Raw genomic sequence first — 68,259 nt, forward strand, 5'->3', positions numbered from 1 at the left:
TAAAATAATGACCTTTTATAGTAAGTAAAAAGACAAACTTTTTTTTTTAACATTACAGTACTGCAATTTTACATATTAGCAGCATGGCTGTATCCAGTTTTAATAAATCAATTCACTTTAACCGGGTGCCAAGTTAATTTGTAGCTGCAATATAACAAAGTTGACGCGTTGTGTGTATGTACTACCAATCCGTGGGCGTTTGATGAGCTGCTTCTCTGAAAGCGGCGAAGATGTCTTGCCATCCGTTACACTGGGACTGGAATTTTCACAATCATCTACAATGCAGAAAAAAACAAAACAAACATATAGTACAGAACAAATCCTGGAGAATACTGGAGCATTACAAAAAAGACAAGTGCTATCATGCACAATGCAAGAGTTTTGCATATGTTGCACATTCAATTCATCAAGACATGGAAATAAAAGATCAAAGGGAATGCAGGGGATTCCTAAAGTGAAACAAAAGTCAAAAGAGTTACTAAACTAATGGTGATCTCTGCTGCGTCTCCCCTCTTTTGCTTTCACTTTTCCTATTGAGTTTGTCAATGCTATTTGTGCTTTGGGGCGCTTCACTGTAAATCAGATAATGATTATGAAACAAGAGGGAAGACATTAAAAAAACTATTTTCACCTCAATACAGACCACTGGTGCCTAACATTGTATTTGATCAATGTAATCTTCCAGGTAGGCCACATTTTATTTCGGGAGCTGCTATAGTTGTGTGCACAATAAGAAAATACACAACAACAGCACCTGTATCAACTGAGCAGTCAAACATTGTTTAAATGTAGTTAAAAAAAACAAATATAAGTATTTACATAAGCCTTTAATAAAATAATCAGGTGATCTCATATCCACATACTTTAACGTAAAAAAAGGACTATGACAGTTAAATGTAAAATTGCCCCTTTCAGCAATCAACCAAAAAACAAATTGTTAACGGAACAATGTGTTATCAAACACATACATTTTAAACGGCAGCACTGTGGTGTCTGGCCACACCCCATAAATGCCAAAATCTAAGGTGCTTTCCATTAAACACTTCCTTGTCAAACCAGAGAGAGAAATGTAGCCATAAATCATGCCCTGTATCATTGTTGTTGAATTACCCTTTACTAAACTTTAGATGTTATTTTACACTACCCATGTTGTGTAAATTGTGGAACTGCTCCAAGGTCAATTAATTGGGCAGTAGTGAAATAAGTTCTGCTTAAAATGGATAAACCTACAATATAATGAAACTCATTTTGGTATAATAATGAAAAGCATTATGTTGGTCGTCAAAAAGCAGCTTCAGGTTAACATCTTTGTCTTCTGGTTTTGAAAAAGAGAAGTTTCTGTCCTCTCAGATGGAATTAACTTTTCTAAGCCATGGAAATAACATATTGGAAATTAAATGTCATGCACATTAGTCAGTTGACCACTGAAGTGAGTTTTCGACACTACGTGACGAAAACATGCAAAACATTGCATTTTTTTATACTTACTATTTGCATTTCCAGCCACTGACATGAGCCTCGACTCCAGATGCATAGGGATGTTCTCACACAAGATACACACGCTCTGAAGGAAGCTGCAGCAATCTGCAGCTTTGGCCCTAATATAGTACTTCAACATGGCTTCGATGTGGTGTGTTGCCGAGGAGCTGCCGGGGCCCAGGACCATGTCCCAACGTCTCTCACTTGGCATCATTTCGCACAACTTCATTATTACCGCAGGTGTCTGACCGCTAATTATTCGGAGCAGTTCTGAGGATTCCTGAGCCAAGACGGAGTTCACGTTTTCGTTGTCAGGGTCAACCTCCTCATCCATGGTCAGACTCCATCAGCTGATGAAAAAATTAGGCAAACATGAACACAATCCCACATTTGTAAATTCACGCACAATCTGAACTGAAGACACCTTTGATTGAGGAAGAATATGCAACAAAACTAAATAACCCCCTAATAAAACTAATGGGACTATGATATTAGTCAAGAGAATGTAAACATTCACACTTCAAACCCTTGTATTGCTACAGAATGACACTATTGACCAGAGATGGGAAGCAACTAAGTACATGTATTCAAGCACTGTACCTAAGTACAATTTTGAGATACTTGTACTTTACTTGAGTATTTCAATTATCTGCTACTTTGTACTTGTACTCTACAATTCAGAGGTAAATTGCATACTTTTACTCCACTGCATTTATCAAGTACCTTTTAGTTACTTTACAGATTTGGATTAATGATGTGAAATATAATCAAAACTTAAATCAGACTTTAGTTACACCTGGAGTAAATTTGCAAGCTAACTTACAGTATATAGAGTAATTAAACCTGCACCTTTACCAGCTGTCATAAACACATTAATGCATCAATAATTATAATCAATACATATAATAGTGTATTATTCTAAAATGAACCAATCTACATAGTGAGTACTTTTACTTTTGGTACTTTAAGTATATTTTGATGCAAAAATACTTTTGTACTTTTACTTGAATAACATTTTGAATGCAGGACTTGTACTTGTAACAGAGTATTCCTACACTCTGGTAATTCTACTTTTACTCAAGTACAAGATCTGAGTACTTCTACCAACTCTTTTCTTGACCAACAAACATCATTATCATAACACAGAAGGCCACTGTTGGCAAAGTGCAAGAAGGGAAGTAATATTAGTAAATATATTACTATTACAGTGTTCCATTTCCAATTCAAAATGGCAAATTTCTTGATAAGAATCAGAAATCCATCATTTCTTCCCACAGCCGGTACATTTACATTGTTTCAGCACAAGGAACAGTGCAGATTAAGACCAAATGAAAGAGTAGACTAACATTAAATAAAGAGGAAAGCACACGTTTGTAAAAAAGTAAAAACAAATAAGAACAAATCCGGGGTAAGAAAGATAAAACACCTCTTTCAATTAGTTAATGGAGATGTTTACTTTCATTTGTAATATCTGAATTATTTACAACGCAATGTATACATTTCTATCATATCATAAGATACTTGGAAATGCTATTATAAAAGAGTTCTGTTAAACTTATTACGGGAAATGTCAATTAAGAATATACAGTAGTCAATATAAGTTACAATGGCGCAGCTATTTTGAATGCGTGTTTTTATTAATGCGCATGATTATGTATATTATTTATATATACACATAACTTCTGTTTTGCAAGGTAATACATCGTGTAATGCCTTACGTTTGAATATAAAGTCGTATGAAGTATTGACGGAATGTGAACTTTTACCTCCAGCCTGACCTGAAATGTATTATAGCTAAGGTCATTTAAGGTAACGAGCATCACGAGTCTTTATTCTGCAGCTGCATACAAAGCTTTTAGGCTGCATTAAACATTGCCGTTTCTGTTCATTTAATAGTTCAATAAAACCCGCTTTAAACTGATATAAAATAAGCACTCACCAACCGCTGTGATCGTAGACTGCATCTTTCTGCAGTCAGGTCATTTATTTGAAAACGAAACCAAAGGAAAGAGTTTAGTTTTGGTTTCGTTTTTGCGTTCGAGCTGCGCAGACATTGTGAATTCACGAAAGCCAGAAACTGGATGGTTAGAAAGCATGTCTGTTTATTACTACATGCTAATAAGTTATTTCAATGATAAATGTGGGAAAAGAGAGTAGCTGGAGTGATAAAAAAAAAAAAAAAAGTATTCTCCTTGCAGCACAATCTAGCGGCTCTTAGTATTGACAAATATTTATTGAAATGTGTTGCTGCACAGGTCATCTTTAGCTCTCTTAAGAGATGGGCAATGTCATTTGTGTACTTAATTATAACTAAGTACTTTTACTGTAGCCTACTTACAGTAAACAGAATTCTAGGGTATCATGAGTATTTTCTGCTGTTTTATACTATATTTTAGTTTGTTTGTCTGAACACCTTGTTTCTCTTGTGCATTAAGAACACTTGTGTTAGGGCATGATTTAACAATAAATAGGTTATATACAGTATAAAATACCACATACTGTCCGCCCTCCCATGCCACCCTGGCATCAGGGGCGCCAGAAGCAGGGGGGCCAAGGGGCCATTGGCCCCCCCCAGTGGCGTAACAAGGTTGTGATTGGCCCCGGTGCAAATATTGTTTTGGGCCCCCCCCATCGCCCCAAACATAAGCGCACACTGATGCGCTCACACCCGCACGGACATACACTATCACTCAGAAGCGCCACATGTAGGCTATCAACAACAGCCTGCCCTGGCCTCAAACCACCACAGCCTGACAACGGCACAGCGAACTAAGAAGAGGATTACACCTGTTTCCTTGATGTTTGTCTCTGGGGAATGGGCCGGTAGGCCTACATGGACAGGTTGCTATAATATAGCTTTTGATCTTGGCGTCGGGGGTCTCAATAGCGCCATAGAGTCCCCTATTGGTTGGGGCCCTTGGGGGAACTGTTGGACCACCGCCGGGCACAGCCAAATCCAGCCTCTCCTCGTGGCTGGCTGGAGAAGGAGGTTGCACAGCCACGGCCACGGATACAGCTTCACTTGTGGAGCTAGATGGCAATGATGGTGGTGAGGCAGGTGAGCTATCGTTAGCCTCTGGCTCCGGCTGCCGCTGCACGTCAACATTGCTAACGTTAGCGCTCGATTTCGAGGACGATGTATGACCAAAAAGACTGTCTAATTTTGTCAGTTTAGCTGTTACATCTCCTTGTTCTCTCTTGTCCTTTCTCTTTTGAGCGCTGCTATTGTGCTTTGGTTTGCAGTAAATTATAAATGCAAGCTATTACATTTTTTATAATGCTACCGAACTTGCTGCTGCTAGCTACAGTACAGTACAGGTTGATTAAACGGTTCACGCAAGGTATCACATGACACACAGCAAATACCAAAGTGTTAAAATCCCAGAGTACTGATGACCAGGGGCCTCATTTATAATGCCTTGCGTAGGATTGACGTAGGAAGGTTGCTTACAAAGCACAAAAATAGGTACATACATTTTCCGCCATTTTCCGATTCACAAAACATTGCGTACCGGCGAGGGAAGTGCGTACGGCACTTCCTACGCCTGTTTCCCTTTATAAATCACAATCGACTCGTAACGCCCATATTTGCCTATAAATAGGGGACTTGATCTGTTCTTTGCATGTCGTACACACTGCTCTGGTATGAATTAAAAATATAATTGTAAAATGTAAATCTCGCTCTTGTCATCGTTCAGGCTTTGCATTTGAACCCCTATGACTGGTTGCGGACTTGAAGGGAACGCCTTCCTGACATCCAGGAAAAAGGTGAGATTCTAATCTAATCTAATCTATTTCAATGCCAAAAGCAAGTTATTGTTTTTAACTTTTTTAATATGATTTTTTGGGGAATTTCAGTTTTATTGGACAGTAGAGATCTACTGGAAACAGTGGAGAGGGAGGAGATGATATGCAGCAAAAGGCCGAGCCGGATGGTTGCTGCTCCGTGTGGAACGTGTTCTATCAGGTAAAGCACTTTGGTACCCAGTTATTTATGGTATTGAGTTTGAATGTAGCCTTTGGAAGGTATTTTCCAACAGTGCATTGTAAAGACTGAAAAAACAGGCTCAGGTTAAAGCTTGACTTGATTTGGTCTTTTACTTAAGAGGATGTTTGTCCTCCTGTCTTCTCTTATTTCCTTATCTTTCTTTCAGGTGTAACATCTACCAATGGTTGTACATGACACCACCTCTTTGCTGTCCTACTAGTCAACCCTCCTGATCAGAGCCTTTCCTAAATAGTGGTAAGTTGTTTAACAGTTCAGTGTACGTTAATTTAGCAACTTAATGCTTTACTGCTGTTGAATAAACCCTATATATATACATCCATCAGCAATCAATAAAACAAATCATCCAACACAAAATAGAAGAAATCTGGACCTATTCTATTTCTTTTTATACCACAGCATCTATTGGGACTGCTCATTGATGTCATCAAGAGCCATTGAGTCTAGCTTTTGTAGTCGGCCTCTCAGAATGTTTATCATTTCTTTGTCTCTTAACATTCCTATAATCATTTGTTTTTTTATTGTTGATATTGTTTTGTTCTTTATTTTTGTCGTGAGAATCACTTTGCAATTGTGTAAATGCTATATAAATAGTTATACTAATATAATTGTTGTTACCATCATTACTATTATTAAAAATGTCTTCTTTGTTTTCTTTATTCATCGCTGCAGAAAGGTTCAAAAAGTTCCCTGTACATGGAACCATGCCTGTCCTCTGTTCCACATGTCTTCAGTCCATTCTGGACCCCATGACTCTGTTCCACATCTCTTCAGTCCGTTCTGGACCCCATGACTCTGTTCCACATGTCTTCAGTCCGTTCTGGACCCCACGACTCGGACACTAGTTCTACCAAGGCTCATTAGAGGTAAGCAGTGGTAGGAGAGTGGAGTTATCTTTGTATTTAGGCTGCAAGTCGACAAGAATAGATGACAAATCGCTTAAAAAATTGTTCAGACAAGAGGCACCATGTGTTACGCAGGTGTGGCGCTGATATAGTCTATATAATATGCGGTTGAACTTTAAAATTAAATTATTTCCGGTGCAGAGACAAACACTCGAGGTGGATGTATAAAGTACATACTGGTGTTAATAAAATATAGTGTATATCCCTCAATTTATCGACAATAAGAATGACAATACATACTTGTGTAAAGTAATATATCTATCATACTGTAGATGCTACACATCCACTGGAGGAAGATTCTGAAAGTAAAATATACACTTCTCACTAGAAATGTAATCATAAAGCATTATTATGGCCAAAGTATCCTACAATTCAGGATTTTCCACTGAAAAAAGTGTTGGATTCAAGATTCAAAGGTTTTATTCTCATATGCTCAGCAGCTACAGTGTAGAAATGTCAATGCAATTCTTCTGACCTGAGCTCCTCCAACAATGCAACATATACAATAAAATACAAAAATACAAAATAAAAAGTAGTGCAAAAAGTTTATATACATGTAATATAATAGAATATGATATTTACAAGAACAGAATATTAAATAAAAAATTAAATACGGTGTATTGCGTGGATAATAGACCCAATCACAGTGAATGTTCAAAACTAAACTTGATACATTTTTCTTTTTCATCTCACAGTGCACATATTTAAGTAATCATAACACAAAGCTAAAATGTAATCTGTTTTTCCTTTCTCTTTTCAAGAGTGCTTCAGAGGATGGCTGAATTCACAAAACGTGGAGAAGACCGAGAAGTTGGCCGGTTACTACATTTCACAAAAAATACAGGACCTTGTGAAAAACGGAAAGAAACAGTTGAAGGAAATTGCTTAACAATATGAAGTAATGGGTGTTTTGAAAATGTTTTCAAATGTGTGTTAATGTTCATTGTGTGTTATAAATTATTTTCCTGCTTCTAATCATTTGATGTATGAGTATTTATTTACAGACATTCTATACATTCTGGTACCTTTCTGGTAAGGTAGGTGCTCTGATCTGAAATGATAGATGTTCATTGAGCTACTGCAATTGGGTGAGAGTGTTTCATCATCATATATGACCAGCTTAACCATCAAGTAATCCCAGTTAAAGTTCTACTCAAGATCATACCAGTCGGACCAGCTAATGGTGACCAGCTAGACCACTGTAACCACCAGATTTTACCAGCTATCCTGACCAGCTAATGGTGACCAGCTAGACCACTGTGACCACCAGCTTTTTACCAGCTATCCTGACCAGCTAATGGTGACCAGCTAGACCACTGTGACCAAACCAGCTATCCTGACCAGCTAAAGTGTCCAAAACCCCTCTCAACCAGCAAACTAATCCAGCCTAATATTGACTGGCTGGTCAGGCTGGTTTACCAGCCTGACCAGCCAGACCAGCCTTGTTGGTCTAAGCTGGTTTTTTCAGCAGGGTAGTCAAAGAAACGCCCATTCATTCATTCATTTTGACTGACTGCATGAAGAAGATCGCAGGAAATGACGATAGAACAGCTAAAAAAGACATCTCACACCGTGTCAGATTTTGGTTATTGTGGGGAGGTCGAGATAAATCATATTGTTTGGTGGATGCAGTTTGAACCAGAGTAGCAGCATGGAGGTCGGATCGTCACCAAAATAAATAAATAAGTGGTCCGAAAAAAGTTAATGACAAAAAAAATACACATAACCTTCCTCAGGCAGTGTGTTTGTACCGGGGACAGGAGACACCCTCTTGATGAGAAACTGTAAGAAATGATCGGGGAATCCCTCCGGAGTGGAGTCATGACGACTGGATCTGAAAAATGTTGTTGTATTTGGTGGTTTGTGTTCCAGCTGTCGATCAGCAACTATATATCCATAATCCACCAGTTAAAGGAAATACAACTAATGTGTTGTGTTATATTAGCTGTACAATTTACCACATATGGTGTTCTTATCCATACCTCCTGTGTTTTACGAGCGACTTATCAAGTCTTGGCAAACGGCATAAAACACGATTAAACGTGTTAGTATATAAAACCATGCTCGTATCTAAAACCTATAGAAATGCAAAACGGCATCAGTTTAGACGTTATTCTGTCCTCCTGCTTACCGCATCATTTATGAGAAAACATTTCATAACATTAACACGACATATTCGAGGTGGTTTTAAATAGCATAGGCCTATCCGTATTTATTTATTTCTCCAAGTTATGTTTTTGTGTGCACTGAGGAGTCTCAAACAGGCGTTTGTTTAATCATTTTAAGATTGGCTTTAATCAATGTTTGAAAATGAATTCTTCATATTTGATAAATGAGAGGTAACATTTTATTTATGGTATTATTTACATATATTTCTCTCCATTCTTCCTTCTGCCAACGGTGTCGCGGTTTCTCGTCTCTCCCGTTTGTGTGCTTAGTGCGTACGCATGGGTTAGAGTTTGCGTGGAGGACAGCACATTTTCCCGTCAAGTTAGTATTTTATAAATCGCAAACATTGCGTAGAAACTGGCGTACGCCATTTTTTGAGCGTATATCCCTTTATAAATGAGGCCCCAGAGTAGACAGTTTTACACTTTGGAGTAGAATGGACATAAAGTACACTTCTCAGAGTGCACCAGAACCTCTCTTTGGTGTTGTTTCTTTGTGTGGTGTTGGTGTTGACTTGTGTAGTGTTTATTCTGGGATGATGGACTCCCTCAGAGTATATCTTTGCATTGAGTCTGTCTGAAAATATTCTCCAGGAAAAGCGCGACCGTGACCGTTACAGATTGATGCAAGAGTTATACATCCATGGATCGAACACGGCAACATTTCTCCGCAGGACTGTAACGTTAGGTAAGTAGACACCAAGTGAATAATCCTGAATATTCATATTTGACACATACATAACACCACCCTGTGAATATACTATAAGTAAAAGGCCTGCACTTAAAACCTGACTTAAGTAAAAGTATGCGAGTATAATCAGCTAAATGTACTTTAAGTATAAGTAAAAGCACTCATTGTGCAGTGAAATTGTCCCTGTCAGTGTTTTACTATTTTTGGGATGCTTTTAGGTTTTATATTACTGCTGCATTAATGTGTATGTTGCATTTGACTTCTGGTCATGGTAATGGCCGAGCTGATCTGATTTGCTATCAAAGGTTTTTGTCAGTGTCTGACCCATCCATCAAAATATGATGTACATGTAGTTATATTTGTGTTTATTGTTATCTTACAGTCATCTCCAGCCTTCAGGAGTACTCTGGTCCAGTGGAGGCAACCCTACATCCTAGCAGTTGGGACCACAAGAAACAGCTCCATGAGTACTACATTGCGTTGGATGGTGAGCTCCTTCCCTGCAAGGCCAAGTCTTCCCTGTCAGTTTTGATGAACTTTTTAAAGCACATTATGTGTTTGGGATCTCCTATGACCAGGCCTTAAACGGCATGTACACATTTTTGCAGACCACCATCTACAACATTGATGTAAACTGGTTGCCATGTACACTTTTAGATGATGGTCATCCTGCTCGGTGATTGTTAGTCTTTCAAAACACTATTTTTGTCAGTTTACTTGACTTGACTTCACTTACTAGTGTATGGTATTCCACGTTGTCCATTTGTTGTAACAGGATTTTGGAATGATGACCTCTAAAGTGTTTCCAAGAGGCCTAATGAGCAAATGTACACACATTTCCACCTACAGTATGACCAATGTATTTTGTGGGTTGTTTGATGTTGCTACTGATTAGATGTTATATTTAAAACACATCAAAATCACATTTTTTTAAATAAACGCATGTTTTCAAAAATCTGATGTGTTAATGATTCACCCCAAAATTGTTTGTTTGGTGTACATCAGCAAAACAGCACTGAAACAGTGTGAAAAATGACCATGGAGTACATTTTCTCTCTCAAAGTGTTGAATAATCAGCTCTGCACCGTGACACTAAAAGACTGACTAAGAGTACATTTGAACTCTGAGGGTTCTAGGTTTACACTGCACGTGTTGGAAAGCACTCAAACAGTGTCAAAAAAGTACCAGTTATAGTGTATATTTTGACTCCCAAAGTGTTCAAATTTAACTCTTTATTTGGAGTTTATATTTGACTCTTTTGACAGTGTTCAGATAACACCAAACTCTTGGACCTATATACACCCCGAGACTGGTGTTAAATGTACTCTTATAGAGTACAATGTACACTGTGGTTTTTGCAGTGCATGAAAGGGAGCAAGGTCATTGGGCAGACAAATTACAAATTAATTTAGGTTGCTTGGTTACTTTGAAGACTGCGTGAACCGGTCAATGCCATTGGGGCCCCAAAAAAAACATTTCTTTTTTTTTGTGTGTGCATGGGCCCCTGGTCGGCTCTGGGCCCCGGTGCGTTGCACCGGCTGCACCGGCTGCACCGTCGATATATCTACGCCACTGGCCCCCCCACTTTACAGCCCTGCCCCACATTTTCGCAGCGGCGGATGCCGCGGAACATTGTACATCCCGTTTCAAGAATTCCCTTCTACTCTAAAGTCGCATCTAAAAAGAACCCGATCTGATCTAGCTGTGTATATCTTGTTATTTTTGCAAATTGAGGAGATGATAAGACAATCTCATTAGCTACAGGCAGCGACAGAGGCACATATATTGCATTAGGTAAAAATAAAGCAGGCACACATAACAGGAAGAATATGTACATTTTAATCCAATCAAAGAGGACATTGTCACACCATTCAAATTTATCCATTTACATTACAACCAATAAAAAAGCTTAGATTTGTTTCTTTGTTACGTTGTTCTGTGTCAGCCTTGATATCGCAAACATGTCAGAAGAACCAGCGCATAATTAAATACAATACAGTCAAACAAAACTGAACTTCAACAACTTCAATGTCACATCCCTGACATCCACAACTCCGGAGCCTGGCCCTTCAACCCTAGAACCAGCGCAGCCAGATGAACCCCAAAGCAGCAGCTCTGCGACCGCTGAGACTGTCAAAACCGCCGGCATCGTAGAACCGAAACAGGCTGGTTCCGACTGCGTGGAGGTTTGTTGTCGGGACATTGAGACGGGTAAAGCTCCACAGCTAATTGTAGAAAAAAAGGAGACCGCTACATAGTTTGGGCAAAGAGAAAGGTACTTCAATGCAGAATGGTACAAAAACAGGGAGTGGTTCATTATTTGCAAAACCACTAAACGAGCCTTCTGTGAAATATGCAGATTTACTGCTGTCAAACGGCTTGTAACTTTCTCCAAATGTGGAGATGACAGCTTTGTAAATTCCGGAGTTAATAACTGGAAAAAGTGCCCAAGCCTCCTGGACAGCCACGAAAAGTCTCATTTTCACAGAGTGTGTTCTAACAAAGTGCGTAAGTGCATAAATTAATGTTGTCTTCTTCTGTTTGCTTTAATACAGGCTACGTAGTTATGCAGCGCCCCCACTGCCAGTAAATGGAACTACTACAAGGAACCCTGTTAATTATGTGCAGTTATTTCACGACTTTTATTATATACACCTTGAAAATATTACCGAGGTCCGGACCTCAATGGTGGATAGTATACGGCCATGCCTGTAGCCAGAGGCGGAGTGATTACCACTCCGCTACTGTAGATTTTGCATTTCTTTGACCATCACATACACACGCACTTTTTGCCCTCCCCCACTTCTGAAATGAATCCGGCGCCGCTGCCTGGCATGACCTCTTGCCCCCCCCCTTTGCCACCCCATGTAAAATGTTCTAGAACCGCCTTTGCCTTCTCAGTACACCAGCACCTATCTAATTACATTGAGCTGGTGTAATGAGATAGACACACAGGGGCGCCGCCAGGGATTTTGGGCCCCATGAAAAGATATCACATTGGTTACTTCAAAATGTTTTTCTTAATGTTCTAAAATTGTTTGGGCCCCTGTCAGTCACGGGCCCTTAGAATCGTCCTAACTTTTCACCCCCTTACGGCGCCCCCGGACACAACATGACAAGGGTGAACTTTCGAGAAAACATGTTAAAAAAAACACATTAACTCAAACATTTATTACAAAAATGAATGATTCATGGGCTTGCTCTCAAGGCAGGAAGACTGTTGTACAAACTGAGCAGCTAATGCCATTCTCGTATGTTTCCCCCATTAGCGGGACATTACAAGGAGTCAGCACAGATTTGAATTAATTCATTAATTACTACATTTTCTCATTAAAGACTGGGTTCATAAAAGTTAATTCCTTGTTTAAATGCAATAAATAGCTCAGTCACGTAATCCATATGTCAGTGAAGTAGTCAGTAATGAGCATAAATGAATAGGAAAACATTTTCCCCTTTTCAAAGAAGCCTAATAGTTTATCTTTAGCATCGGACCAAGTGAGGTACACCCTGGAGTGGGAGGGCTTTACTCACTGCCCCTGCTAGGTAGAGCAAATCTGAACATCACATCATAATTTATATTCACACATTTACTATTGGACAATGTTTTAAAATGCTCAGAATAGTCTGCAGAAATGTGATTTTATCAGACAAAATGTTTATGTGATGCATTTCCCCTGATGTGACCTTACTATTTTACTTTAATAGTGCTTTTCCCTTGCTTGATAGATTCAGTAGATGTTAGAAACACTGATTAAATACATTTCTTGACATCCAAGGCACATCTCAAAGCAGTGTCATGGCGAAAAAAAGAAAGAAAAACATGCTTATATGTTTCCTACTGCTTAAAGCATTCCTTTTGGTTGGAACATTCCTTTTAATTTATCAATAGACAGTCAACCAACCAACGACGAGCCTTGTAACCTCCCACTCATTGATGACATGCCCACTTCTTTCACCTTTTTTGGAAACTACTCAAATGACATGATGGAGTATGGCAGTGGGTCCCTAACACATGTGGCTCAGATACATTGCATGTATTCCTCATTGCATCTCTAAGTTAGCTGACAACTGGCTCACTCTGACCACTAAATCAAACTCACTCTGCACAAAGAAGAAATTGCAGAGTGTAGTAAGAGACAGTGGCATTTCTGTAAATCATGTACATTTGTTTTATAAGACAATAATAATGTGCAATTCTAAATCAAGAATTGTTTTGCTATTTTTATAATTAAAAAAATTACATAGTCATTACTCCCTGGGTATATTTTCAAGTTCAAAATAAATATCCCCATTATATTCCAATGTTATGATTATTCAGGAGAATGTAGATGACAGAATGTCCACTGCCATCTACCGTAGTAACTTATCACATTACATAAGGTGGGGATTCTCCCAAATGTAGTGTCAGCAAAATATTTTAAATACCTCATGACTCAGCTGTCATCCTTACCATATTTGGCACATCAGTCTGTTGAACTTCTGCAATGTAAGCAAGCCTGACTGAATATAAGGGGGACTGCTTGAGGTAGTGCGGTGGATGACCAGTGGAGTTTGTGGTGAGGGGGTCTTCTCTTATGCATTGTAATTTAAGAAATCTGTTAAAAATGTCAAGATAATGTATTTATTGATATTCAAAGCAAACTTTGCTTTCCTCTGACACAATATGTAATATGTTCACTTAACTTTAAAATTAATGCATGAGTAATATTTTTTTTCCTGCACTGATTAATTATTTTCTTTTTCATTAGGTTTGTGGAATACGACATTCTTATTACAAGTGGGAAGAGTAAGGTATGTACAACTTTTACCATTCATTTTCTTTTTTCAAGTGTTTGTTGTTTTACATCAGTGATCTCAGGTTTTAAAATGTAAAAGCTAGTGTTCATTTTGTTGTTTACTTCAATCAGTCAACTTCATTTTATTTATACAGCCAAATATAAAAAATGAGCTTGAATAGTCTTTACAATCTGTACGCCATTTGGACCCCTTTAATGGGGAAAAAGGGAATATACCTCAGGAATAGAAACTGAGGAGGGACCTCACGTGACAGACACACATGCAACAGACATTTGGTGTGCAGAGTTGAGCGACTTACTACAATTACAGTAAAGGTCCCTTGTAATGATGCAATGCAATGAAAATGATTCTGATGTGGATATACCCTGCTGTTACATTCAGGGTCAAATTGACCCGTTTGAAAGTTTGAAAATCTAAGAAAAATACTTTCAAGTATTTTTTTTGTATGAAACTTCTTCTACTTACCTTAATTAGTGCAATAAACAAGTCAAATGAAAATGGTTCATGTCATGCATTTGGATCCCCCCCCTACATGTCTATATCACAGAGATGGTATTCGGGTCAATCTGACCCAGCAGTGAAAGTGGAGGCTAAAAGGGGTCAGAAATGTACACGTACACATACACGTACACACACACACACACGTACATACACACACGCACACACCAGTGAAAGTGGAGGCTAGAAGGGGTCAGAGGGCTCAAATGGGATATATGGTATATATATCGTAATTTTCCACACACACACACACACAGACAGACAGACAGACAGAGAGAGACAGACAGACACCCCGCACCTGACAGTGAAAGTGGAGGCTAGAAGGGGACACACTACCCCACTCGAATACACACACACACACACACACACACACACACACACACACACACACACACACACACACACACACACACACACACACACACACACACACACACACGTTCTTAATTGCTTTTACAATAAAATACTTTCAATACAAACCCTTATGACTCATTTGGCTTGATTCTAAGTGATTGGGTCTGACCCTGAACAGAAGAGGTGTCTCGTCTCCATTTATCAACATCAACCAATTGGAAAAAAAGTTGGAACATTTTAAAAGTAATTTAAAAATGTTATGTTATGCAAAACTAATGTATTTTATATCAAGGTTTTTCCAATGTAAAAAGAAAATAGAAAAATGTGTTTGAATGTATATGTTTTGTGAAAAACAAGTGACTTATTCTAATGGAACCATGATCTGTGAGAGGTGAATAACACAATTGCACTAAATATTGATTTCATTGATAGTAATAAAAAAAATCTGGAATTTGGGGCTTCTGACCATTTTTGGATAATTAAACATGCACTGGGTCAAATTGACCCACGAATATTATTGCTGTTACAAAAAACGAATATAACAGGAGGGTTAACTGTTTAGTACAACACCATACAAATTATTCAATGTTCAATGGCATGAGCTGACATGATTCTAAAATCGATGTTGTTTGACTTGCTACCCAGACATAGACCGCAATCATGAGTACAGACGCGGAGATGGCCATGTACGGCAAGGCTTCCATTTACCTCCGCAAACCAGAGAAGGAAATAATTGAGGCTCAAAACGCACCTTTTGATGCCAAGAGTGCCTGCTATGTGTCTGATGTCAAGGAGCTGTACTTGAAGGCAACACTCATCAAGAAAGATGGTGACAAAGCCATTGTCAAAATACTGGGAACTGAGGAGTTCAACCATCTCAGTTGGTGTAGGCAAGCAGAGAGACACATCAAAGGTATGTAACTCTATGATGATTAAAAATCAACATTCTTTATATCATTTTTCCAGGGATTAAGAAATAAAGTAATTTTCTGATAGCAGTTCCAAACTTGGTTTATAGGGTTCACTGGAGGATCAGATTATTGCAGCCAGTCCCCTGCTGGAGGCTTATGGTAACGCCAAAACTGTGAGGAATGACAACTCTTCTCGTTTTGTAAGTATGGAACAGTTTCTACACACGAGAGGATACTTTTTACATATTGCACATGTGGAGGGACATTAATGATTATGTTATTCCAAACAGGGTAAATTCATCAGAATCCATTTCCATGCATCTGGCAAACTGGCTAGTGCTGATATTGAGACTTGTAAGTAACAATCCTTATAGTGTACAAACTACTGTAAGTAAGATTTAGCCTGGCTCTGACATGATCAAAACTTGTAGATCTGCTGGAGAAGTCTAGAGTGACATTCCAGCTTCCTGATGAGAGAGGCTACCATATCTTCTACCAGATGATGACTGCCCACATACCTGAGCTGATTGGTAAGAAGATTAAAATATTGCGTATTTTTTATCCTACAGCTTTACATATGAAACATGTTTATTGACATATTTTCCCCTTCCGCAGAATTGTCACTCATTTCAACCAACCCCTACGACTTCCCCATGTACAGTCAGGGTCATATCACTGTGGCCAGCATTGATGACAAAGTTGAGCTGGAAGCCACTGATGTAAGTGATGTTTACATTTATTTTGTGCTGACATGCAAAATCAAAACGGCTCTTTCAAGTTCATTTTCTAAAAGGGTTTATGTTTTGTATGGGCACTTCTTTTGAAATCAGAATGCCATTGATATCCTGGGCTTCACTAAGGAAGAGAAGATGAGCATTTACAGGATGACCGGTGCTGTGCTTCACCATGGTAACATGAAGTTCAAGCAAAAGCAGCGTGAGGAGCAGGCTGAGCCTGATGGCACAGAGGGTGAGTATTTAATCTTAGCTCAAAGCTTAGAGCTTGGCAACAACATTGGTACATTTCTTGATAACATTGTGTTCTTCACAAATTATAATGGACATTTCTGAATTGTTTTCAGATGCTGACAAGGTTGCTTATTTGCTGGGTCTGAACTCCGCTGACATGCTGAAGGCTCTGTGCTATCCTAGAGTGAAGGTCGGAAATGAGTATGTCACCAAGGGACAGACTGTACCTCAGGTAATAGAGATTTACTGGTAACCCTTCATTCAAATGTACAGTAGATGTGTTTTTATATTAGGTCAAATAAAATCTCCAGTCAGTTTTTAACACCAGATGCAGTATGAAAGTTAGCTCTACTTTTAAGAAGTTTATTTATGTATCAAATGACTCAAAATACCAGTTATCCAGCATTTTATAAAAATTGTTTAGCAATCATGATGACATTTTATGTTTGTTTTTATTCAGGTGAGTAACGCAGTGCCTGCCCTGGCCAAGTCTATCTATGAGAGGATGTTCTTGTGGATGGTCATCCGTATCAACCAGATGTTGGACACCAAACAACCCAGGCAGTACTATATTGGAGTCCTGGATATTGCTGGCTTTGAAATCTTTGATGTAAGAAATTCTGAAAATGCTACTTTTCAAGTCAAAATCATTATTATTGCCTGTTGCAAGAGATCATTCTGATTATTTGTCCCAACGCAGTACAACAGCATGGAACAGCTATGCATCAACTTCACCAATGAGAAACGGCAACAGTTCTTCAACCACACCATGTTCGTCCTGGAGCAAGAGGAGTACAAGAAGGAGGGTATTATCTGGGAGTTCATTGACTTTGGAATGGACTTGGCTGCCTGCATTGAGCTGATTGAAAAGGTAAACACTTAATTTTGTCCTCATATGTAACCGTTTTTTTTATTTGTTATCATGTATCACTAAATGATATACCTCTTTCAACTTTTTCAAGCCCATGGGCATCTTCTCCATCCTTGAAGAGGAGTGCATGTTCCCCAAGGCCACAGACACATCCTTCAAGAACAAGCTGTATGACCAGCATCTTGGCAAAACCAAAGCATTTGAGAAGCCAAAGCCCGTAAAGGGCAAGCCTGAGGCAGACATCCTCAGTGAAACAGCTGGGTCTGTTGTATCCTCCAGTAGTTGAAGGTATGATTTTAACTACAGTTAACTAAAACTAATTTCCATATATTTGTATTATTATTTTATTTTATATCATCAACTGTGTTTATGCAATTTTTGTGACATTCTAACAAAACATCAACAGAGACTGGCAAGAAGGGAGGCAAGAAGAAGGGTGGTTCTATGCAGACTGTGTCTTCACAGTTTAGGGTAAGGTACATTGCAATCTCATTTTAACAATATATCGGTTTGTAATCAAACTAACATGTTACCATTTTTGATCTACAGGAGAACTTGGGCAAGCTGATGACTAACTTGAGGAGCACCCATCCTCACGCTGTCTGATTCCTAATGAGTCAAAGACTCCAGGTACATATACAACATACTCTTGATAGTCTTGATGACTGGGTTAGGTTTTGTTTGCACGGAATTCATTTTGTATGGCTTCAACTTAGACATTTCATTAGAATTCATTATGAAATGCGTTTTTTCAGGTTTGATGGAGAACCACCTGGTTATCCACCAGCTCAGGTGTAATGGTGTCCTGGAGGGTATTATAATCTGCAGAAAAGGTTTCCCCAGCAGAATCCCCTATGCTGACTTCAAGCAGAGGTATCAATAGTTATTTTAAAATGTGTTTTTAATGAAAATTAATACAAATAAAATGCTTTCACTAACAATAAACTTTTTCATATAGATACAAGGTGCTGAATGCCAGTGTCATCCCTGAGGGTCAGTTCATTGACAACAAGAAGGCTTCAGAAAAGCTGCTTGGGTCAATTGATGTTCCTCATGATGAGTACAGATTCGGACACACAAAGGTAAGCACCTTGATTGCATGTATATACTTCAGTGTTCTTATCAAGGGCTGTCAGTTCATTCCTGCTTGATGGAATGACATCGCCAAAACGTCTCACATTATTGTATTATTGTGACGGAAATTAAGGCCATGAATGAAGGAAAGATTAAGACATGAAAGTAGAGAAATGTCGCCCCCAAGTGGCCATTGATAGGTATTTTATTCAGATTTAAACGTTTTTTGAATGACTATTTAATTGACCATTACTTGGTTATCATACTGCAAGTCTGACTTGGTTGAAAATAGAATACATTTATGTTCTCTCTGTATTCAGATGTTCTTCGAGGCTGGTCTTGGTACCCTTGAGGAGATGAGAGATGCAAAACTGGCATCTCTGGTCACTATGACTCAGGCTATATGCCGTGGTATACATTTAGTTCCTAACAGCAATTTACTTTCCACAGGGATGCCATTTATACCATCCAGTACAACGTGCGCTCCTTCATGAATGTGAAACACTGGCCATGGATGAAGGTCTACTACAAGATTAAGCCTCTGCTGCAGAGTGCTGAAACTGAGAAGGAGCTGGCAAATATGAAGGAGAACTATGAAAAAATGAAAACTGACCTGGCTACTGCCCTGGCCAAGAAGAAGGAACTGGAGGAGAAGATGGTTTCCCTTCTGCAGGAGAAGAATGATCTGAGTCTGCAAGTAGAGAGTGAGAGGGCCAATGGCCTTGCTGCCAACCTGGACAAAAAGCAGAGGAACTTTGACAAGGTAACACAATTTACTGTGTTTGGTCAAAACACACAAACAATGACATGAATATTTATTTTGCCCTCTTACGTGAACATAACCAAATAAACTGTATGAATTGTATTATTCAGGTGTTGGCAGAGTGGAAGCAGAAGTACGAGTTACATATAATATATTTCGTAAGGCTACATTTTGGCATTCATGGATATATATTTCTGATCTTTTTCTCACTAGGATGCACAACTGCACCTTGATGATGCTGTCAGAGCCCAGGAGGACTTCAAGGAGCAGGCTGCTATGGTGGAGCGTAGAAACGGTCTTATGGTGGTGCTGCTCTGGAACAGACAGAGAGAAGTCGCAAAATTGCTGAGCAAGAGCTGGTTGATGCCAGTGAGCGTGTTGGACTTCTGCACTCTCAGGTGAACAAACCCAATCATTTGTTTCAATAATTCAAGAATCTAATGAGATCTTTAATATTGTGAATATTAGACAGGTGTTGACTTAGGAGGCTAAATATTTTTACCTTTTAGAACACAAGCCTTGTGAACACCAAGAAGAAGCTTGAGACAGACCTGGTCCAGGTCCAGGGTGAAGTGGATGACATTGTTCAGGAAGCAAGGAATGCAGAGGAGAAGGCCAAGAAGGCCATCACTGATGTAGGTTTCAATGTCATGTGTTCTTACTTTAACTGCAATGGTTTTTCCTTGATATGTCTAGTTAACATGTTATGCTGTCTCCTGTAGGCTGCTATGATGGCTGAGGAGCTGAAGAAGGAGCAAGATACTAGTGCTCATCTTGAGAGGATGAAGAAGAACCTGGAGGTTGCTGTTAAGGACCTGCAGCACCGTCTGGATGAGGCTGAGAACCTGGCCATGAAGGGTGGCAAGAAGCAGCTCCAGAAACTTGAGTCTAGGGTAAAAAAATCACACTAAGATTTATATAGCTGAAAGAAACCTTTGAAAACAAGCTGGATACTTAATGTTTTAATGTTATTCAAAAGGTGCATGAGCAGGTTGAGCCTGAACAGAGACATGGAGTAGATGCTGTTAAAGGTGTTCGCAAATATGAGAGGAGAGTTCTCCTATCAGGTAAAGTCACTTTCATAGTTAACATGTACAGTACAAATATTATCCTACAAACTAACATTTTAAAATATTAAAACATGCAAATCTAAACGTTCTTTCTCAGACTGAGGAGGACAAAAAAAATGTTGCCAGGTTGCAGGATCTGGTTGACAAATTGCAGCTGAAGGTGAAGGCCTACAAGAGGCAGGCTGAGGAGGCGGTAAGGACAAAACATATATATTCCAAACATTGGGAACTTGATTCCATGTCTCATTTAATTCACAAAAAATGATTTTAAACACTGAAACATGTTTATATTTCTTGTATTTAAGGAGGAGCAGGCCAATACTCATCTGTCCAAGTGCAGGAAGGTTCAGCATGAGCTGGAGGGGGCTGAGGAGCGTGCTGACATTGCAGAGACCCAGGTCAACAAACTGAGAGCAAAGAGCCGTGACTCTGGCAAGGTAACCATATGTCGGTTTAGGGCAAAATAAGCAGAATCTTTACATTCACTTCACAAAGCTTTAGCTTTAATTACTATGCAATTAAAGGTGGGGTAGGTAAGTTTGAGAAACCGGCTCGAGATACACTTTTTGTTATATTCCATGGAATGCTCTTAACATCCCGATAGCAATGAATATCTTAAGTGCTTTGACAAAAAATCCATAAAAAAATGTCATCTGTGGAAGCCGTAATACTGTAAAAAGCACGACCAATCAGCCGGCCCGGCTAAAATAACTGGATGGCCTACCTGCCTGTCAGCCTTCCATCTGTGCACAAACTTATCTCGTGCCCTCATTGGTCATGTGCGCGTTCATGTGTGTTGGAGGAGGGGCTCTGTAAGGAAGTGGCAGATTTTTTCCGGCTGTGTATTTTCAAATTCTAGCGATCTCGAGCTGGTTTCTCCAAAATTACCTACCCCACCTTTAACTGTTTATAATCCTCTTTGTCACCTATAGTTTATTCAAACTCACAAGAGTAAAGCACAATGAGTGTTTCCCTGTGTTGAATCATATAATATGATATAATTCATGCTGAAATAAAAGCTTAAACTGTTAAACTTGAATTATGTCTGTCACTCTGGTTTTTCTCTGCTTACTATGAAAGCTAGTTGATGTGAGATTTGAATAACTTTTCTTTACATGATAATCATGTAAAAGAAATTGGTTTAAAAACAATTGACCATAAACAAAAGACAGTTAACTTGTTAAATAATACAGACTAGAAAATAATGATTGTGTAAACTCCCTAAAATGGGATTACTGAACATATTACAATGTTTTCAGCCAGCCAGTAAGCAAAAATGATTTAAAAAAAAAAGACAAACATATTTGACAAATGAAGTGAAGGTTGCATCGGCAGCTATCAAGGAAACAGCGAGAACAAAGCAAATGTGTGCCACTCAAGTCCCTTTAATGCTAACCGGTAAAACGGGCACAAAAATAGACAAATTAATGACCTAATCCAAGACAAGCTTTCCCTTGTGAGCTATCTTGGGAGGCTACTAATTAAGTATGACATTGTGTCCGCTCAAAAACCCAGTGTAAGTGTGATGTGAGCGATTATTTGGAACACTTAAATCTTAAAATAAATGTAACATCTTTGAATGTAAATATTACCAACAGGAGATTGCAAATGACAAAATCTTGTCATTTTATTGGGTGACAATTACAAATACACAAAAGTGTTTTTCACACTTTTGCAAGGGACATTTGAAAATAACTTTGGTCACAAGGCTGACATTCAAAGTGCACTGCATAGAGCCAAAAATGGACTTAAAGATATGTCTGCAGTCAGTCGAAGTGTTAATAGCGTGACATAATGAGTCTGAATACCACAGCCATATCTCCTACATCTCAACACAAGTATTAGCTTTATATTTTCCTTTTTTTCTTCACAATTATTTTCAAAATAAGAATAGCATTCTGCTCCATGCAGTATTTTTAATTAAACAATCTGTCAGATGGATTATAATGTATGTCTTCTATTTCCTTGAACTAAAGAAACCTATTTTAAGTACTGATTATTAGAAGTTCAGGTTGTGCCTTTGCTGAAGGACACCTGAAACGTAAGATGTGTGTGCTAACAATAAGTGTCACTCACAGAGACAACAGCTGTTATCCTTACCATATTTGGTACGTGTCCCATATTTAACTTCTGCCATGTAAGCAAAACACAAGGATTCCAGTCTGTGTGTATGATAGAAGAGCTCTGAAGCTAAGGTAAAATGATCGAATATGATGCTCCAGACCACGTTATATGGTATGATGTGTAAAACAATAGGTTTTCATTAATTTGGCATTTTGATATTAATCATAAATTAGAAACGTAGTTATGCACACTTTGAACTAATTGTATACATGATCAAATAGTTTCACATTTTTAATCAAATTTAGTTTTTATAAAGTATATTTGGTTTCTTTAAGTCATTACTAGCGCAATGACTCTAGCTCAACAATCTGCTTCAAAATCAGGTACCATACTGTAAATACATTGCTTTTTTTATCTGTTTCCTGTTTATTACAACTCAATTACATTAACTAAGGATGATAGTGGAATTACCAGACTAACCCCCCACTTTGAGTAGACTTAATGAACAGGTGGCAGCAATTGAGGATCTAAGGGTTCCTCTGAAATAGACAGGAGGTTGTGAGGTATATGAGCAGCTGATGTTCCTGGTGAGTGCACGCAAACATTCCATGAGTAATTTGCAAATCGAATAAAAATGTCCCCATCCAGCATGTTATGAGGCAAGTGAATGAGAACAACCTGGAAGTTTTTGCTGAAGACTGCAGAGCTGCAAGAAGTGTGGCAAGAAGCACATTCATAAACCAAAGGGCTTTGTTTACATTGAACTCAAACAAACAAATACATCTCACCTTATTATTACTGAAAACAGTAATAGGACATACAATTGGGTTTATGCATGCTGCATGCTGCATCACTGCAATTTCCCGGTTACGATTTGAGCCCTGGAACCTTTGTTGCATGTCATTACCCCCTCTCCCACATTTCCAGTATCAGTTGCAAAAACATTAAAATAATGGCACACATGCAAGATGGAAAATAAAGTAACAGGAAAAGGTTGAGAAATGCTATTTCCAAATTCATGAACCTAGTTTACAGGGAAATAAGTCAAGTGAAAAGATCATTTTGGCTTAAAGGCCGTTTTAAATTAATAAAAGGTCTTACAGTCGATGACTATCTCATTGTCACCATAATGTTTTATCTAAAAAACGAATTTAAATGTATATCAGAAATTGGAACAAACAAAAAACAAAACAAACCAAAAGAAAAACGGCATTTCTTAAAGTAATAGTTGGCTAAAACAGGAAGCATGCACACTGATTTTGTAAAATATTCATAATAAGAGCTGGTTAAAAGCCCCAATCAAATGGCAAAGTGACTCGTATTCCTTACACAGTTTAGAGCCAAACAATCACCCACGAATACTGATTCAACATCAATATTATAAATACTTGTGCGGAAATCAGTATAATCTCAATATTTCGGGGTGTCCTGAAGTCAAAGCCTAGTGTTGCTGCTGTACTCAGCACCTGTAGGCTTGATTGTGACCATTGACACATTTAAATCTCATTTGCCGACAGCTGTAGCCAACTTGGATTCAAGGCAGCTGCAATAGATTCCGAAGGCGACCCTGAGTAACAGAAAAAACATGTCTAAATATACCAAAAGTTCAGAGTTCTCAGAGTTCCAAAGCATTCCGGCAGCATAGTCTACTGCTGTATCTATGGATAAGTTTAGATTAGTATGTGTCTGGCAGTGAACCTGTACAGAGAGGGGTGAACACCTACATGCTGGCTACTGTTCTCTTGTGGTGTTTTTGAAATAAAGTCACCATGGTTTGCAATTCTACCTCCTCTCGTGGTCGATTCTTTCCCTGAAAATCCAACCGCTAAAGGGTCGCTGTCTCACAAATGTAGGGGCTTGGACTGGGAGCTGTAGGGTCGCCGGTTCAAGTCCCCGACCAGACCTAAAATATGGAGTATGGACTGCTACTTGGAGAGGTCCCAGTTCACCTCCTGCCCTGCCGTGGTGCCCTTGAGCAAGGCACCAGACACCCCCCTTCCCCTCTCACTCCCATTGCTCCCCGGGCGCTGTACAATAGCTGCCCACTGCTCCTAGTACTAGACTCCTGGTACTAGGATGGGTTAAATGCAGAGGTCAAATGTCACTGTGTGTGCTGTGTGCTCTGCATGTGTGACCATTAAAGAGGGTTTCATCCCTCCCTATTCTATTCTTCTAATTCTATGTGTTATAGTTTTGTGATTTTCACACCAATACTTTTCTTTGCTTTCATTGACTATTTAGACTACAACTATATCAGTAAACCTATTTGACCCTAGTTAGCCCAGTATTTAAGAAAAAAAACGAAAAAAAAAATATTTGTTTACATTCCATGAAATAGATAACTCTCCCTTAGATTTCTGTGCTGTAGAGCTAAAATATCAAAAATGAAGCTCAAGTGTAACAATTATGGCCATATTACAGTAATTAGATATCTTCAAGTGATGAATAGTTATGACAAATGTGTACTTGGACTACCTTGCAATCAAAAGTAAAGTTTTAAGTGAAAGTTGCTCTCGTAGATGGGCCGGAAATGATAAAAAAGGGTAAAGGGTTTTAAGTGGCAATTTATTTAATATGTACTTATATAATTATATAATTCATTGCTTTAATAAATGAGTGCATAAACAATTATGTTGTATTTTAAGTAAAGATAAATATATACAATTATAAATAGTTAAATGAATATGTGAATATGTGAATAATTGAATCCGTAGAATTGTTATTTATCATAAATGTATACAAATACATGTAAACAAATGTGTGTATGTTTTATTTCTCTTTTTATTTTACTGAAGCACTTAATTATGCAATTAGACCATTTACTTTTGGACGCTAAACTGCTCCATAGTAAAAGTAATCAAACTTTGTAAAGATGATCAGTATCATCGTTTCACAATGAACAATGACATTTAAAAAAATCAAAGAAACCTTTATAAAACTATAAAATGTGTATTAATTCAAATTAAAGTTTTTTGTTCCACAATTTTTTCATCAGACAACTGAAAAATGTGGCTTGAAATAATTCTATGATGATATAGTGTAAAGTAAAAGACGGTCAGGGGTCAGTTATATAAATAAGTTTTTCTAAAATTACAAGTTATATGTTAATATGATTTTTAAGAAAAATAGGTTTCAAAAACAGTATGAAGGAAATGTTAGAAGGAGACTTACAGTTGAGTTACTAGCCCTACTGGATGAAATCCAAAATACAAGATATACTGGCAACACCTGTTCCAATCGATGCCTGTTGTCCACACCACATTTGGCAAGGGCCCATATTTAACCTCGCTGCGTACGCAAGCCAGATTGTATATAAGGGGGGCCAACAAGACAGAGGACAGTGTGGTGGAAGACATTCGGAGACTTCAGCTTGTGGTAGGCTTATCTTCTGCTGTATTTGCTCAATTTGTTTAAAATGTAAATTCATTGTAAAAAATATCATGAACAATTTTGTTGATTTAAGACCAATATGATATCTTCTCAACAGGATTGTGGAATATTTCTGACTTTTCAATAAGAGTGGAACAGGTATGAACATATTTCAACTACATTACATTTGTAAATATATTTTATTCTGTCAATCTAAGTTAGAAAAACGTTTTAATGAGCAAATTACTTTTAACTCCATACTGGAATGTGTTCTGGTAGCGGTACAAAATAATTGAAGTGTGGACTGTTAGCAATCCACATTTCAGTTTACTTCCTACCTCTGAGAACAAAGCAGCTGACCCCCACACGGCTTCCTGGGCCCCGTATAGTAGCTGCCCACTGCTTCTAATTCTGGGTTAAATTCAAAGACTGCTTTTCAATGAGTGTGGTGCTGTGCACATTTGTGTGACGATTTAACGAGAATTTGATTTGAATCCCTCCATTTCAATTTCAGGGAGAATTCAATTTAATGGGGATATGTTTATTTTTCTTTGATGGCAGACATTCTGGGCTGTTCAATCAAATTGATTGAAAACATTAAAATAAGTAAGATTAATAAGATTTATCTTACTTGTGTGTACTTCACAGAAATAAACTGCCACCATGAGTACCGACGCGGAGATGGCCACTTATGGCATAGCTGCCATTTACCTTCGTAAGCCAGAGAGGGAAAGAATTGAGGCTCAAAGCGCACCATTTGATGCCAAGAGTGCCTGCTATGTGTCTGATGTCAAGGAGCTGTACTTGAAGGCAACAATCCTCAAGAAAGATGGTGGCAAAGCCACTGTCAAAATACTGGGAACTGAGGATGTTCGTATCATTAAATCAGTGTGTACAAGGAATTCAATTTGATCAGTTCTCATTGTAACACATTTCCTGTTCTAGGAGAGGGTAGTGAAAGAAGAGGACATCAGCCCAATGAACCCTCCCAAGTATGACAAGATTGAGGACATGGCCATGATGACCCATCTCAATGAAGCCTCTGTGCTGTATAACCTCAAAGAGCGTTATGCAGCATGGATGATCTACGTAAGACTAATTGCCTAATGAGACTGAAAAATGTTTGCTGGAAACATGAAGTTACATTTAAATTCTCTATGATCACTTTTAGACCTACTCTGGGTTGTTCTGTGCCACTGTGAACCCCTACAAGTGGCTCCCAGTATACGATTCTGAATGTGTAAATGCCTATAGAGGCAAGAAGCGTATGGAGGCTCCACCCCACATCTTCTCTGTCTCTGACAACGCTTATCAGTTCATGGCTACTGGTAAGTCATTACCACTCATTTAGAACGCATCAGTATATAGGGTTTCTGTTTTTACATGTACTTGATTGGTTTATGTTTTTTTCACTTTTACAGATAGGGAAAACCAGTCTGTCTTGATCACGTAAGTTTGTAACATTTACAATTGTTTTTTAAATTAAGATTAATCAAACATATTGGTCAAGTTCTTAATGATCTCTGTCTATACCTAGTGGAGAATCTGGTGCTGGAAAGACTGTGAACACCAAGCGTGTCATCCAGTACTTTGCAACAATCTCAGTTTCTGGACCCAAAAGGGACACATCAAAGGTATGTTACTCTATGATGATGACGATTCAGGATTCTTTAGAAGTTTTTTCAGGGATGAACAAATGAAGTCGTTTCCTGACAGCAATTCTTAATCTGGATTTTAGGGGTCACTTGAGGATCAGATTATTGCAGCCAATCCATTGCTTGAGGCTTATGGTAACGCCAAAACTGTGAGGAATGACAACTCTTCTCGTTTTGTAAGTATGGAACAGTTTCTACACACGAGAGAAGCATTGTTACATTGCACATGTGGAGGGACATTAATGATTATGTTATTTCAAACAGGGTAAATTCATCAGAATCCATTTCAACACAGCTGGCAAACTGGCTAGTGCTGATATTGAGACTTGTAAGTAACAATCCTTATAGTATATACAAACTACTGTAAGTAAGATTTAGCCTGGCTCTGACATGATCAAATCTTGTAGATCTGCTGGAGAAGTCTAGAGTGACATTCCAGCTTGAGCAAGAGAGAGGCTACCATATCTTCTACCAGATGATGACTGCCCACATACCTGAGCTGATTGGTAAGAAGATTGAGATATTACAATTGTTTTAACCTTATTAGAGTTTTACATTAATAAAAAATATCTACTGACATGTTTATATTTTTGGGATTCTAGAACTGGCACTCCTCACAACCAACCCCTATGACTTCCCCATGTGTAGCATGGGTAAGATCACTGTGGCCAGCATTGATGACAAACTCGAGCTGGAAGCCACGGATGTGAGTAATTTTCAATTCAACATATTTAAATAGACTTTGTGAAACAAATGCAACATCATTACAACTCTTTTAAGAACTTTTGCTTGAGCAATTATGTTTTTTGTGTCTTTTGAAATCAGAATGCTATTGATATCCTGGGCTTCACTAATGAAGAGAAGATGAGCATTTACAGGATGACCGGTGCTGTGCTTCACCATGGTAACATGAAGTTCAAGCAAAAGCAGCGTGAGGAGCAGGCTGAGCCTGATGGCACAGAGGGTGAGTATTTAATCTTAGCTCAAGGCTTAGAGCTTGGCAACAACATTGGTACATTTCTTGATAACATTGTGTTCTTCACAAATTATGATGGACATTTCTGAATTGTTTTCAGATGCTGACAAGGTTGCTTATTTGCTGGGTCTGAACTCCGCTGACATGCTGAAGGCTCTGTGCTATCCTAGAGTGAAGGTCGGAAATGAGTATGTCACCAAGGGACAGACTGTACCTCAGGTAAACAATGATGATCAATATCAAACATTCTACTATTTGAAACAAAAAATGTAGTACAGATTTCATTAGGAAAAAGATATGCTATGTCAATTGGCATTTTTTGTACTTCTGTCAATGAGTTCTAATTGAATGCTAAATTCAAGGGAGATCTTTGATTCAATTTTTGGAATTTTAGTGCTATGTATCTTTAAAATAATATAATATACCAGTTGTATATGTCAAAAATGAAATCACATCACTGTTTTCTTTAAGGTCATGAACGCAGTGCCTGCCCTGGCCAAGTCTATCTATGAGAAGATGTTCTTGTGGATGGTCATCCGTATCAACCAGATGTTGGACACCAAACAAGCTAGACAGTACTATATTGGTGTGCTGGATATTGCTGGCTTTGAAATCTTTGATGTAAGCCAGAGTTCCAACAATTTAGCAGTTGATACTTCAATAAATAATAGTTCTTATTGCCTTGTAAGAGATTATAAAGATTATATGTCCATTTCAGTTCAATACATTGGAGCAGCTGTGCATCAACTTCACCAATGAGAAACTGCAACAGTTCTTCAACCACACCATGTTCGTCCTGGAGCAAGAGGAGTACAAGAAGGAGGGTATTATCTGGGAGTTCATTGACTTTGGAATGGACTTGGCTGCCTGCATTGAGCTGATTGAAAAGGTAAACACTTAATTTATTATATCATAAATCATATGTAACTGTTTTTGTATTTGTTATCATGTATCACTAAATTATATACCTCTTTCAACTTTTTAAAGCCCATGGGCATCTTCTCCATCCTTGAAGAGGAGTGCATGTTCCCCAAGGCCACAGACACATCCTTCAAGAACAAGCTGTATGACCAGCATCTTGGCAAAACCAAAGCATTTGAGAAGCCAAAGCCCGCAAAGGGCAAGGCTGAGGCCCACTTCTCCCTGGTGCACTATGCTGGTACCGTGGACTACAACGTCACTGGCTGGCTGGACAAGAACAAGGATCCCCTGAATGACTCTGTCATTCAGCTGTACATGAAATCCTCAGTGAAACTGCTTGTTCTGCTGTATCCTCCAGTAGTTGAGGGTAAGATAGTAACTACAGTAAACATATTTTAAGACCAGAGATAATATATACTTTTTACTAATCAAATGTATATTTGTATTATTATTTTATTTTAACTCATCAACTCAAACAATTACTTGTTTATGCTAATCTTGTGACATTCTAACAAAACATCACCAGAGGCTGGTAAGAAGGGAGGCAAGAAGAAGGGTGGTTCTATGCAGACTGTGTCCTCACAGTTCAGGGTAAGCTTTCTCAAAGCAAACATATCTAATAGCTCTCTGTTTAAACTAAAACTCACAATTGTGGCATTTCATGACATGAGACACCATTATGGATTACAGGAGAACTTGGGCAAGCTGATGACTAACTTGAGGAGCACCCATCCTCACTTTGTGCGCTGTCTGATTCCTAATGAGTCAAAGATTCCAGGTAAATAGAGAACATAATCGTGATAGTCTTAATGATTGGGTTAGGTTTTGTGTGGCTTCAATTAAGACACTTACTAATCATTAAAATCATTCATTATTAAATGTATTTTTTTACAGGACTGATGGAGAACCACCTGGTTATCCACCAGCTCAGGTGTAATGGTGTCCTGGAGGGTATTAGAATCTGCAGAAAAGGTTTCCCCAGCAGGATCCTCTATGCTGACTTCAAGCAGAGGTATAATTTATTTATACATAGAATTATAACCTCTCATTATTACAATGTAATGCTCCTCCTGACAATAAACTCTTTCATATAGATACAAGGTGCTGAATGCCGGTGTCATCCCTGAGGGTCAGTTCATGGACAACAAGAAGGCTTCAGAGAAGCTGCTTGGGTCAATTGATATCCCTCATGATGAATATAAATTTGGACACACCAAGGTAAGTACTTTACATTTACTTCATAACTGAGCTAATGAATATTTACCAAAGACGCTGTACAGTGTATTTGTTGTATGTTACTGTGACTACGGTAGTATGTATTATACATGTAATTAATTAAACTACCTCAGGAGGTAAACTCTGGTAGCCTCTCTTTTTCTATCCTGGAAAATAATAAAAATAAAAAACAATACTTCCTTGATTATGATGAAACAAGTGATTAAGACTTGGCATTAAAACCATTCCATCCAACCAAAAACCATCATATAAATAGGAGTCACATATTTCATTTTGTTTGTTTGCTTGCTTGTTATATAGTGTTTCAAGTGTTCATTACTTGAATTCCTCATTTATTTGCTGAAAGAAATGTATATTTCCCCTCCTCGAAAAAAGGTATTCTGAAATAAGTTTTTGTTTCTGTTTGTTCAGGTGTTCTTCAAGGCTGGCCTGCTGGGTACCCTTGAGGAGATGAGAGACGAAAAACTGGCACATCTGGTCACCATGACTCAGGCTTTAATGCGTGGTTTCCTCAGTAGAACGGAGTTTGTGAAGATGACACAAAGGAGGCACGTTGAAAACTGCTAATTCTGATCAATGGTGTAAAAAAAAAAGAAAATGGTCTAAAACCTATTTTTCTGTGCAGGGAAGCCGTATACACCATCCAGTACAACGTGCGCTCATTCATGAATGTGAAACACTGGCCATGGATGAAGATCTACTACAAGATTAAGCCTCTGCTGCAGAGTGCTGAAACTGAGAAGGAGCTGGCAAATATGAAGGAGAACTATGAAAAAATGAAAACTGACCTGGCTACTGCCCTGGCCAAGAAGAAGGAACTGGAGGAGAAGATGGTTTCCCTTCTGCAGGAGAAGAATGATCTGAGTCTGCAAGTAGCATCTGTAAGTAAACGTCAACAGACAAATACGCTTTTTCATGTTTGTGAATATATAAGAGCTAACATGTATTTTTATGAAAATGGTCTAGGAAGGAGAAAATCTTTCTGATGCTGAGGAGAGATGTGAGGGACTCATCAAGAGTAAGATTCAGTTGGAGGCCAAACTCAAAGAGACAACTGAGAGACTGGAGGATGAAGAGGAAATGAATGCTGAGCTCACTGCCAAGAAGAGAAAGCTGGAGGATGAATGCTCTGAGCTCAAGAAGGATATTGATGACCTGGAGCTTACCTTGGCCAAAGTGGAGAAGGAGAAACATGCCACTGAGAACAAGGTTTGGAATCAATGATCTGTCCATTAGGTAGTGAGATTATAATTATTTATTTGTATTAACAAAATCTTTCTTGCACACTTAGGTGAAGAACCTGACCGAGGAGATGGCCTCTCAGGATGAGAGCGTTGCTAAGCTGACCAAGGAAAAGAAAGCCCTTCAGGAGTCTCATCAGCAGACTCTTGATGACCTGCAGGCAGAGGAAGACAAAGTCAACACTCTGACTAAGGCCAAGACCAAGCTTGAGCAGCAAGTGGATGATGTAAGTTTACAGTCACTTGATTTGGCAAAGCAAGATTAATCTTGAACATGATCATTAAAAATGTACACCTTTGTTTAGCTTGAGGGTTCTCTGGAGCAAGAGAAGAAGCTGCGTATGGACCTGGAGAGAGCCAAGAGAAAGCTTGAGGGTGATCTCAAACTGGCCCAGGAATCCGTCATGGATCTTGAGAATGACAAGCAGCAGTCTGATGAGAAAATCAAAAAGTAACTTAGTTTTTCTGTTTGCACAACATACATTTTTTTAAAGAAGTGTTTAATTGCATGAACTCAATGTACTTTATCAATTTTTTTCACAGGAAGGACTTTGAATGCAGTCAGCTCCTTAGCAAGATTGAAGATGAGCAGTCTCTGGGTGCTCAGCTCCAGAAGAAGATCAAGGAGCTCCAGGTGAGATATTGTGTTACACTTAACAATACTTACAACAATACATTTGCTATTATGTGTAATAAAGTGAATGATTGCTAAAAGAGAAAACATCTACATTCAACAGGCTCGTATTGAGGAACTGGAAGAGGAGATTGAGGCTGAGCGTGCAGCTCGTGCCAAGGTTGAGAAGCAGAGAGCTGACCTCTCCAGGGAACTTGAGGAGATCAGTGAGAGGCTGGAGGAGGCTGGAGGTGCCACCTCTGCTCAGATTGAGATGAACAAGAAGCGTGAGGCTGAGTTCCAGAAGCTCCGTCGTGATCTTGAGGAGTCCACTCTGCAGCATGAAGCAACTGCTGCTGCCCTTCGCAAGAAGCAGGCTGACAGTGTTGCTGAGCTGGGAGAGCAGATTGACAACCTCCAGCGTGTCAAGCAGAAGCTTGAGAAGGAAAAGAGTGAATACAAGATGGAGATTGATGACCTCTCTAGCAACATGGAGAATGTTGCTAAGGCAAAGGTACACTAGCATTACATGCTTTTTTGATTATATTATATGTTAACAATATGAATATAGTACATCATGTCAATTATTTTGTGAATACAATCTGATCACTGATCTTGTTTATTTTTTCCTCATTAGGGAAATCTTGAAAAGATGTGCCGTACTCTTGAGGACCAACTTAGCGAACTGAAGACCAAGAATGATGAAAACGTCCGTCAAATCAACGACACAAGTGGACAGAAAGCACGTCTCCTGACCGAAAATGGTATCTACATGTTTTTGGTGAACGATCTGTGGAGTATATGATTGAGAAACGTACCACAAACTAACGTATTATAATATTTTTCACACAAGGTGAGTTCAGCCGTCAAGTTGAAGAGAAGGAATCTCTTGTCTCTCAGTTGACCAGAGGCAAGCAGGCCTTCACACAGCAGATTGATGAATTGAAGAGACAGATTGAAGAGGAGGTTAAGGTAAGAAACCATTAAGATAGTATATATTTGTATGATTTGTTTGTGATTTAGAAATTGTGTAAAGGTTAATAATATGTCTTACAACAGGCCAAGAATGCTCTTGCCCATGGCCTGCAATCAGCCCGCCATGACTGTGATCTGCTGAGGGAGCAGTTTGAAGAGGAGCAGGAGGCCAAGGCTGAGCTGCAGCGTGGAATGTCCAAGGCCAACAGTGAGGTGGCTCAGTGGAGATCAAAGTATGAAACTGATGCTATCCAGCGCACTGAGGAGCTTGAGGAATCCAAGTGAGTGACATTCAAACTGTTAAATGGCCAGAAGTGTAGCATTTTAGCAAAAACTCTACTGATTCCTGAATTGCTGGTAATAAAATTAGTATTTTTAAATGTGTATAGCTTCTTACTTTGAGGCCAATCATTTAGATTAATTAATACGGTAATTAGTTGTTTCATATATGCAAATATAATTAGAAAATAACTTGTAACTTTATGAGTTTAACTGAGCCACAAATACCTCCATTTTCAAACAGGAAAAAGCTTGCCCAGCGCCTTCAGGAGGCTGAGGAACAGATTGAGGCAGTGAATTCCAAGTGTGCTTCTCTTGAGAAAACCAAACAGAGGCTCCAGAGTGAGGTGGAGGACCTCATGATTGATGTGGAGAGGGCCAATGGCCTTGCTGCCAACCTGGACAAAAAGCAGAGGAACTTTGACAAGGTAACACAATTTACTGTGTTTGGTCATAACACACAAACAATGACATGAATATTTATTTTGCCCTGATACTTTAACATAACCAAAGAAACGCTATGAATTGTATTATTCAGGTGTTGGCAGAGTGGAAGCAGAAGTACGAGGAGGGTCAGGCAGAGCTTGAGGGAGCACAGAAGGAGGCTCGTTCTCTCAGCACTGAGCTGTTCAAGATGAAGAACTCTTATGAAGAGGCTCTTGATCAACTGGAGACCATGAAGCGTGAAAACAAGAATCTGCAACGTGAGTTCTACATAATGTCACAGACTTAATATTCAACATGTGTTGGAAAAATTATAATTGATATTTTACAATTTAAGGCTCAACAATATGATAAAACCCATGTATCTTTCTGCAGAGGAGATCTCAGATCTGACTGAACAGATTGGTGAGACTGGCAAGAACATCCATGAGCTGGAGAAGTCCAAGAAGCAGGTGGAGACAGAGAAGATTGAGATCCAGACAGCTCTTGAAGAGGCTGAGGTATTTCTTTTTCCTGGGAGTTTATAACATTACAAATCATTGACACATATATCAGTGTTTGAAGGCAAAGATGAGTGTTTAATTGTTTGATTTCATTAGGGAACTCTGGAACATGAAGAGTCTAAGATCCTGCGTGTCCAGCTGGAACTCAACCAGATTAAGGGTGAGGTGGACAGGAAGCTGGCAGAGAAAGATGAAGAGATGGAACAGATCAAGAGGAACAGCCAGAGAGTGACTGACTCCATGCAAAGCACTCTGGATTCTGAGGTCAGGAGCAGGAACGATGCCCTGAGAATCAAGAAGAAGATGGAGGGAGATCTGAATGAGATGGAGATTCAGCTCAGCCATGCCAACCGCCAGGCTGCTGAGTCCCAGAAGCAGCTGAGGAATGTGGCACGGCACAGCTGAAGGTATAGAAAGGAACAGTTGTTTTTCCAACTATGGTAGATTGGGCTACATTTTGGCATTCATGTTTTGTGTCTGATCTTTTTCTCACTAGGATGCACAACTGCACCTTGATGATGCTGTCAGAGCCCAGGATGACTTCAAGGAGCAGGCTGCTATGGTGGACCGTAGAAACGGTCTTATGGTGGCTGAAATTGAGGAACTTAGAGCTGCTCTGGAACAGACAGAGAGAAGTCGCAAAATTGCTGAGCAAGAGCTGGTTGATGCCAGTGAGCGTGTTGGACTTCTGCACTCTCAGGTGAACAAACCCAATCATTTGTTTCAATAATTCAAGAATCTAATGAGATCTTTAATATTGTGAATATTAGACAGGTGTTGACTTAGGAGGCTAAATATTTTTACCTTTTAGAACACAAGCCTTGTGAACACCAAGAAGAAGCTTGAGACAGACCTGGTCCAGATCCAGGGTGAAGTGGATGACATTGTTCAGGAAGCAAGGAATGCAGAGGAGAAGGCCAAGAAGGCCATCACTGATGTAGGTTTCAATGTCATGTGTTCTTGCTTTTAACGGCCATTTTTTTTGTTGATATTTCTAATTAACATGTTTTGATGTCTCCTGTAGGCTGCTATGATGGCTGAGGAGCTGAAGAAGGAGCAAGATACTAGTGCTCATCTGGAGAGGATGAAGAAGAACCTGGAGGTTGCTGTTAAGGACCTGCAGCACCGTCTGGATGAGGCTGAGAACCTGGCCATGAAGGGTGGCAAGAAGCAGCTCCAGAAACTTGAGTCTAGGGTAAAGAAAAGTCATACTAAGATTTATATAGCTGAAAGAAACCTTTGAAAACAAGCTGGATACTTAATGTTTTAATGTTATTCAAAAGGTGCATGAGCTGGAAGCAGAGGTTGAGGCTGAACAGAGACGTGGAGTAGATGCTGTTAAAGGTGTCCGCAAATATGAGAGGAGAGTTAAGGAGCTCACCTATCAGGTATGGTTACTTTCATAGTTAACATGTACAGTACCAATTTATCTAATATACTAACCTATTAAAATATTGAAACATGCTAATCTTACCTGTCTTTCACAGACTGAGGAAGATAAGAAAAATGTTTGCCAGGCTGCAGGATCTGGTTGACAAATTGCAGCTGAAGGTGAAGGCCTACAAGAGGCAGGCTGAGGAGGCGGTAAGGACAAAATATCATTTTTTTGTATATGTCAGATTTATTTTTACCAGCAAATCTTGCTGATTGTTAAGATTACCATCACATTCTTATATTATATTTGAAAGTGTTTGAAGGTTTCTGTACCTTAAACTATGTATCTCATATTCCAGGAGGAACAAGCCAATACTCATCTGTCCAAGTGCAGGAAGGTTCAGCATGAGCTGGAGGAGGCTGAGGAGCGTGCTGACATTGCAGAGTCCCAGGTCAACAAACTGAGAGCAAAGAGCCGTGACTCTGGCAAGGTAACTATAAAGACATTTCAGCTTTTATGAATGAAAATTAAATTAAATAACTCTCAATGCAATAGTTAAGTCTTGACAGAACAAATATAGCCCAAATCTTTATGAAATGAACGACAGAGAAAACATTCAGATGTATGCAGAGTATGATGTTTATGCTTGTGCATATACACTCTATGTATTTATATTTTGTTTGTTTTTTTACAGGGAAAAGAAGCAGCTGAGTAAAGCACTTGAGTGGATTGACTGTTTCTAATCATATAATATGATGTGAAATATACCACAATAAACGTTTTTGATCTTTAATGGAATTGTCTTTCTTATTAGTGCGAATGCTGTGCCGGTGTTATGCCGTGTTATGCATGGAAATTATATTGTTTCCAAACCTAACTTTGCCGTACAAATCATTGAAATGTCTGCGAGTATTCCCTCATGCAGACTGCGTGGGGCCTCATCTTGCGGAGGGAGCCTCAACTGAGCTGAAAAAGCGGCGCACCTATGCGCTTATGCGGCGCAATTAGTGTGGCGCGGCACGGTTTTGCCGCTGCGAGGCTCCACTAGCATCTAATATGCTTCTAGAAAGGGCAAATGTGAAGTTTGGAAAATGTAGGACAAAATGTGGGACAAATTCTTCCATCTTTGTTTGAATGTCTGGCATATAGTATGTTACATGCAACATACATGATGCATACATTTCTGATGTAGAGGTATGATTTAAAATCAATAAAGACCAAAAAATATGTATCTGATGTTACCATGTGTAATATTTGAGGCCTGTGGAAAGGAAAGCTATAAGCATGCCTCCAATGTGTATTTATAGGTCCATAGAACAGGCAATGGTAAGGAGAGCCTAAGACATTCCAATCATTATTAAGTCTGAGAGTATTTTTGGATCCGTCAGGATTAGTTGGTGGGACTGTTTGAGGAGAAGGGTAAAGAGGTTGACTATTGTCACTTTAATCCCAACATGTAAAATTTGCAAGAGCATAATGAATATCTTGGTCAAAAAAATCCAAGGAAACCTTTCCTGTGAAGCTGCACAATGTAAAGTTGAAAAATACTGTCAGAGAGAGACGTTTTATGTAGAGAAGAGCCAGAGAATGCGACTAGCTGTTCAAAGTATCTTTGTTTATTATTGTTTCAAGTTTATTGATTATTGATAGTGAGAATGTCTTACTGATTATTTTCCTCATTATGCAACAAACCTAAAAATCCATCTTTCAAAATTAAATTAAACCTAGTTTTACTGTAGTAATCCAGGACATTGATTTAATATTTGTTTAAATTGTATGATCACAAAAGGATTCTGTAAAATAAAAACATTTTACAAGTTATGCTATAAAAACTGTTAATTGTTATGTTACCAACATATTAATTATGGTTTAATTAATCAAATTAAAGAAGCAGTTTAAGATCATAGAAATTAATTTAAAAGGAATATACCTTTAAAAAAATTAAGAGGGTGTTCAAGAGCTTTAAATAAACTTAAAGAAAAGACCTGACCATACTTACTGAAACCTGACACATCAGATGATATGTAACAACAACATCAGTTGTATGCCAACCAGTCTGTCATACCACATTTGGTGTATGCCACATTTAACTTTTACTGTGTCATCAAATTGTATTCAATATAAAAGACACTGGGGGACACGATAGAGGGTAGCAGCAACAGCCTCTTCTGATTTCCTACTTGGGGTAATATGCTTTCTTAAGCTTGAAATGATTTGAATATGTATTTCATTCTCAATTATTTTGTTGTTATAGATATATTTGTTGAGTGAGTCTTGTTTTACCTTCTCTAACAACTAAAAACTGTTTTGAACAGGATTGATTCAATACTGTTGAAGGAGAAGGGGTTAGGTAAGGAAAACTTTTAAGTGTTTAATACATGTGCAAATTATTTATTCTTCATTTAATGTCTGCTGTAATTAATTGAAACGTTTACAAATCATCAAGAATATGTTAGTATATACTCTTAGTTAAAACCAAGTCTGAAACGGACTTTGAGTGAAATTAAAGCCAACCTGTAACAATACAGAGATAATGTTTACATGCAAATTTGTAGATATGTATCTGCATCATTTTAAGTTCAAATGATGTTGAATTACATGTGCAATCTAATGAACATAGGTCTAAGTTGCAATTAATTTGTAATTATCCAACAGACATCAGCCGGCACCATGAGTACAGACGCGGAGATGGCCACTTATGGCATAGCTGCCATTTACCTTCGTAAGCCAGAGAGGGAAAGAATTGAGGCTCAAAGCGCACCTTTTGATGGCAAGAGTGCCTGCTATGTGGCTGATGTCAAGGAGCTGTACTTGAAGGGATCAATCCTCAAGAAAGATGGTGACAAAATCACTGTCAAAGTCTTGACCACTCAGGAGGTTTGTATCACAAAGTCAGAGTTAAAGTGGGAAGCCAGAGAGAACTAGGAATGTAAAATGATTGGATCTAATTGTGAAACATTTCCTGTTCTAGGAGAAGGTAATGAAAGAGTGTGATGTGTATCCAATGAACCCTCCCAAGTATGACAAGATTGAGGACATGGCCATGATGACCCATCTCAATGAAGCCTCTGTGCTGTATAACCTCAAAGAGCGTTATGCAGCATGGATGATCTACGTAAGTAAATTTGTCTAATGAGAATAAGAGAAATATTGGATATTGCTATAGATATATACATCTATATATATATATAGGAAGGTTACATTTTAATTCCCTATGATCACTTTTAGACCTACTCTGGGTTGTTCTGTGCCACTGTGAACCCCTACAAGTGGCTCCCAGTATACGATTCTGAATGTGTAAATGCCTATAGAGGCAAGAAGCGTATGGAGGCTCCACCCCACATCTTCTCTGTCTCTGACAACGCTTATCAGTTCATGGCTACTGGTAAGTCATTACCACTCATTTAGAACGCATCAGTATATAGGGTTTCTGTTTTTAACATGTGCTTGATTGGTTTATGTTTTTTTCACTTTTACAGATAGGGAAAACCAGTCTGTCTTGATCACGTAAGTTTGTAACATTTACAATTGTTTTTTAAATTAAGATTAATCAAACATATTGGTCAAGTTCTTAATGATCTCTGTCTATACCTAGTGGAGAATCTGGTGCTGGAAAGACTGTGAACACCAAGCGTGTCATCCAGTACTTTGCAACAATCTCAGTTTCTGGACCCAAGAGGGACACATCAAAGGTATGTTACTCTATGATGATGACGATTCAGGATTCTTTAGAAGTTTTTTCAGGGATGAACAAATGAAGTCGTTTCCTGACAGCAATTCTTAATCTGGATTTTAGGGGTCACTTGAGGATCAGATTATTGCAGCCAATCCATTGCTTGAGGCTTATGGTAACGCCAAAACTGTGAGGAATGACAACTCTTCTCGTTTGTAAGTATGGAACAGTTTCTACACACGAGAGAAGCATTGTTACATTGCCACATGTGGAGGGACATTAATGATTATGTTATTTCAAACAGGGTAAATTCAATCAGAATCCATTTCAACACAGCTGGCAAACTGGCTAGTGCTGATATTGAGACTTGTAAGTAACAATCCTTATAGTATATACAAACTACTGTAAGTAAGATTTAGCCTGGCTCTGACATATGATCAAATCTTGTAGATCTGCTGGAGAAGTCTAGAGTGACATTCCAGCTTGAGCAAGAGAGAGGCTACCATATCTTCTACCAGATGATGACCGCCCACATACCTGAGCTGATTGGTAAGGAGATTGAGATATTACAATTGTTTTAACCTTATTTTACATTTATAAAAAATATCTACTGACATGTTTATATTTTTGGGATTCTAGAACTGGCACTCCTCACAACCAACCCCTACGACTTCCCCATGTGTAGCATGGGTAAGATCACTGTGGCCAGCATTGATGACAAACTCGAGCTGGAAGCCACGGATGTGAGTAATTTTCAATTCAACATATTTAAATAGACTTTGTGAAACAAATGCAACATCATTACAACTCTTTTAAGAACTTTTGCTTGAGCAATTATGTTTTTTGTGTCTTTTGAAACCAGAATGCTATTGATATCCTGGGCTTCACTAATGAAGAGAAGATGAGCATTTACAGGATGACCGGTGCTGTGCTTCACCATGGTAACATGAAGTTCAAGCAAAAGCAGCGTGAGGAGCAGGCTGAGCCTGATGGCACAGAGGGTGAGTATTTAATCTTAGCTCAAAGCTTAGAGCTTGGCAACAACATTGGTACATTTCTTGATAACATTGTGTTCTTCACAAATTATAATGGACATTTCTGAATTGTTTTCAGATGCTGACAAGGTTGCTTATTTGCTGGGTCTGAACTCCGCTGACATGCTGAAGGGTCTGTGCTATCCTAGAGTGAAGGTCGGAAATGAGTATGTCACCAAGGGACAGACTGTACCTCAGGTAAACAATACATATCAATATTCGACTTTGTACTATTTAAAAACTAAAAATGTAGTACAGAGTTCACTAGGAAAAAGAAACGCGATATCTGTTGGCGTATTTCTTTCAATGAGTTCCCTATATTTAATACTAAATTCAAAAGTCAAGGGACATCTTTGATGCAATTTTTATACTTGAAATGTTGTGTCATGTTTCTTTATAAGGTAAAAAAAAACGGTTTTATATTGTCAAAAATCTAATCACATTACTGTTTTCTTTAAGGTCATGAACTCAGTGCCTGCCCTGGCCAAGTCTATCTATGAGAAGATGTTCTTGTGGATGGTCATCCGTATCAACCAGATGTTGGACACCAAACAAGCTAGACAGTACTATATTGGTGTGCTGGATATTGCTGGCTTTGAAATCTTTGATGTAAGCCTGAGTTCCAACAATTTAGCAGTTGATACTTCAATAAATAATAGTTCTTATTGCCTTGTAAGAGATTATAAAGATTATATGTCCATTTCAGTTCAATACATTGGAGCAGCTGTGCATCAACTTCACCAATGAGAAACTGCAACAGTTCTTCAACCACACCATGTTCGTCCTGGAGCAAGAGGAGTACAAGAAGGAGGGTATTATCTGGGAGTTCATTGACTTTGGAATGGACTTGGCTGCCTGCATTGAGCTGATTGAAAAGGTAAACACTTAATTTATTATATCATAAATCATATGTAACTGTTTTTGTATTTGTTATCATGTATCACTAAATTATATACCTCTTTCAACTTTTTAAAGCCCATGGGCATCTTCTCCATCCTTGAAGAGGAGTGCATGTTCCCCAAGGCCTCAGACACATCCTTCAAGAACAAGCTGTATGACCAGCATCTTGGCAAAACCAAAGCATTTGAGAAGCCAAAGCCCGTAAAGGGCAAGCCTGAGGCCCACTTCTCCCTGGTGCACTATGCTGGTATCGTGGACTACAACATCTCTGGCTGGCTGGACAAGAACAAGGATCCCCTGAATGACTCTGTCATTCAGCTGTACATGAAATCCTCAGTGAAACTGCTTGTTCTGCTGTATCCTCCAGTAGTTGAGGGTAAGATAGTAACTACAGTAAACATATTTTAAGACCAGAGATAACATATACTTTTTACTAATAATATTTGTAATATTATTTTATTTTAACTCATCAACTATTACTTGTTTATGCTAATCTTGTGACATTCTAACAAAACATCACCAGAGGCTGGTAAGAAGGGAGGCAAGAAGAAGGGTGGTTCTATGCAGACTGTGTCCTCACAGTTCAGGGTAAGCTTTCTCAAAGCAAACATATCTAATAGCTCTCTGTTTAAACTAAAACTCACAATTGTGGCATTTCATGACATGAGACACCATTATGGATTACAGGAGAACTTGGGCAAGCTGATGACTAACTTGAGGAGCACCCATCCTCACTTTGTGCGCTGTCTGATTCCTAATGAGTCAAAGACTCCAGGTAAATAGAGAACATAATCGTGATAGTCTTAATGATTGGGTTAGGTTTTGTTTGCATTTAATTAAGACACTTACTAATCATTAAAATCATTCATTATGAAATGTATTTGTATACAGGACTGATGGAGAACTTCCTGGTTATCCACCAGCTCAGGTGTAATGGTGTCCTGGAGGGTATTAGAATCTGCAGAAAAGGTTTCCCCAGCAGGGTCCTCTATGCTGACTTCAAGCAGAGGTATCAGTCGATATTGCAATAGGTTAATTTTTGAAGCAGATTATTAAAATGTAATGCTCCCACTGACCATAAACCTTTTCATAAAAGATACAAGGTGCTGAATCCCAGTGTCATCCCTGAGGGTCAGTTCATGGACAACAAGAAGGCTTCAGAGAAGCTGCTTGGGTCAGTTGATGTTCCTCATGACGAGTATAAATTTGGACACACCAAGGTAAGCACCTTCCCTTAACATACTAAAGATTCATTTCGAATGAAGTCAAGTGGTTCAGTTTAGTGTGTCTGATCGTTTTCATATTAATTCAACATGTATATATGAACCTTAGAAACCAAAAAAAGAGAAAGAAAATAGGAGAAAATGTGAAACTCCCTTTAATTTAAGATATCTGGTGCCAAGGAAACACAGAAGTGAATTACTGGCACTATAAAGAGAAAGAAGCCACCATGTGGCAGGACTATATCAGTTCATTATACATTTTTTTTACATTTTCTTTTGTTCAGGTGTTCTTCAAGGCTGGACTGCTGGGTACCCTTGAGGAGATGAGAGACGAAAAACTTGCATCTCTGGTCACCCTGACTCAGGCTTTGGCCCGTGGCTATATCATGAGAAAGGCGTTTATAAAGATGATTGAGAGAAGGCATGTTGCTAACAACTCATTCTCAATTGTGATTTGAGAATTCAAATATAACATCGTCTAAAAAAGCTGTTTCTTTTTTGCAGGGAAGCTATATATACCATCCAGTACAATATCCGCTCATTCATGAATGTGAAACACTGGCCATGGATGAAGGTCTACTACAAGATTAAGCCTCTGCTGCAGAGTGCTGAAACTGAGAAGGAGCTGGCAAATATGAAGGAGAACTATGACAAGATGAAAACTGACCTGGCTACTGCCCTGGCCAAGAAGAAGGAACTGGAGGAGAAGATGGTTTCCCTTCTGCAGGAGAAGAATGATCTGAGTCTGCAAGTAGCATCTGTAAGTACAAACATTATCAGACAGATGAGATCGTTTTTCCATGTATGTCCAAGTTGATTTGCTCATTTCTAATTTTATAAAATGGTCTAGGAAGGAGAAAATCTGTCAGATGCTGAGGAGAGATGTGAGGGACTTATCAAAGGTAAGATTCAGATGGAGGCCAAACTCAAAGAGACAAGTGAGAGACTGGAGGATGAAGAGGAAATCAATGCCGAGCTCACTGCCAAAAAGAGAAAGCTGGAGGATGAATGCTCTGAGCTCAAGAAGGATATTGATGACCTGGAGCTTACCTTGGCCAAAGTGGAGAAGGAGAAACATGCCACTGAGAACAAGGTTTGGAATTCATAATCTGTCCATTAGGTGAAGTGAAATGATAGTGTTCTTTGTATTGACAATTTCTTGCACATTTAGGTGAAGAACCTGACCGAGGAGATGGCCTCTCAGGATGAGAGCGTTGCTAAGCTGAGCAAGGAAAAGAAAGCCCTTCAGGAGTCTCATCAGCAGACTCTTGATGACCTGCAGGCAGAGGAAGACAAAGTCAACACTCTGACTAAGGCCAAGACCAAGCTTGAGCAGCAAGTGGATGATGTAAGTTTACAGTCACTTGATTTGGCAAAGCAAGATTAATCTTGAACATGATCATTAAAAATGTACACCTTTGTTTAGCTTGAGGGTTCTCTGGAGCAAGAGAAGAAGCTGCGTATGGACCTGGAGAGAGCCAAGAGAAAGCTTGAGGGTGATCTCAAACTGGCCCAGGAATCCGTCATGGATCTTGAGAATGACAAGCAGCAGTCTGATGAGAAAATCAAAAAGTAACTTAGTTTTTCTGTTTGCACAACATACATTTTTTTAAAGAAGTGTTCAATTGCATGAACTCAATGTACTTTATCAATTTTTTTCACAGGAAGGACTTTGAATGCAGTCAGCTCCTTAGCAAGATTGAAGATGAGCAGTCTCTGGGTGCTCAGCTCCAGAAGAAGATCAAGGAGCTCCAGGTGAGATATTGTGTTACACTTAACAATACTGCATACATTTGCTATTATGTGTAATAAAGTGAATGATTGCTAAAAGAGAAAACATCTACATTCAACAGGCTCGTATTGAGGAACTGGAAGAGGAGATTGAGGCTGAGCGTGCAGCTCGTGCCAAGGTTGAGAAGCAGAGAGCTGACCTCTCCAGGGAACTTGAGGAGATCAGTGAGAGGCTGGAGGAGGCTGGAGGTGCCACCTCTGCTCAGATTGAGATGAACAAGAAGCGTGAGGCTGAGTTCCAGAAGCTCCGTCGTGATCTTGAGGAGTCCACTCTGCAGCATGAAGCAACTGCTGCTGCCCTTCGCAAGAAGCAGGCTGACAGTGTTGCTGATCTGGGAGAGCAGATTGACAACCTCCAGCGTGTCAAGCAGAAGCTTGAGAAGGAAAAGAGTGAATACAAGATGGAGATTGATGACCTCTCTAGCAACATGGAGAATGTTGCTAAGGCAAAGGTACACTAGCATTACATGCTTTTTTTAAATTATATTACATGTGCCAATTACCAATATGAATATAGTACATAATGTAAATTATTTTATGAATAAGATCTGATCACTGATCTTGTTTATTTTTTCCTGATTAGGGAAATCTTGAAAAGATGTGCCGTAGTCTTGAGGACCAACTTAGCGAACTGAAGACCAAGAATGATGAAAACGTCCGTCAAATCAACGACACAAGTTCACAGAAAGCACGGCTCCTTACAGAAAATGGTATTTACAACTTTTAGTCAATGATCAGTAGTGTATGTTATTGAGAAACCTAACACAAACTAATGTATTATGACATTTTTCACACAAGGCGAGTTCAGCCGTCAAGTTGAAGAGAAGGAAGCTCTTGTCTCTCAGTTGACCAGAGGCAAGCAGGCCTCCACACAGCAGATTGAGGAACTGAAGAGACACATTGAAGAGGAGGTTAAGGTAAGAAACCATTAAGATGGTGTGTATTGGTATTGTTGTAAATTAGATATTGTGCAAAGGTCAATAATATGTCTTACAACAGGCCAAGAATGCTCTTGCCCATGGCCTGCAATCAGCCCGCCATGACTGTGATCTGCTGAGGGAGCAGTTTGAAGAGGAGCAGGAGGCCAAGGCTGAGCTGCAGCGTGGAATGTCCAAGGCCAACAGTGAGGTGGCTCAGTGGAGATCAAAGTATGAAACTGATGCTATCCAGCGCACTGAGGAGCTTGAGGAATCCAAGTGAGTGACATTCAAGTGTAGCATTTTTGTAAAACTCAACCGATGGCTGATTATCTTGTATGAATACTTGAATTTAAACAAACATTGTCTATATAAACATTATTTTTAACTTGTGTTTACTTACAAATATTAGAGATTGAAAGACTTCTTTCAGGTTGATCTAGAATCTAAAAAATATTTTAAAATAGTATTATTTTTATAATGAGCTTCTTTAAGCATCAAATACCTCCATTTTCAAACAGGAAAAAGCTTGCCCAGCGCCTTCAGGAGGCTGAGGAACAGATTGAGGCAGTGAATTCCAAGTGTGCTTCTCTTGAGAAAACCAAACAGAGGCTCCTGAGTGAGGTGGAGGACCTCATGATTGATGTGGAGAGGGCCAATGGCCTTGCTGCCAACCTGGACAAAAAGCAGAGGAACTTTGACAAGGTAACACAATTTACTGTGTTTGGTCATAACACACAAACAATGACATGAATATTTATTTTGCCCTGATACTTTAACATAACCAAAGAAACGCTATGAATTGTATTATTCAGGTGTTGGCAGAGTGGAAGCAGAAGTACGAGGAGGGTCAGGCAGAGCTTGAGGGAGCACAGAAGGAGGCTCGTTCTCTCAGCACTGAGCTGTTCAAGATCAAGAACTCTTATGAGGAGGCTCTTGATCAACTGGAGACCATGAAGCGTGAAAACAAGAATCTGCAACGTGAGTTCTACATAATGTCACAGAGTTAATATTCAACATGTGTTGGAAAAATTATAATTGATATTTTACAATTTAAGGCTCAACAATATGATAAAACCCATGTATCTTTCTGCAGAGGAGATCTCAGATCTGACTGAACAGATTGGTGAGACTGGCAAGAACATCCATGAGCTGGAGAAGTCCAAGAAGCAGCTGGAGACAGAGAAGGCTGAAATCCAGACAGCTCTTGAAGAGGCTGAGGTATTTCTTTTTCCTGGGAGTTTATAACATTACAAATCATTGACACATATATCAGTGTTTGAAGGCAAAGATGAGTGTTTAATTGTTTGATTTCATTAGGGAACTCTGGAACATGAAGAGTCTAAGATCCTGCGTGTCCAGCTGGAACTCAACCAGATTAAGGGTGAGGTGGACAGGAAGCTGGCAGAGAAAGATGAAGAGATGGAACAGATCAAGAGGAACAGTCAGAGAGTGATTGACTCCATGCAAAGCACTCTGGATTCTGAGGTCAGGAGCAGGAACGATGCCCTGAGAATCAAGAAGAAGATGGAGGGAGATCTGAATGAGATGGAGATTCAGCTCAGCCATGCCAACCGCCAGGCTTCTGAGTCCCAGAAGCAGCTGAGGAATGTGCAGGCACAGCTGAAGGTATTGAAAGGAACATTGTTTTTCCAACTATGGTAGATTGGGCTACATTTTGGCATTCATGTATATGTCTGATCTTTTTCTCACTAGGATGCACAACTGCACCTTGATGATGCTGTCAGAGCCCAGGAGGACTTCAAGGAGCAGGCTGCTATGGTGGAGCGTAGAAACGGTCTTATGGTGGCTGAAATTGAGGAACTTAGAGCTGCTCTGGAACAGACAGAGAGAAGTCGCAAAATTGCTGAGCAAGAGCTGGTTGATGCCAGTGAGCGTGTTGGACTTCTGCACTCTCAGGTGAACAAACCCAATCATTTGTTTCAATAATTCAAGAATCTAATGAGATCTTTAATATTGTGAATATTAGACAGGTGTTGACTTAGGAGGCTAAATATTTTTACCTTTTAGAACACAAGCCTTGTGAACACCAAGAAGAAGCTTGAGACAGACCTGGTCCAGGTCCAGGGTGAAGTGGATGACATTGTTCAGGAAGCAAGGAATGCAGAGGAGAAGGCTAAGAAGGCCATCACTGATGTAGGTTTCAATGTCATGTGTTCTTACTTTAACTGCAATGGTTTTTCCTTGATATGTCTAGTTAACATGTTATGCTGTCTCCTGTAGGCTGCTATGATGGCTGAGGAGCTGAAGAAGGAGCAAGATACTAGTGCTCATCTTGAGAGGATGAAGAAGAACCTGGAGGTTGCTGTTAAGGACCTGCAGCACCGTCTGGATGAGGCTGAGAACCTGGCCATGAAGGGTGGCAAGAAGCAGCTCCAGAAACTTGAGTCTAGGGTAGGATATGATTCTAAGGGTTACACAGCTATAGCAAGACTTTGGGGGAAAAAACAGTATACTTCATTTTTTACTTTTATTCAAAAGGTGCGTGAGCTGGAGGCAGAGGTTGAGGCTGAACAGAGACGTGGAGTAGATGCTGTTAAAGGTGTCCGCAAATATGAGAGGAGAGTTAAGGAGCTCACCTATCAGGTATGGTTACTTTCATAGTTAACATGTACAGTACCAATTTATCTAATATACTAACCTATTAAAATATTGAAATATGCAAATCTTACCTGTCTTTCACAGACTGAGGAAGATAAGAAAAATGTTGCCAGGCTGCAGGATCTGGTTGACAAATTGCAGCTGAAGGTGAAGGGCTACAAGAGGCAGGCTGAGGAGGCGGTAAGGACAAAATATCATTTTTTTGTATATGTCAGATTTATATTTACCAGCAAATCTTGCTGATTGTTAAGATTACCATCACATTCTTATATTATATTTGAAAGTGTTTGAAGGTTTCTGTACCTTAAACTATGTATCTCTTATTCCAGGAGGAACAAGCCAATACTCATCTGTCCAAGTGCAGGAAGGTTCAGCATGAGCTGGAGGAGGCTGAGGAGCGTGCTGACATTGCAGAGACCCAGGTCAACAAACTGAGAGCAAAGAGCCGTGACTCTGGCAAGGTAACTATATCAAATGTGTTTAATCAAAAACAATGTATTTTAAATCTGATTAAGTTTTACCCAACTGTAAGGCATGTTAATTTGTATCAAAATCAATCTAACCTTTTATGTCTATGTTTCCAGGGAAAAGAGGTAGCCGAGTAAAGCACACTGCCCGATCAGCTGTTTCTAATCATAAAATATGATGTGAAATATTCTGTAAAAATAAAGGTTTACCTTTTTGCACTTATTTTGCCGTCTGCCTGCTCTTTGATTGTATGAGAGATACTTTTTAGACTGGGAAAAGGTATCCCAGTATGCTATCTAGAAATCACATTTGCACAAGCAGTGTTATCCTACCCAGTGGACCAAGCTCCACAAAACAAAGTCCACACATTTGAAATAGATGGTTTGCCACAACATCAAATATGGTGATTCTCATCATATGTCTTAATTGTGATATTTTTAAGTATAACTTCAGGTGCCTTATAATCATGTTTAAGCAAAATAAAGAAGGTGCTAATGCATGCCCTGATATTAATTTGGTCTGAAAAAGTGCAATAAAATCACTGTATGGATGCATGGTTGATTCTGGGTTCTGGCAAGGGTTTTTGGTTCTCGGTTCTGTGCTATTTTTAGAATGGTACTTTAGGTTGATGTCTGGGTTTGTGGCATAACCTTATCCACCCAACTGAAGTACTTAAAGTCATAGGGGGTATTCACATGGAGAAGAAGGAGATTGGCTGGGATACTTTGTCGAGTGTAGGGATGGGTATCGTTTGAAATGTATCGATTCAGATTCTGCTTATCGATTCCGGTTCTTATCGATTCCCCGTTTCGATTTCAAAATTGTAAAAGAAAGAGGTCAAACGTTTAGACAACAAAAATATCTTTATTCTTTTAAGCTTTAACTGACATTTTTACCAATAAAAAATATACATGCAATACAAATGTACGCTGACGACCGGCCGTTCTGTGATTCTCCAAAACACACAGATCGCCAGTCCGCCCTTACCCTGTATTCCACCGGGTGAAAGCGGCACAGACGGACCCGGTGGAATACAGGGTCTACTGCGTTTAGGAACCGTTAAGCAGAACCGAAATTGTGTATTTTGTATGGGTACCCGGCATTTTCTTATCGGTTCTCATCTGGAACCGAGTTTCGGTTCCCAACCCTAGCGACATGTAGCTAAAAGTTGATGTAGGCTATTGAGCCTTTGTGTTCTTTTCTCTGCCCTTTGTTGATTTGTTACAAGGTAAGAACTATAAATAATATTGTCCCAACCATCCCACACGTTGGACTATTATACTAGCATCTAACAAATACATTTGCTAACATTAGCCAGAAAACAAGCTGTTCAACAGTAAGCCTTTTGTATGAAGCATAACTAAAAACAGTAAAGTAGAATAAATATAAAAAAAGGGGAAAACATTATATTATAGTTACTATAGGAATGGTCATAAGGTCTCCACTTAAATGTTGCAAGTGACATGTAAGTTAATGACACAGAAGGGTTTTCCCATGTATCCTGGTAAATCATTTGTAATTTAAACACTTAGAGAATTTACATTTTAACCTAACTTCCTTAAATGGATACAAACATGGTCAATTCAATCAAAATAGAAAAGAAGATTTAAAAATACAACAAACATGCAGGCAGGAGTGTGCATTATTTCCAGGCCTGTTTACAAACAAGAAAACTACTGTTACTGTTATATCAGGCTGGGATCTTCTCAGTATAACTGTATGTTATTGAATTACAGTTTCCAGATTTAGAGAGGCCCATCGTCTCCTCCGCAATTATTAGGGGTGAGAGGAAGTACAAAGAGGCTGATTAGATTATAATCATCATTATAGAGGTTTGTGTGTTTGTTAATGCAAGGAGAATTGTATGTGTGTTCATGTGCAAACGTATATATGCTTTGTTAATTGGGAAATTCATATCCTGATAGGGTATGAATTACTCCTAAAGACGTCATGAGATAATGAGCTTTCGACATCTGGAACATATTAACATATCAACTAATCTATGTTCGTGTGTTAGCTGTATGTTCAAGTGTATGTTCGTGTGTGTTTTACACAACCCACTCTCTTCAGTCTGCGTACAAATGACACGACTTTACACATTGGAAATGCGTGCAATAGGTACGCAGAAGTCAGATTTTGCGTGCATATGATACGCCAACCATTCCCATTGAGCTCTGAGTCAGAGTTTTGCGTGCCTGTGTTACGGGTCCCAAAAGCTTGGGTACCACAGCAACAATAAAGATATCTGTAGAAAACAGAAAAGTGCAGCAGCAAGAATTAGACACAGGATCCGGTTGATCGTCTGGATTGCTTCTTTATTTGCAAGATCAAACACTAAAGGTGTTTCTAATACAAGATGAGCTTCTCTGCTGAGACCAGTGTCACATTCATTTTGAGGTTTAGTTTTTGTCTGTCACATAAAATCAGTTACATCTTCATCCAGACATTTCAAACTGACAACCTAGCTCGACAAGAGATCCTTAAAACATTGTCCTACAGTGACATCATGCAAAACTGTAATATGAAGAAATTGGTAAAAAGGCTAAAATGGCAAAAAGATAAAGGCGAGTACGTATATTATTCTGGATTGTACTTTTAACCTGTTTCACACCATCCCCCCCGGTACCGGGCGGATAAACGCGTCATTTGCAGGAAACAACGTCTAAGGAATCTTAATATTGAATAAAACTATGAATGTGTTATATCCATGTAACGGGAAGAAACTCAGCTAACTGATCTTTTTAATTTTTTTTTTCAAAAAAAACCCACAATGCTAGCACTCAGCCTCTGAATTAGCCTCGATCGAAACAACGGAACCTACAAAGGCACTTAAACTCACTCATAACTCCCTTATTACTTATCCTAGATGCACAGCCAACCACTCGTTTTTGGTGTCCTGGAGACACTGAATCTGTGTAAAAAACCTCAACACTCAGTGATAAACATTCGCGACGCTATAAACGAAAGCGTACATCATCACATGTGGAGCTAAGTAGCTAACAAACGTAAATATGGCTTACCTTGGTCAAAAGTGGTCTTCAATGGCATTAAAACGATAAAAAAATGATGCTGCAGTTAATCCATAGGTTCATCCTATGTGTCTGTGCCTTCTTTGAAATTATTTCTGATAATCCATAAGCAATACAACTGCGTTTTAGTTTCCAAACTCCAGAAGGAGACATTCCTCCACTTTGGTTTCGTTTTCCACACGCGAAGCGCCCACATTTTTTCTTTACAACGTGTGTGTGAGTGGGCCTCCCCCTTCGATTCTATTGGCTCTAACGGTCACAAGGGTATGTCAACCAACCAAATCGACCAAGGGAAGCCAGAGATAGGTCAAATCCACCCAAATGACCCCAAAAGTGGGGGTTTTTGGCTAAATCTCTCTAAAAAGGTCAAATTTCACTTGTTTTGCATCAATCTTGATACAGGGTACTTATTATATGTTGTACTTTGGATTCCTAAAGCTTTTAGTCTACTAACCCATCATCCAAGGGTAGTTTTCACTATCTGTAAAAAATAATTTTTGGACGGACACTATAATTTAGTTTTTTACTATGTAAAATCTGAATTTTCTTTAAAATAAAAAACATTTATATTGATTCTGACACTTCTACATCCAACTCACAGGTTTATCATTACTTTGAGAACAAAGATTATTAATTTAACCCTTTTAGAAGGGAAGATATGGTCATTTGTTCTGGGAATGTCATTTTCGAGCCTGAGACCTGAAAAACAGGCTCAGAGTGGAACAGGTTAACCTGTTATGCACCGCCCCCCCGGTACCGGGCGGATAAACGCGTCATTTGCAGGAAACAACGTCTAAGGAATCTTAATATTTAATAAACTATGAATGTTTTATATCCATGTAACGGGAAGAAACTTAGCTAACTGATCTTTTAAAAAAAAAAAGCCAAAAAAAACCCACAATGCTAACACTCAGCCTCTGAATTAGCCACGAGCAAAAAAATACTAACTTATCACTGCACCTAAACTCACTCATAACTCCCTTATTACTTATCCTAGATGCACAGCCAACCCATCGATTAGCATCGCCTGGAGACACAGAATCTGGGGGTGCCCACCTCAACACTCAGTGATAAACATTTGCGACGCTATAAACGAAAACGTACATCAAAACATGTGGCGCTAGGTAGCTACAAACGCTAACATGGCTTACCTTGTTCGAAACTGGTCTTCAATGGCATTAAAACGATTAAAAAACGATGCTGCAGTTAATCCATAGGTTAATCCAATGTGTCTGTGTCCTCTTTGAAATGATTTCTGATAATCCATAAGCAATAAAACAGCTTTTTCGTTTCCAGATGTCAGAGCGAGAGATCGCTTCACTCTGGTGCAAACCTGCATGCGCGAAGCCCCCACCGTTTGTTTTCACAACGAGTGTGTGTGGGGGCATCCCCCTTCGATTATATTGGCTCTAACGGTCAGAAAGAGGTGTCAACCATCAAAATCGACCAAGGAGGGCCAGAGATATGAAGAAAAAAAACATTTTCACCCAAATCACCTCAGAGGTGGAGTGGTTTTGGCTAAACCTCTCTAAAAAGGTCAAATGTCACTTGTTTTGCATCAATCTTGATACAGGGTACTTATTATATGTTGTACTTTGGATTCCTAAAGCTTTTAGTCTACTAACCAATCATCCAAGGGTAGTTTTCACTATAAGTAAAAAATTATTTTTGGAAGGACACTATAATTTACAGTTTTTTACTATGTAAAATCTGAATTTTCTTTAAAATAAAAAACATCTATATTGATTCTGACTTTTCTACATCCAACTCACAGGTTTATCATTACTTTGAGAAAAAAGATTATTAATTTAACCCTTTTAGAAGGGAAGATATGGTCATTTGTTCTGGGAATGTCATTTTCGAGCCTGAGACCTGAAAAACAGGCTCAGAGCTTAACAGGTTAAATCATCACAAAATAAATGATGTGCTGAACTGAAACACGTCAAAATGTGTCTGAAGGGTTGAACATAGAACAAAGTATTTGAGCTTAAAATATGTCAATTCCTAGTAAACTACCAACAATTGCTGAACCATACATTGAAACGTTGACCTTTAACAACATTTAAATGCAGTTTTCCAATTCACAATGACATCTGTAAGTTTAACTGTTTAGTTTATAAAGCATTCAATGAAAGGCCAAATTATTATAGGTGTAGGAGCTCACATTAATACACTGTCAGTGTTAATAAACTAAAAAAAGACAAGGCGATGTGCCTACAAGACCTCACTCAGGTAAACAAAACATATTACCCGTGCGCAGCAGCTAACCTGCCTGTGAGCCTTCGCTCAGGTCACCTTTACACACGGCGCGGCTGAAGCCCAATATGGTCTAGCTGCGGCCGCGGCAAGTACACGACACGCCCCCTACACGACACGCCCACCTGACACGACACTACGGTGGCTGAGAGACATTAGTGATCTGCAGTGTGCTGGGCAGTGTGGCGGCGGAGGGAGCCGAGGGCACCACCGGAGGAGAGGCGAGCGATGACAGCAGCATCACCGTGGTGCAGCTCCCCGCACAGACTGAGGGGACTTGTTACACGGAGCCCATCACCGGGGAAGCCTGCGGCGGGAGAAGGCGGTCTGCTCGGCCTGCCCTTGGCTCTGGGGTCCCTCCTTAAAAAAAGTCTCATCATACTTAATCCTAGACAGTAGCACATGGTATATATTGTACGACTTTGTCATTTTTTTTATGTTGATATGTATTCGCTCATAGCCTACTGTGCCTTTCACGCAGACAATACAAGTGCATTTTGAAATGACAAATATGTTTATGTTTCAAGTTTATTTGCATTAAAAACGTGTTTTTAAACCCTTCTGTTCAAATTTAATATTTTGTTTCTTAAAAGATTAAATCTTTAAAAACATGCTGTTTGCCATTTTTAAAGTTTGATGGAAGAAATTAAAATATAGGTCACTGACGTGGAGCTTTAGGCCTGCAATGCTTTCAAAAAAAATGTTGGTGTTGTTTCAGTTTTGAGTGAATATGGATGTTAAATTCACAAATGAGTATGAATAATCTTCAACAAGAACAGGATCTTGAGCCATGATGTTTTTAAAGTACAGAAACATTCAGAATGCATGACGATTCCTTCAAAGGTTTTGTAATAGACCCCTAGTACTTTTAATTTATAAAGTAATAATAATACATGTGAACGATTGAGCTCATTAGTGGCCTGACTGGCCCTCCTAATTTGGTTAATGACCCCATGATGTGATTATGTATATCTTAAAACCTTTAACAACTATATTTAGATGTATAAATACATTTGTAGCAGTTAGACAAACATAATTAATAGATTATCTCATTAATACCTATTTTATATATTAAAAAAAAGTTTACTAAACCACCGTTTGTTGACAAAATGATTTGGGTTGAAAGTTATACTGTTGTGTCTCAAACGGATAGACTAGGTTATTAATTTATTTGCCTAATAGTTGCTTAAAATGCTACAATAACATTTGCAATTCGTTTTTAATCTGCCATGTACGATCTCTCAGCCACCGTAGTGTCGTGTCAGGTGGGCGTGTCGTGTAGGGGGCGTGTCGTGTAGTGTCGTGTACTTTTTTTTTTTTTTTTTTTTTTTTTTTTTTTTTTTTTTTTTTTTTTTTTTTTTTTTTTTTACTGTATTTTTTTTTTTTTTTATTGAACATTTTTTTAAACATACAAAAGCTCGGTGAGGATATCATCAACTTATCAACATAAGTTCAAGACATTCATTCACAATAAGACAAAAAAACATAACTAATACATCCAGTAAGAGCCAGGGGGAAAGAAAAAAGCATAAAGGCACAAAAACATTTAAGAGGCATTAAGCTTACTTAAAATAATAACCATTTGGAAATGTCATTGCAAATCTTTATAGACAGGTTACAAGATTGTATTTTTCTAAGGGACAGAAAAAAGGACTTGAACTCATTTATGAAACAGGGAAAGGAGGGCTTGCCTCCTCTCCATTTACTACAATGTAAATGGTATTTACCCAAAATAATAATTATATTTACCAAATCAGAAATGGGAGAGTCCAAATTATCAATATAATATAAAATGTGATATATTTTGAAGGCCGGAATATTTGTTAATTTAAGTAACAACCAATCTCTCACATTCGACCAAAACAATTCAGAAAAGGGGCAAGAGAAAAATAAATGTTCCAACGATTCATCAGATAAATTACAAAAGGAACATGGTTCCACTTCAAATTTAAATCTTGAATTTAAAAAAGTAGAAACCGGGTAGATTTTATGAACAATTTTAAAATGAGTTTCTTTTGCTTTAGGGGAAATAGGCCATTTTATAAAATCAGATAGAGCTTTTTCCATTACAGATAAAGTGTCTAAATCGGTCACTTGAGGAAATAAGCCTCTGTTAAAATTGTGAAAAATGTGGGATTTCAGGGAAGCATTAATAGATTTGTTATTCTTAAGAGTATCGCCAATAATTTCCAAATTAGGTAAAACTGATACAACATTTGAGTACAGTAAAGTATTATGAATCATTCCAATAAGTGGTACAGGAATTGCTTTACAGATTTTGTTATAATCTTTAGCAGTACACGTTATATTGTATTTCGTTGAAAAGGCCAAAAAATCTAGCAGTTTACCATTGCAATCTAGTAAATCTCTAACAAACAAAATACCCCTCTCATGCCAATCACTCCTAAACAAGGATTTTCTGTTTATGATAATCACTCTATTGTTCCATAACGTAGATCCATGAGGAGAAAAATTGTGGGTAAATATCATCTTCCAATAATGAAGTATCTGCTTATGAAAATTTGACAATTTGGTCGGAATCTTATTAACCTCAAAATCACATTTTAAAAGAAAATCAAACCCTCCTAGACGTTTAAATATGGCCTTTGGAATATGGAACCACATGGATTCTGGCTGGGACAAAAAGGCTTTCAACCATTTTATTTTAATTGTTCCAATCATCGATTCAAAGTCTAAAGCTTTAATTCCGCCTTTATCATATTCTTTAACAAGCTGTGACTTTTTAATGTAGTGAGTTTTATTTCTCCACAAGAATTGGAAAATAATTGAGTTGGCTTTTTTTATATTAGCCGAAGAGACAAAACATGAGTGGCATGGATAAATAAGTTTAGATATACCTTCTGCTTTAGTAAGAAGAACTCTGCCAAAAATAGTAAGATCTCTAGTTAACCAACGACTGAGAGATTTCTTCATATCTGTGATACGGTTACAAATATTAAGATCTTCTCTCCTGATATAATTTTTAGATAATGTTATTCCCAAATATTTCACCTCAGGTACCACTCTAATAGAGTCAATAGTGGAATCATCACATGAATGGATAGGGAGTAATTCACATTTTGAAAGATTAAGAGATAACCCTGATGCTTTTGAAAAAATTGAAATTGTGTTAAGAGTTTCCTTTACCATGGATTTATTCTTTAGGAAAATGGATGTGTCATCCGCAAATTGACTAATTTTGAACTCTTTGTCAAAGAGGGTAATGCCTAATATTTTGTGATTCTTTATAATAAGCGTTGTTAATACTTGGGTGGTCAGAATAAATAATTTGGGGGAAATAGGACAACCCTGTCGAATACCACGTAAAACCTTAAACCTAGGGCTCATTCCAGGGTTCAAAGATACAGAACTATAAATGTCCGAGTAGAGCATCCTAATTATGTTGCAGAAATGTTCACCAAAACCCAGAAATGTCAGAGTTTCCATTAAAAAGGAATGTTCAACAGTATCAAAAGCCTTGTAAAAATCCAGAAATAGTACGAGACCTTCAGTATCAATAAACTCCTGGTAATCAAGCATATCCAATATCAGTCTGGTATGGTTATGAATACTTCTGCCCTTTATAAAGGCTGATTGACATTCATCTATTAGTTGATTCAGACCCGAGTTTAACCTGTTAGCATAAACATGTGCTAAAAGTTTGTAATCATTACATAACAGGGTAATAGGTCTCCAATTATCCAACAAAAGATTATTTTTATTTGGTTTTGGAATTAAGGTAATAAGGCCATGTTTCATGGTTGGCGAAAGGTTTCCTGCTGAAATGCAATCTGTGAACGCCTTATAAAGCATTTCTCGCACATCTGACCAAAAACATTTATAAAACTCTATGGTTAAACCATCCAGCCCTGGTGATTTGCCACCAGACATTTGCAGTAATGCACTATCTAATTCTTCAATTTTTAGTCCATCGTCCATATACTGTTTAAAAGAATAATCTATTGTCTTTTTGAATTCTGTAATTTTACTAAAAAAGTTATCACAATTTTCTTTAGAAAACTTTGAGTTATATAAATTGCTATAAAAAAGTCTAATTTCTTCATTTATCTGGTCTTGATTTTCAATAGTGACATCATTAATAATCAGTTTTTGGATTTTCTTTTTCACTTGTCTTTGCTTTTCAAGATTGAAGAAATAAGAAGTGTTTTTCTCTCCTTGCTCAATCCATCGGGCTCTCGAACGAATAAAAGCTCCCTTTGCTTTTTCCAAATACATGTTGTCTAATTGAGTTTGTAAATTGTTCAGTTGAATTTGCTCATCCAATGATAACTCAGCTTTAAGGCATAAATTATTAATTGCACTTGTCATCTCTTGTTGTTTTTGTTTCTTTAATCTAGAAGAGTATTTACAGGATTTTATCGCAATCTGTCTCACACTAAATTTAAACCATTCCCATTTACTGAGAGATGACATATCCAAAGCCAGAGTTTCTTTTATCAGTTGTTTGATCTCTCTACAAAAATCTGCATTCTCCAAAAGACTATTATTGAATTTCCATATAGGGTTAAGATTGGGACTGAAGTTGCATAGTAAAAAGGACAAAGAGATGACACAGTGATCCGTCAGAGGTGATGCTGAAATGTCACACTTTGAGACATTATTAGTTAAACTAGTAGAGATTAACCAATAATCGAGCCTAGAGCACTGACCATTGTTAGAAGAGTTAAACCAGGTATATTGTGATTTTGAGGGATTATTTATTCTCCAAACATCAGTTAAATTAAGTTTAGAGGCCAAGTGAATAATAGAATCATTAAAATTATGACATTGTCCCCTTAAAGGAAGACGATCTAACCACTCATCAGGAACTACATTAAAATCCCCTCCGATTATAATCTTATCAGTCATATAAAGTGCTTTCCATTCCTCTAATTTTTGGCACAAGATTGAAAGAAAATTATTGTTTTGAATCTTTCTGTTATACCCATAAACACACACCAGTATGTAATTAGACCCATTAACATCAGTCACAACCATTAGCCAATGACCGTTTGTATCACTCCTGTGGTCAATTATATTTCCAGGTAACCTGTTAAATAAAATCATCACTCCAGCCGAATGTGTTGTTCCATGGCTGAAAAAAATGTTGTCTCCCCATTGTACTTTCCAGAACTTAGTGTCTGCCTCTGCAGAATGAGTTTCTTGCAGAAAAACACAATTTGCTTTTTGTTCCTTACAAAAAAGAAAAATTGCCTTACGTTTCACATTGTTTTTTAGCCCCCTAGCATTTAAGGATATGAAAGATAACATTGAAAGAGCAAAGATAGAATCTTTAAGAAAATGCGCAAAGGAATGTTATATCGATGCGCAGGAGTGAGTAACGTAGCCCTTAACAAACATATTTAGTGCAATAGCTCACAACATTTTGAATATAACCTGAGACAAGTCCAATCAAACACTCAAACTGAGAACTTCAGCATACCTACTGAGGACAGAAAACCTGCTCCCTGTCCTTCCAGTTAATTACTGCGGTGTTTTTCACTTTATTCCGGGTCCACTCTTTTGTTGTCAATCAGCGCGAAGCCTTCCTTCAAAAAGGCTCTCTTCCCCTTTCTCCTGGCTTCTTGAACCAGTGGCCACAGCTTGGAGCGAGCCTCCCGGTCCTCCTTGGAGAAATCCTCTTTGAAACGAATGTGCATCTCGCTGCAGACTCTCGCATCTTTGGACTTTTTCCAGATCTCGTCACGAACAGTCCTCATCCCGAACTGAATGATGATTGACCGCGGTGTGTTGTTGGAAGTAGCTGCATTACCCTTCATACCCAGCCGATGGACAGTGTCCACTGAGTCACGCAGCTTCTCCACAGACAGCGGAACAACTCTTGTGAGTATCCCGATCACAGCTTCTCTTGTGTTTTCTCCTTCTTTTTCAGGCAGACCATTCATCCTCAGATTCCACCTCCGTTTGTAGCGGGCTTGCTCCTCGCCAGACTTACGTAGTAAAGTGTTATCTTTTAGAAGATCATCAAACTTTTTCTGAAGAGCAGAAATGTCTTTCTTATTTTCTTTAGCTGCTTCAGTGTTTGCTTCAATGCGTTTTTCAAACTTTCTTAACAGCTCTGTCTGTTCATCCATTTTTCCGGATAAGACTTGAATTGCCTGGAGAATGGTGCTGTTGCTATCCTCTGCCATTTGTGTTTCGCCGTGAACCTTCGATTTCTTTGGATTCGGTCCTTTAGTTGGTGTGTGGTCCCGATTTATTTTGTGTCCCTTAGAGTTGTCCGCTTCCATGTCCTCAATATCCGAGTCGTCACACGCCTCACGGAGAACTTTTAAGTTGTAATCGTGGTCGGTCATGCTAGCAGGCACTTTATGTCAAAAGTGTTGGTAACTGGAGAATTAAAGTAAAATGTGACTATTTAAGCTTCTATAATAACTTAAAGTGTATCATGAATAAGCTATTGCCTGTCAGTTTTACAGTCAAGGACTAAAATCTAAACTTTTTCTACGAGCCTGCAACGTTGTTACTTCTCACTCCGCCATCTTCCCGCGGATCTTAGTGTCGTGTACTTGCCGCCATAGATATATATAAACACTAGATGACTCACCCGCGCTGCTGGCCAATGGAGACCGACCATGGATGTATAATAAGAACTGGATACAGCGTGGGAGGCGGGGCCTCATTCATTCCTATGAGAGTTGCTCATTCGCGCATGATGATAAAATGGCCCAACTTTTGAGAGAGCGAAACGTCACAGATTACCCGGCATGCCTGAGAAGTACCCGTATGTGCGCTCATAGCGCATGCGCAACTTTAACCATGCCCCCCAAAATGCTCGTTCACATCAAGCACGTCAATTTGCGTACACGTAACAGCACCGCACGTAACAGCACCGCACGTTCATGACAGCATGGTAATGGTTTGTTATTATGATAGATTTGATATTAACGAGGCGGCAGTTAGCAGCTAGCGGTTAGCTAGTAATTATGCTAATTTACACATCAATCGTTATGTACTTTTATATTACGCTGTAACAGGATCTAGTGATATCCAAGCAACAGAGCTTCATTTAGCATGAAAGAATTATTGCACTGTATATATATATATATATATATATATATATATATGTATATATATACAGTGCAATAAGCTTCTTAGTGCAATAAGAAGCTACAGGGACGTTAATCTACGTCGGTAATATTAACTTTATTTAATACAACATTTACGGTACAAGATTTAATCATACAGCCCATGTAGTATAATATTTTACAAATGATGAATTACAGCAAACATGTGCAATATATCCATTATTACAGCTCCGTGGGCTGGCAGTAAGGCGATATGGGTCCGTTCTTATTGTACATCCATGGGTAAAGATAAACGCATGTACTAGTGCTGAACACGTAACATGAACGTGCCGGGCGGCGCGGTCCCGTGGGTTAGATGCGCGTTCATAATGCAGAGGGAAATAACTCTCAGAATAACGTTATTAGCACATTTTTACAACTTGAGGAACGAATGTTTTTAATAAGGGCTATACAAGTGTTCATACTGGGTAGTTTATTTAGTTTAAAAAAATTTATCCAACGATTTACAGACCACTCTGTCCCCATGTAAGTCAATGGGAAAAAGTGTTTCCGGGCCTGGCAACCAAAAGGAAGTGTAGTACCGCCGTTTGGCCAGCACGAATATTTTCATCTGAGTCCGGCGCACTTCCTGGGGGCTTGAGACCGACGTTGCCACATGGCCGCCATCTTGCTACAGGCAGTGCTCTCATTCATAACATTATGGTTTACTATTTAAATAACCATAGCTTGCTCAATTTTCAACCAATTTTCAAACGGTTTGGTTTTTTATAAACATCAAAGATGTAGTTATGATACTGCATACTTATAATCATGGACTTTCATATGAAAATAACATTAAGCAGATAAAGCAATAGCTATACACACACACACAAGGTATTTATATGAAATATTTGCCGGTGTATATATTTCCATTTATTTTATTATATTGTTAATATTTAAAATAAATTATAAAATTAATATATATTTACAAACGGTTTGGTTTATTATAAACATTATTAGCATGGCTATGATATAGGATGCTTGGACATGTTGAAATTGCTGCTTTTCTTTGTGTATGTGTGGTTGTATTTATTAGCTGGCTAATAACAAGAGGCTGTGAGTGAGACCTAGTATTACAAAGTTGACCCAGCAACTTTACACCAGTGGGAGAGGCAGAACTGCTCTTTCTTTTCAACATAACTTAAGTTACACATGATTTCTTCCAAGTGGTTTGGCTTGTTAAAAACATCTTACATTTAGATACATTATGATACAGGAAATTGCTGGCTTTGTGTTTACAGAAGTACCTGACTATGCCGGACTTTTGTGCAGCCTACAGATGCTCTAATCGCCGCAGTCTGGAAACAAGAACCCGTGGAATCACCTTTCACGTGTAAGATATGACAATATTATGACTATAATTAGGATAATCGTTAATTACTTAGTGGATGTATGTACATTACAAGTTCTGCTACACAGGATCAGTGGGGCTATGTGAGATATATTGAGTGAGATATTATAACTCTTAGTGTGGTTGTCTTATTCTTAAAGTATACATACATACATACATACAATTACCCCAAAAATATTATAATTTCGGTGTGTATTTGTGTCCTTACCCTTAATGTTAAAGGAAAGAAGAGAGGAAAATGTTGACAATAATTTATATATCTGGCTACCTTTCTCATGTTTTTAAGGTTTCCCAAAACCGGAGAGAGGAGGAGGCAGTGGGAAGTTGCCCTAAGAAGGCAGGACACTGCTCTGCAGTGATCACTTCAGTTGTGAGGACTTTGACAGGACGGGGCAGACTGTCCGGCTTAAAGATGGTGTTGTGCCAACAGTATTCAACTTCCCAGCTCATATTCAAAGGGTATGTGTATCATTGGCCAACAAGAATTCAAGGTGTATAAGATTGATATATAAATATGTGATTAAATGTCACACTTTAGTTTTTCTTTCTGCAAGTTTAGGAATAAATCATGTGTTGTGTATTACAGCACATTTTAAACACTCAAAATGTCTTTAATTATGTTTATTTTAGCCGGAAGCAACAAGAAGCACAACCACTTCTAGAAGAGCGGAAGATGAACCTCAGCCTAATGTTGTGAGTATTCTGAATGTGGCCAAGACCAGAGAGATGGTCATTGATTTCAGGAGGGTGAGGACGTCTGCTCCTCTACCCCTGTGCATTCTGGGAGAGGATGTGGCTGTTGTGGAGGACTACAAATACCTGGGAGTGCACTTAGACAATGGGCTGAACTGGAGGATCAACACTGACGCTGTGCACAAGAAGGGGATGAGCAGACTCTATTTTCTGAGGAAGCTGAGATCCTTCCACGTGTGCAGCAAGATGCTGGAGATCTTCTACCGGTCTGTTGTGGCTAGTGCACTCTTCTTTGCTGCGGTCTGCTGGGGGGGCAGCATCAGAGCCGGTGACACCAGCAGGATCAATAAACTGATCAGGAAAGCTGGGTCAGTCATCGGCATCAAGCTGGACCCCTTTGAAGCTGTGGTGGAGAGGAGGACACTGAACAGGCTGTTGTCCATGGCTGTGTATTTTCAAATTCTAGCGATCTCGAGCTGGTTTCTCCAAAATTACCTACCCCACCTTTAACATTAATATTCCATATGCCTTATATTTATGTATATGTATATTAGATATATATAATATCCTGCCAAACTCAACATGTATATTATTTTCCTCTTTCTTTATTTTCTTTATTTTTCTTGCTTATTTCTAATTTATTGTAAAATGCCTTGTCCCTTATGCTGCTGTAACTAAAAATGTTTTCCCAAATTGGGATCAATAAAGTACCATCTTATCTTATCTTATCTTATTTGCATGTGGAATGTCACTAACAAATGAGAGCATCATATGGCTTTTCATATTAAATCCTTTATCTCGGTGGTACCCAGGAAGGTCTATGATGGTGTTACTAGGAGAGCCCAATATCATTTGAGGTGGTACTCTGTGTAAAAAGTTTGAGAACCACTGGCCATCTCACTTGCTCTATGTCACTCATACACTTGAATAAACATGTGCAAACATTGAAACTACACCCAGGGGTTGGCAACCTTTACAATCAAAATAGCCATTTTTGTCCAGAGCCTCAAAAGATATTTCTGCCTTATAAGGGGACAAGCCTATTAAGATCAATTTCTTAAAAGTACGCTGAGTTGTGTTTTCTGTTGGAGAACGTAACATTTTTTTAGGAGAATAGAAACCACACCAAGTTGTTCTTCTTAATAATAATAATACATTTATTTTGGGGGGCCGCCTTTCATAACACCCAAGGACACCTTACAGGGCAATATAGGGAACAATTAAAACTGGATTTAGTGAGATATCAGCCGGGGTAAGACAAGACAAACAGTAAATGGACTACAGAAGGACACAAAAGGACACAGGGTAGGGCTGTGCGATTATGGCAAAAATCATAATCACGATTATTTGGGTCAATAATTGATATCACGATTATTTTGACGATTATTCATTGACCATTTATTAAACTTTAAAACAAATAATATTTTTACCAATAAACAAGGTCAACACATAATGGAGCGCACTTCCAAAACCATACTAAACATATATTAATATGATAAATAAAAATAAATTAGACCAAAATAAATTAAATCAAATATGTTGCAGTGCACTGTCACAACCTACTGACAACTCCTTAACATATAGCCAACATGGCCACCATGGCAAATGCTGGTAGGGCTGCTCATGTCATCTCTTAAAGATTTTTTGCAAGAAAAACCAGCCTGTTTACATGGTCTGGTTTCAGAGACGAGCGCAGGCAGGTGACAATATTGCCACCTGTACTGAAGACCCTCTCTGAAGAGGAACTTGTGGCTGGGATGCACAGATACTTCCTTGCCAGGATGGAGAGCCGTGGGTAGAACTTCCGGGATTCCCTCCACCACTTTAGTGGGTCCTCCTCAGCATCCAGTGGCACTGCCTGGAGGTAGGACTGTAGCTCAAGAGCTATGGCCTTGTCCTTTTCCAGAGCAGGTTGAGGTTCTGCAGCTTGGTCTACGGTGGCCTTGAAGAAGCTCCCCAGTCCCTTCTTTTTCTTCTTTGGTGCAGCTGCAGCAGCATCCTCCGTGTCATCTGCAGGCACCGCTGCCGTCTCAAGAGGGGCGTTCTCCTTGGAGTATTATAAAGAAAATAAGAATGACATGTTTAATCAGACTAAATGGTTATGGGTATTAACATTTATACCTAGAATTACATTATAACACTTTGACAACACATTCATTCACTTAATTGTATTTACTGTCAAATCTGACATTTTTATTTTTTATTATTATTATTACCATGAGTGTCATCACCCTCCTCATCTCAGTTGTCAGGCTGGCTTCAATGGATCCTCGATTGTCCTCACTGACATATTTGAGCTTGAATCTCGGGTCCAGGGCAGAGGCCATGTCAAGCAGCTCTTGTGTCGCTGCGTCATCATATTTATCATTGAGATAGTCTAGTATCTTCTTTTTTATGCTTTTTGTGAGGTCTGTGTCATCCTCCTGCACTGCCAGCAATGAGTTGTTGAAGAGGTGCAGGGTTGGTTTAAAAAAAAGACACACTTACATACTTCTCTCCAGAAAGTGCGTCTGTGAATTCCACCAGAGGGCTAAGCGACTTATTGATTGCCTCCAGTACATCAACGTCCTGCCACGTGAGGGAGAGATGTCTGGTTTTTCGGTCGCTGGAAAGGACCTGGGCAATGGCCTTCTGCTGCTCGAGGACCCTGTCGATCATGGCCTGCCTAGATCCCCATCTGGTTGGACATTCTGTCTTTAGGGAGTGTTCAGGCAGATTCAGCTGCTGCTGTGCCACTGCAAGTTCCCTCTTCTTTTTCCAACTGTAGGAGAAGCTGCTGACCAGCTTCTTGCAAAGCCCCATTGCACGGCCGATCCTGGGATCCTTCATTGCATTCTCTAAGATTACAACAAATACATATTATTTAGTATCATGATGATAATCATGATCTTCATCAAAGCATAATTTGGTGTGTTGTGTGTGTGTGTGTGTGTGTGTGTGTGTGTGTGTGTGTGTGTGTGTGTGTGTGTGTGTGGTGTGAGAGAGAGAGAGAGAGAGAGAGAGAGAGAGAGAGAGAGAGAGAGAGAGAGAGAGAGAGAGAGAGAGAGAGAGAGAGAGAGAGAGAGAGAGAGAGAGAGAGAGAGAGAGAAGAAAAAAGAGATGACAGAGTAGCTCACACATAACATAATAATAATAAGTAATTAATATTATCATATTAAGAGAGAGATCATCAATGTTAATGACTTACTATTGCTATTATTGTTGTTGCTGTTGTTAAAATGACATATTACATACAACAGGAGGAAGGAATCCTGCTCACCTATGGCCAAGTGGAGTCTATGCCCGAAACACTGGAGCCTCATCCATCCATTGACCTCAGCCGCCAGCTTTATATTTGCGGCATTGTCCGTAGTCATACAGACGAGTTTATCCTCTTTTAACCCCCAAGCAGCCATCGCTTCCCTCAGTCCATGGGCGATGTTTTGCCCCGTGTGGTCTTCAGGGAAAAATGCGGTTTGGAGACACTTTGTCTTCAAATTGAAATCGGCATCGATATAATGAACTGTGAGGCTCATGTATGGCTCCATGGTGCGGCTAGACCATAGGTCCGTTGTGGTGGCAAAGTAGTCAGCTGAAGCCACATCTCTCTCAACTTCCCCACGGCATTTGTCAAATAGCGCAGGCAGCGCAGACCTGCTGAAATAATACCGAGACGGCATCGCGTAACGCTTGTCCAACGTGTTGACAAGTTGCTTAAAGCCCTGGTTGCTAACAGTGCTAACTGGGCACATATCTTTAGCGATGTGAAATGTAATGGCACCTGTAATATCTCTGTGTCTCTGCGAGCTCGTCGCGTAGGCCGTTGCTCTGTGCAATGCGTCCTGAATCGATGACTGTGATGATGTTGTGGATGAAGTCGAGCGGGCATCTTTTTGGTCTGCTTTTTGTTGTATTATTGCCCCGTCGTATTGCACTTTGTGGTTGTATTTCAGATGATTAAAGAGATTGGTTGTGTTAGCGTGTGGTGCCAACACAACCTGGTAACAAATCCTGCACTGTACTTTGTTTTGCTCCACGTCGGACTCCTGAAAGCCAAAGTACTTCCAAATAGTGGAAATAGTTTTACCCTTCTTTTTAACGAGTTGCTGCTCTTGTTCTGACATCTTCGCTCGCGCTGAACACTCACACATGTCACTCCCACGTGGCCGAGTGGGCTTTTAGGGAGGGGCGAAAGCGCACCCAGCAAAATAATCGTATTTTGTCAATTATGCTGTTTTCATAATCGTCGCAAGCCATAATCGTAATCGCGATTAAAATACGATTAATTGCACAGCCCTAACACAGGGTACAGTTTATATTATTCTTGGGCTTTTTTCGACTACAAGAACTCAGCGCACCGTTCTGTGAAGTGGTAACGTATTTCAAAGGTTCTGGATTTGTTTACAAATCTAGAAACTAAATACAAAACTAGGACGATATGAAGATCTCATGACAAAAATAATTGTGATAAATGAGACAGAACTGGCCTATCTGTGGGCTCATTTTATGTTGGTTTGGTTCTTCTGATAAAGGTGTGAATATCTAAATAATATACCACCATATGCTATTGTCATTAGTTGTGTCCCTGTTCTTCAAGCTAAGGCATTGCTAAATTAACAACTTTTGGCTTACAGACAGACTTGCCAACCAGGAGACCTCAGAAATCGGGAGCATTTCAAAAACCACCGCGGGGGGTGGGGGGGGGGGGTGCTAGTGGATCGCCGGAGCTGTAGATTAACATTTACATGCTTATTGTAGTTGTAAGGGCAATGCCTGTAGCACCACGGAGCATATGTGTGGGCTGGCTGGACCTGTATTTTACAGGAAAGGAGTGAGCAGAGGGTAGAATTGTCGATTCTTGTTCTGTTTGCTGTGACTATCTTCCTCACCCTCTCAGACTTTCAGTTGCGCGCGCTACGCTACCATGGAAACCAAACAATGGTGTAGCTGTATTAAAGTCCGAGTGGAAACAGTCCTGAGTAAATCTGATTTTGTCAGAAATCGGGAAGTCTCCCGCGAAAATATGTAT

General features: G+C 38.9%; 3 protein-coding genes, 1 long non-coding RNA gene and 2 pseudogenes across 4 annotated transcripts in view; 4 read left to right on the forward strand and 2 right to left on the reverse strand.

Annotated features, from left to right (window-relative positions):
• nlrc5 (NLR family, CARD domain containing 5) overlaps positions 1–3,502 on the reverse strand; it is a 47,405-nt gene extending 43,903 nt beyond the window's left edge. The window contains 3 exon segments of the mRNA XM_034141203.1: positions 186–275; positions 1,489–1,829; positions 3,419–3,502. Coding sequence (XP_033997094.1) covers positions 186–275; positions 1,489–1,813 — 415 coding nt within the window. The 5' untranslated portion in view covers positions 1,814–1,829; positions 3,419–3,502.
• Positions 3,503–13,790: 10,288 nt separating this feature from the next.
• Positions 13,791–21,959, forward strand: LOC117491400 (annotated as a pseudogene).
• A 3,987-nt stretch (positions 21,960–25,946) lies between these two features.
• On the forward strand, positions 25,947–49,056 carry LOC117491540 (annotated as a pseudogene).
• LOC117491399 (myosin-13) lies at positions 38,354–40,109 on the forward strand. The gene is made up of 8 exons (XM_034141361.1): positions 38,354–38,391; positions 38,522–38,556; positions 38,862–39,083; positions 39,178–39,321; positions 39,435–39,591; positions 39,686–39,713; positions 39,802–39,898; positions 40,003–40,109. The coding sequence occupies exons 3-8, from the start codon at positions 38,877–38,879 to the stop codon at positions 40,096–40,098; spliced, it is 729 nt and encodes a 242-aa protein (XP_033997252.1). The 5' UTR covers positions 38,354–38,391; positions 38,522–38,556; positions 38,862–38,876; the 3' UTR covers positions 40,099–40,109.
• A 13,161-nt stretch (positions 49,057–62,217) lies between the features above and the next one.
• LOC117491858 lies at positions 62,218–63,310 on the forward strand. The gene is made up of 3 exons (XR_004556799.1): positions 62,218–62,540; positions 62,845–63,017; positions 63,189–63,310. It is a non-coding gene; the product is annotated as an uncharacterized LOC117491858 (long non-coding RNA).
• A 1,386-nt stretch (positions 63,311–64,696) lies between these two features.
• On the reverse strand, positions 64,697–65,722 carry LOC117491263 (zinc finger BED domain-containing protein 1-like). Its single transcript, XM_034141152.1, has 2 exons — positions 65,468–65,722; positions 64,697–65,298 (listed from the first exon to the last, which is right to left on the reverse strand). Exons 1-2 carry the CDS (start codon positions 65,576–65,578, stop codon positions 64,885–64,887), a joined length of 525 nt encoding a protein of 174 aa, XP_033997043.1. The 5' UTR covers positions 65,579–65,722; the 3' UTR covers positions 64,697–64,884.
• Positions 65,723–68,259: the final 2,537 nt, after the last annotated feature.

Source organism: Trematomus bernacchii, unplaced genomic scaffold (assembly GCF_902827165.1).
Source record: "Trematomus bernacchii unplaced genomic scaffold, fTreBer1.1, whole genome shotgun sequence".
Lineage (NCBI taxonomy): Eukaryota > Metazoa > Chordata > Actinopteri > Perciformes > Nototheniidae > Trematomus > Trematomus bernacchii.

Excerpts from the sequence above, each read along its gene's own strand:
- LOC117491263 (XM_034141152.1), bottom strand. The coding sequence starts at position 65,578 with ATGGCCTCTGCCCTGGACCCGAGATTCAAGCTCAAATATGTCAGTGAG. Across the intron at positions 65,299-65,467 it reads GGAGGGTGATGACACTCATG|GAGAACGCCCCTCTTGAGAC; the intron begins GTAATAATAATA and ends TAATACTCCAAG.
- LOC117491399 (XM_034141361.1), top strand. The coding sequence starts at position 38,877 with ATGAGTACAGACGCGGAGATGGCCACTTATGGCATAGCTGCCATTTAC. Across the intron at positions 39,322-39,434 it reads ATGCAGCATGGATGATCTAC|ACCTACTCTGGGTTGTTCTG; the intron begins GTAAGTAAATTT and ends GATCACTTTTAG. Across the intron at positions 39,592-39,685 it reads TTATCAGTTCATGGCTACTG|ATAGGGAAAACCAGTCTGTC; the intron begins GTAAGTCATTAC and ends TCACTTTTACAG.